We start from the raw sequence: 72,089 nt of genomic DNA, 5'->3' as shown, positions 1-72,089 counted from the left end.
GATTTGAATAAAAATGGAAGCCAAGAAATGCGAATTAATTCGGAGACTTGATCCTGATGAGTCGTTTGAGAGAGAGGGAGCCGACTTTGAGTAGCGGATTGTATCAACGCGTTATATTTAATAAATAATATCGTTCTATCTTCGTTGCAGCAATTTCTACAGTAGGATTCGCTGGCAAACGGATATTTTGGGTTCACCGGGATTAACCCGGTGAATAATACAGGCCACGGGAACTTTTTAAATGCCAGTGGTACGATCGACGATAAATCCACAGGGGCCTGATCGAGGATTCTGTAGCCGTGGCGCTTTAGGTATAAATTATCCTTCTTTGCTGTCTTTCCTATGATATATCGCGACCTTCGTGACTATCCCGGGAATAGTGGGAAATAACTATACCCGTTATAAATAACGGGATCGTACTGTGGAAGGATGCAGGGGTTGTCGAGCAGGCATAGACGAATGAATGGGAAGAAGATTCTTATGATTCTTGGAGATGGTAGGCAGTGGAAACTGAAATTAGAAAACCTTCTAACACTTTTAAGGTGCAAATAAAGTAACCATATTTATTATTAAAATGAGACTATAAGAAGAAAAGAGATTGGTTGAACAGTGATGAGTATATATATATACATGTATTTACAAAGAGAAACTGTGGATAGAAATGGACACCAATATCTTCTACGTTTTTTAACAGTAGTATATTTAGATAAAAATTTTTAGTAATGAAAACAACTCGCAATAAACTATTTTAAACAGAAAATTGATTGACACTTTCTAGAAAGTCCTCTCTCTCTCTCTCTCTCTCTCTCTCACTCTTATTAACCGTTACATACTCATGTTGCCTCTTTGACGACTCTCGCATAACTGTTTTATTCTGGCACATTCTTCTAAACATTTTTTCAAACATTCATACTAGACTGCACTCGCACATATTATATTTATATCATCGCAAATGAGTTGCATTTATTCAACCTCATTTGCATTCACACATATAAAACCAACACTCACAGAAACTGTGGTAGTGGTTGTCATAGTATGTTTGGTATAAGTGTGAAGAATGTTTGTGTGGAAGAACGTATGTGTGTGACGAGTATAACAGAGAGTCGTGAAAACAATTAGTGCGTGAATGACAGTCATCAGAAATAGAAGTTGTGTGTGAAAGAGTGGTGAATAGATTATATCGCAGTGAGAAGCGAATCTATTTTAACTGATTTAATTATAATTTATATTGTGTTGCTATACTGTTCAATAAATATTGTTATCAGTTTATCCATTTACTCGCAGAAACAGCTGCAAACAACTCTGCTAATGATTTCCTCTGACCCATCGCTACCAAGTCAACGCAATAATCTCTTCTTCAGAAGATCATCCCTTGCTTTTTCTAATTTTTTCCTCAAAACTACCCTTAACTCGATATTTTTCCCAATAGACCTACCTTTCATCTTGTCCACTAGCTTCCACATTTTTCCTCATCTATGATCCTTTTCTGCTTAGAGTCCTTGAGCCTACGACACTACACAATTAACCTCCTTACTAAGATACCTCAAATTCATATTTCTTCTTTAAGAAATTCATTTTTAATATTCCATACAGAATTCTTGACACACAGCAACCGTCAAAACGGCAGAAATTGAAAAGAGAAGATGACGAAAGGAGTGTAAATTTCCTGAAAAACAGTCTTGAAAATAGAAGGAACCTCGAAGAGAATCGAAAAGTATTTCCTTCGTCTGCAGAGAATAACTGAAGAACGACGGAAATTAAGAGAGAGAGAGCGTGGCCAGCGAGTTCACGGGATTATGAAAGAAATCTAAATTCGAGGAGAAGCAGTGGAGAAAGTAGGTAGCGCGGAGCAGGAGAGGAGAGGAGAGAGATAAGTGCGGAGGGAAGGGCAGCAGCCTCGGGGGTGGTTCAGGACCCGAGAACAAGGGGGTGGCTTCCTAATCAGCTTACTTCCGTGGCTCACACCTTTTGTGCCCTGCACCGGTCCCTGGATTAAAGCATTGTCGCTGCTGGTTATTATATCACGAGATACGAATGAGCGGTGTATGTGCGCAGGCAAAGTACACAACAATAACATGTGGTTCCATGCAGATAAACTGCGCCGTCCGAAACAATGCTCTCGCAAAAGGACCGGCCGCAGTCTCCCGGGGTCGCCGTAAAGATACACGCGGCTCGCTCGAACGAGAATTATATTCCGAACCCGGTGACATCCAGCCGAGCAACGACGACTGCTATCCGAGTGTGGCATATTCAAACATTCCTCGGAAGAGAAAATTTTCGTCCTTGACACGTTAACGAACGAATCGGAGCGTTTAAAGTACAATAGTATTCGCACGTCTTTCATAGCGATTATCTTCGCTAGGAAAATTTTGAATCGTTCCAAATTTTTGTAGCGGAACAGGTGCTGCAGGATTAACTTTGTACGTGTGTTTGAAATGAATTTCTAGACTCTGGTTATATGGAGTTAATCGATTTGACAGACGAGTGGTTCGTATATTAATATAGGGAGTGTTTCAGGTCTCATGTGGTGGAAGAAGTATGAAAAATTAAAGGTATCGGTGTGAAGCTTGCTGTAATGGAAGTTGAAATGCATTGAAATTGTGTTGGAAGTATGTGAATTAAATTAAATTCTTCTAACTTGTTAGTTTCTATTTCTTACTAGCAATTGAAGTGTGAAGTTTTATTAATATTTTGCATAAAGCAGAGAGAAAGGGACAAGTTTATATTAGTAAATTTATAAAATAATTCAGTAATATGAACAATGTAAAATTGAAACAGTGTGGACTTTAGAAGAAGCAATGGAAAATTATGTTAGGGTTGTAATTGCAATAAAAGATGGATAAAAAATGAGCTAGAATTATGTAGAATTATTTAACTATTAGAATTATTAGAATATTGGAATTATTTAATAATTAATAATATTTCCAACTACCAGGTGTGTAATAATTTACCATAATTATTATATACATATACTTAAATTATTTTCCAAATTTACTGACATAAGCCTTTTCCCTTCTTTTGACGTGTAAAATTTCTTTTACAATTAATAGTATTTCCAATTACTAGGTTTGTAATAATCTACCATAATTATTGTGTATATAAACTTAAATTATTTTCCAAATTTACTGACATAAGCCTTTTCCCTTCTTTTGACGTGTAAAATTTCTTTTACAATTAATAGTATTTCCAATTACTAGGTCTGTAATAATCTACCATAATTATTGTGTATATACACTTAAATTATTTTTCAAATTTACTGACATAAGCATTTTCCCTTCTTTTGACACGTAAAATTTCTTTTACAATTAATAGTATTTCCAATTACTAGGTCTGTAATAATCTACCATAATTATTGTGTATATACACTTAAATTATTTTTCATATTTACTGACATAAGCCTTTTCCCTTCTTTTGACATGTAAAATTTCTTTTACAATTAATAGTATTTCCAATTATTAGGTCTGTAATAATCTACCATTATTATATATATATACTTAAATTATTTTCCAAATTTACTGACATAAGCCTTTTCCCTTTTTTTGACGTGTAAAATTTCTTTTACAATTAATAGTATTTCCAACTACCAGGTGTGTAATAATTTACCATAATTATTATATACATATACTTAAATTATTTTCCAAATTTACTGACATAAGCCTTTTCCCTTCTTTTGACATGTAAAATTTCTTTTACAATTAATAGTATTTCCAATTACTAGGTTTGTAATAATCTACCATAATTATTGTGTATATATACTTAAATTATTTTCCAAATTTACTGATATAACCATAAGCCTTTTCCCTTCTTTTAACACGTAAAATTTCTTCTACTTATTCTTCGCTTCCATACACTATTTAAAAATATATACAAAATGATCCATACACCCATAAGACCACCAAAATTATTACCAATTATTTAATTACTGGACAAACAATAACATTAAAAAATTATTTTGCCACACATGGTAGGACCAAAAACAGAAAATGTCAACCTAAAACCGAAACCAGTAAACCAGTGTATATCTCTTAACCCTTTCACTACAAAAGACGTATATATACGTCCTCACAAGTCTATCACTATACACGAAAGACGTACATATACGTCCTCGCAAATTTATCAATATATACGAAAGACTTAAATACATGCTCCTTATATTTTTCTTACGTTATCACTCTTGCTATTTTACCAATTGATTCCACCTGAAATATAACATAGCAATTGAATATCGGCAATTGTTTCAATATTATTCTGTCAATTGTCAAATATCGTGCCGTCTGTATCGATGATTCTCTTTGAGAATGTACAGCAGTGAAAGGTTTAAAAATTTAATAAATTATATAAACCACTTACACGAGACCACTTTCCCCCGCTATGTTCAAAAATAACCATTCCAGCAAACGAAACAAGAGTGAAGGAAAGTTGGAGAGAAATTCGTGACGATAAATTCGGAAGTTCGTCTGATAAAGCTTAACAAGAGATGGAAGAGTTGTTCTAGAACTCGAAGAAGACAGACGATGCAGTTGGAAGACGAGAAGCAGCGCAGGGTGCACCCGATGGCGAAGAGGGTGCCGTGAAGAAGCCTCGCGGAGGATCGCGGCGCGGATACAAGCGCGTGGATCGATCGAAATTTCATTTCGTCGCCAAAGACCTGGAGGACTTTCGACCTTGTACACAGGAAGTGGCGCGCACTGGCTTCTTGCGAGCCCGTTCAAACTTTAATGCATGCGAGAAGGTCGGCTTGTTTGCTCTCGAGAAAATTGCTCCCGTAGAAGCGGGTGTATCGAGGTAAAATGTGATTTCGCCCGGTGACCCAAGGGATTCCTCCTACCCCGTGGCTTGGACGCCTCTTTGCCGGAACGGCGTCTCACCTATGTGCACGTTGCAAGACGCCAGACGTCCCGTTAAATTCGGCAAAGACCGCGCTCCACGCCTCATGGTTTATTGCCTCGGAGATGCTGCCGGAGAGTGAGAATCCTCTCTGTCCCGGATACGATTGAAACGAAACGCGTTGGATGTTCGGAAAGTCCGTTGGAACCTTCGGGATTGAGGATCTGGGCTTAACCCTTTTATCGTGGACAAACACGACGGCGGTATGCCGGCTGAGAAATGTGGTGACTCGTTTCGTATGTGTGTATACATTTGCGCGAATGGATTTACGAAGAAGCAAACGTGGCTTTTCTGAAACAAGATTGTACTATTTATTAATTATTCTTTTAATTAGCTTTTTATTATTCTGTCTGCTAATAAACGATTTAATTGCTCTTTTATATCATTTAAATGTGAGAAAATAATTAATAATACGTGTGGTAATGAATATATAAATTTATATATATATATGTGTGTGTTGATATAATAAAGGAGCGATGTATGTAAGAAAGGGATGAGTGGAACAAGTATGCACGGGGTGGCAATATCTAATGAATTTAGATTACTGTGATAAATGAGTATGTGTGTAATGATTGAGGTGTTGTGTGAATTGTGATTGGGCATAGCTCAGTTGCAATTGAGATTTAATAATGAAAAGATGTGTGAGCATGTGATTGCGATAAATTAATTATATTTATACTTAATATCGGTGTTTGATAACTTTTGTAAGTAAATAAAGAATTGTTCTTATTGAAATGCAAACAAATAGTCAATTAATAAAAATAGTTTTCAATGTATAAATTATTTTCCTATGTGTATTAGTTACATATTTGGATTTTTGTAGTATTTACTAAATCATTGATATTTTTGAAAGCTGTCACGTGTTTTGATTTAGGAAAATTTACACCAGTTCGATATAATTTATCTAGGATGCAAATTTAATTGCAATATGTGTGAATAATATGTTCGCATTTACAAACAAAATTATTTGAATGTGCTCCCTAACGTATTAATTCCTTTAAATTACCAATAACTACCAATGTCAAAAATTTTACTACGTATCGAAGTCAAACGCTTTTAATAATTTTGGTATTGCCAGTCACCCACGACGCCATTGGCAAATTGAATATTCGCCACGTCATTTCGCGATAGTGAACATTTCGATTACTTTTCCACGAATATAGTTCCAAATTCAACCCCTTGTAATCGCTTTTATGCACCATAATAGAACACACGGACTAAAAATACAAAATTTCGTTCTAGAAATTTAAATGAGAAAAATTCTCAATAATTATGAATACTTCAAACAACACAACTTCGTCCCAAGTACTATAAATTTATCATACAAAACAGTAAGCCCATAATAATCACTTTTATATACCATAAGAAAGTACATGAACTACAAGGCGCCTCTCAGTCACTATTTAATTAGATTCTAAGGATCGATGTTAATTAATATATCAAATTCAAAATTACCTAACGATGCGTGCAATGTCGAAGTAAAATAATTCTACGTCTTAATTTGCATCCAATTTCTTATTTGCCATTTTAAAAATATCCTTGACTTTATGACAGAAAGTCTTCCAATTACTATGTTTTGGTTAGAGAAGAGTAGAAATTCAAGGATTTCCTACTAAAAATCTGACGATACTTTTTTGAGCAGTAAATAAAGAATTGTATGATAAAAGAATTGTAGAATTATTTTATTTCGATACCTCGCACACAATTACATTACATTATTTATTTATTTAATAATTTACGGGTAGTAGTATTTTCTTGAAAATAAATTTTTCGTAGACATGTCCGATCGCGATCGATCTCCGAGTTAATAATTCTCTTACGTCTTACGTTCTTCAGGATTTTCCTGAAGGGGTGAGTCTCACCCCTGGGAAGACCTCGCGAGCGGTCGACGCGCTTCCGCCATGACCGCAGTCGACTTTAATTAATGTAACTCGACGAGGAATACGAGCATAATTACTTTGCTCGAGTGGCCGGAGCGAAAAGTTTGCTCGTTATCACAGCAGCGCGTAGGTGCACGCACACGATGCAAACGCGCATCTACAACGCGGCCTCGACGACGAGGATTATCGTATCATCGTCCCGCGTTATCCCGAGTTACAAGGTCAAACCGGCAAATTGTTTTCTCGCTTTCGTACATCGTGATAACCGCCAAGAGAGATATCAAGGATTAGTTAAATAATATTATGCTTGAAATCGAAAACCCAGGAATTTCTTCACCAAGCTATTGTGTAACACGATTGCGATCGAGATCTGAGCTAAGATTGATATCCAAAATAAATATTAACGAGGAGAAAAGTCCAACTATACATCTTCCTTTATACAAATTTACGTATCTTCGCTAATAAGAATAATCGAAATCGAAAACGCATTTTTCAATTTCATTTTATATTCATTATTTAGAAAATAGAATATAATATTTATTATTATTTAGAAATTCAAAATATAATTATTACAATATCTTGAGAGCTGATATAATATATGGAAAATCAGAAATATTCACATAATAATAAATATTCATAAATTAAAAAAGAAATAACTAATATATAACACGAATAGTATAAAAATTGTCGACGAGGTTAACACGAAATAATTTAAAATTATCAAAAAAGGATCGTCATTTAATCTCCTATTATACTAAGTGACTTGACAGTGATGATGATTCAGAAATATTCACATAATAATAAATATTCATAAATTAAAAAAGAAATAACTAATATATAACACGAATAGTATAAAAATTGTCAACGAGGTTAACACGAAATAATTTAAAATTATCAAAAAAGGATCGTCATTTAATCTCCTATTATACTAAGTGACTTGACAGTGATGATGCTTCAGAAATATTCACATAATAATAAATATTCATAAATTAAAAAAGAAATAACTAATATATAACACGAATAGTATAAAAATTGTCAACGAGGTTAACACGAAATAATTTAAAATTATCAAAAAAGGATCGTCATTTAATCTCCTATTATACTAAGTGACTTGACAGTGATGATGCTTCAGAAATATTCACATAATAATAAATATTCATAAATTAAAAAAGAAATAACTAATATATAACACGAATAGTATAAAAATTGTCAACGAGGTTAACACGAAATAATTTAAAATTATCAAAAAAGGATCGTCATTTAATCTCCTATTATACTAAGTGACTTGACAGTGATGATGCTTCAGAAATATTCACATAATAATAAATATTCATAAATTAAAAAAGAAATAACTAATATATAACACGAATAGTATAAAAATTGTCAACGAGGTTAACACGAAATAATTTAAAATTATCAAAAAAGGATCGTCATTTAATCTCCTATTATACTAAGTGACTTGACAGTGATGATGATTCAGAAATATTCACATAATAATAAATATTCATAAATTAAAAAAGAAATAACTAATATATAACACGAATAGTATAAAAATTGTCAACGAGGTTAACACGAAATAATTTAAAATTATCAAAAAAGGATCGTCATTTAATCTCCTATTATACTAAGTGACTTGACAGTGATGATGCTTCAGAAATATTCACATAATAATACATATTCATAAATTAAAAAAGAAATAACTAATATATAACACGAATAGTATAAAAATTGTCAACGAGGTTAACACGAAATAATTTAAAATTATCAAAAAAGGATCGTCATTTAATCTTCTATTATACTATATGACTCGACAGTGATGAGTAATATATAATTATATAATTATAATAAATAATATTTACTCCTCAATTTATTTAATACTCTAACAAAATAATAAACATAATCCATGACTGTAAAAATTTTAATTTCACGAATTCCATTGTACACGGAACAAAATACTCCGATAAATTCCCTAGTAGCCCCCTAAAATTTCTCAAAGTCTCTTTGCCAAGTTAGACTTAGACAACCCAGCTAAAAACCCGCCGGAACCATTCCCAAATTCCCAAATGCACTGGTACTCGGTGTCCCATAAAAACTGGGAAAAATATCGGTTCATAGAGGGCCTATGACTGCAATATCGTACGTTTGCCGTGGACCAAGTCGACAGCGAGGACGAAAATACGTTTGGAAAATGCTTCTTGGACCGATGTTTTCCGCTGGCGAGGATCGAATTCAGGAGCACGGCTAACGAATAACGCGCATTTTTCTTCCACCCTTTTTTACCTTTTCCGAGTTCGTGGCAGTTGGAAAAAAAAGGTGGAAAAGGGGAAACGAGAAAGGAAAAGAAGGAGGCAGATATACGGTGAGACGGAGAGAGATATCTTTACATTAGACGGTGATGGCGGGTCAAGGAAAGCTGAAACGGTGCAAACACACAACGGGAACGAGAGCACTGGCCGTGCTCTGTTTGGCGACTGCCGGATGCACGAGGGTAGCAGACCACATCACTCGTCGACTCCACCGGAAGCGTCGACATTGAAATACAAGCGAGCTCTCGGCCTCGCTTCTCTTCATGCCGGCCGTTCGTTCTGCAAGCTCGCTTCTTGCCGGTTAGCCTGGTCTTCCTGAATGCTCACTGGGTCGATAGAAACGGAAAATTGAACAATTAATGGCCTGGCCAATAGCGTGACCAGTTTCACCATCTTTTCCGTCCCGTTTTTCTCAAAGAAATTCAATAAATTAACTGTCCACGATGAAACTTTGCTATAAAATCATAAGGACATTCTGGAATTCAATGGCGATTGAGAAACTTGTCTGTGAAACGTAGGATTTGAAAACCTGTTCTTGGATCCTAGTAAAAAGGTGAATAAATCCCATATTTGACCTGGGAAATAAGAATATTATGATAAAGTATGACTTTGATTGGTAAATATAAGGAATAAGGGATGTTTTGTTCCAATATATTGTAGCGACCATTATTCTCACTCTCGCTGCTAGATGGATTCCAACTTTGAGGACTTTCTTGCGAGTCCTCGGTGAATCCTCGACCTTCCATAAATAGAAGTTCCTATGCTATTTAATTATCCCACGTCTAAGGTAGGGCCTGCTAGAAAACCTTACTGACGAGTCCACTAGCAGGCCTAGGACGAAAGGCATCCCTTCCCTGCATCCTTCTTCTTGCTACCCTATAATAGCACAACGACCAAGGAGATACCAACACGCTAGGCATCCATGAAACGAACACCAGATCATCCTCAGGAACTCACAGGCACTTGAACAACACGAAGACTTCATACAAGCACCCCATGTGACCCACAATATATTTATTACGAGCTAAAAACTTAGCTAGACTTAGGAGTAAGGTATAAACTAAAAGACTAGACTAATAAGTGATCTATGATCGCGTCAACTCTTCCTCTGACTCCGTAAAAGGACTCCAGATAACACTCTAAACAACATTCGGCCTGGACCCTAGGCTGCTGTTTATGGCCCATCATCAGCTAGGTAGGCCCAAGTCCTCCCTTGCATTTACTCTCAAACCCTAACATTCCTACATGTATACTTGAATGATTAATAACAGGTCTAAGACTTATTGAGCTTCAAGCTCAAGCTCGGAGGCCAAGGAGAGGAGTGTCTAATTTCGGTCTTCGTAGGTTATTGCCAGAATCTGAGCTGTACCAACGTATAGTCCTGCACCAGTTCTAGTCCTTTGCTTTGCACCAATTCTAGACCCAAGTGTCCATAGTTCCCTGACAATTGATGATATTTTAGTATAAACTAAACAACTAGACTAATAACTGATCTATGATCACACAACTAACACTCGCACGTCAACTCTTCCTCTGACTCCGTAAAACGTCCAGATAACACTCTAAACATTCGACCTGAACCCTAGGTGCTGTTTATGGCCCATCATGAGCTAGGTAGGCCCAAGTCTTTCCTCGCATTCACGCTCAAACCCTAGAACACCTACATATACTCGAATGAATAGTAACAGGTGACCTTGAAGACTTATTATTGAGCTTCAAGAAGCTCAGGCTTGGAGATCAAGGAGTTTAATCTCGGTCTTCGTAGATTATTGTCATAATCTCAACTGTACCAATGTATAGTCAGAGCCAGGTCTCTGATCTGCACCAATTCTAGACCCAAGGGTGCATAGTTCCCTGACAGTTGATGATATCCATTGGATCCCACGTTCACAGACACTTAAGACGTTCATATTAAGCTCGTATCTCACTGATTCCTAAATGGATTTTACCCAGTTCCTCAGCGGTCAATTACTGTCCCTAAGAATGAAATTTAGCAAACAGAAAACATGGGCTTGTTAACATGGAAGTTTACGATCCACGATAGCATCGGGAGAGTCGAAAAATATATTTGTTTATTATATAACATCGAACGAAATCTCGATCAAATTGGCCTAAAATCTTAATAATCCATATTTTCAGCCAGGCTGTCCTTCATTGCCATCCAAGAGTGTTATCCACTATATAAGATCCCGATAACTCGACGTATGTGTGTGTCGCGATATGGATCATTCACCGATACTTCAATGTCATTATCGTACTTCGATCTGTTGATCAATGAGGCTCGGGGTTTACCTTTGGAACGTGAAAAATGTACAGATTTTTTCAAAGACATTGCTCGGCCAATACAGATAACGTTGATCAATGCAGCCTGCTATTTTAAGATCGCAAATCCACTATTCTAAAGCGTGAACAGAGAATAAGCGTCCTTCGAATCTTTGCTTATTCGTTTTTCAAATTTTCACTTCTCACATAAATCAATTTTCCTAATTATCCTTAACTAAAAGTATTTTACATTGTACCAATAATCTTTGGTACACTAACCCAACTTGGAACAAGAAAATAATTGAATTTAATTACGTAAATAAGTTAACGTAACGTAATAGTTGCTATGCACTTTATAATTTAGAGTAGTCGATACTTCCGTTAAGCGTCCTTCGAATCTTTGCTTATTCGTTTTTCAAATTTTCACTTCTCACATAAATCAATTTCCTAATTATCCTTAACTAAAAGTATTTTACATTGTACCAATAATCTTTGGTACATTAGCCCAACTTGGAACAAGAAAATAATTGAATTTAATTACGTAAATAAATTAACGTAACGTAATAGTTGCTATGCACTTTATAATTTAGAGTAGTCGATACTTCCGTTCACATTTGTCTTACATTTTACATTAGGATGTCTGACAAGAGTAGCATGAGCAAGCCTAATCTACAATACAAGGCCCACTACTTGGATGACGGATGAAGGAATAATCATGATCAATTATTATCGAAAAGATATTGAAGAAGGAAACTCAACGCTGTTCCAAATGAAGAATTAGGATGTCTGATCACTCTGATCACTTTGGTGAAGAGAAAGAACGAACAGCATAAGAGGAATGAGACAATTAGGATTAAGATAACGATTAATAAGGTGGACACAGGTACCTAACACTGACATAGATGGCACATGGCACTGAGGGACCTGTTAGGGTCTTCTAGCAAATTCAAAATGCTCAAATTCTAAATGCTGAGTAATTCGGGGTTCGGTATTTATTTGTTTATTATAGTAAGAGTTTAGTTTAGTATAGTTTAGTTTAGTTTATTATAGGGGAGTCCTAGAAGAGATTCTGGACAAAGCGAGAAAAGGATTAGCGGATCTAAGAAGGATAGTAGAAAAAAGGGACAAAAATCAAAGAGAAGACGATAAAGGATGTAAATAGAGGAAAAAGCAAAGAATTCTAAGTCCAATAAAGGACAAAATAGAGTTATTAGAGTTATTACAGGAACTTAAAATAAGATAGACTGTAAGAAGACTAAAAATACTAAAATTAATTAACATATTAATTAATGTATCAAATTTAATGTAATGTAACAGTGTGCGAGGCATCGAAATCAAATAATTCTACAATTCTATTATTATACAATTCTTTACTTACTATTCAGAAAAGTATCGTCAGATTTTAGTAGAGAATCTCTAAATTTCTACTCTTCTCTAGCCAAAAAATCGTCAAATACAAAGGTTTAAGATAAGATAACAAAGTATGTATATGGAGCTGGAAGTCATCTGTATCCGAAAGACAATTTTTAATTATTCTCAAAAATTCGAGAATTTAGAGTCCAAATACTCTCCAGCATAGTAGACTGTGTGACTCTACAATATTGTATCTTTTGTATCAACCCACAACGACTCTAGATGACTTTATTATACTATATCCTCACTCTGCTTACCAAAGGGTTATTACCCGTTAAGCTAAATAAATAAATAAATAAATAAATAAATAAATATATCCATGTCGAATATATCCATGACAAATATTCTAGTAGGTGCCCAATCTAGGGGATCATAGGATCAAGGATCGTCATAGGATCCATGCAGACTGTCTCGAAGGAAAGAAGGATCCAGCGCCTTGGAGTGTTTTATCGCGTCACTCGCAATAAGATTCTCGCGTGCAAGAAAGCAGTGAGCGAGCAATGGGTGTGGATCGCGCAGAAAGGGACGAGGACGGAAGCTGAGCCCCTAAGAAGAGGAACGAACCGGAAGAAGAGGATGAGCCGGTGGGTCAGGAAACTCGCGCGCAGCAGAGAACTAGCGGAGAATCCAATCGCAATAGAGTTAAGTGTTTGAGAGTAAAACCTGGCCAAGACATGACCTCGATTACTCGCCGAGGATTTGTTACGGCCACCTTTTCCGCCGCGTTTCTAACCCCCGAACCCTCGCAATCGTCCGGGACTCCTTCGTTTTCGAATCGGCTGAAAGCCACGCGGCCCCATCGAACTTTCTCTCTTCCGTCGACCCGGTTCCGCTGACCTTCTTTTCGTATTTTTTCCACCGCATCCGCCATTCATTTTCGTCTCTTCTTTGCCTACCGAGCCAAAGAGACTTCCAATTGGCTGTCGCTATCGCTCCGCCACGGGTGCTCCACGGCAGACTACACCTGGTCCAACAGATTTCTCTCAGAGTTCCCTGGTTTGGCTTCATTGGGAGCCTTGGAGACCGTGGATCTGGGACCCTGCAGATTTTTATAGCTCTCGAGGCAGGAGGTGAATGAGGAATAGGGTTGGGGAAGTCTGCGACAGTGAAGATTCGACCGTGTAGAAGAGAAGATTTTCTACCTGCATCTGAGAAATATCTGTTTGATATTCTACTCTGATCTCGTGTTTCTGACCGGCACAATGCTTCTAGCTACGAGTAACAATTTTTTGGAAATGCCGAAAGTACTTCGTACTGAAATATTCGCGACTCTTCCATGGAGGATTGAACATATCCCAAGATCTGCATCTGAGAAATATCTGTTTGATATTCTACTCTGATCTCGTGTTTCTGACCGGCACAATGCTTCTAGCTACGAGTAACAATTTTTTGGAAATGCCGAAAGTACTTCGTACTGAAATATTCGCGACCCTTCCATGGGGGATTGAACATATCCCAAGGATAGAAATTTTCTTCCCACATTTTGATTCACGGTATACTACGATAATATTCTTCTATTAGAAAATTCGAGATTAATTTAGAATCACAGGATTTCTTGTTTCCTATCGAAATATAGAGAGGTGGTGTTATATAGACCTACGATCTATTTTTCAAAATATCTCAAAGTCGGTAATTTCCTTTCAAGATTTTTATCAAGTGCGTTATATACATGCCATACCAGAAGCAATCCCGAATAGGCTATTACCAACAAAAAGAAATTGTAAACCGATCGATATCTTCTAGAGACAAATCGAAAAGTTATTCTATATAACAAAATTAAGTTGCGTGACTCCCCTACGAGGAGGTGAAGCGTGGGTTAAGGAAAGCATAAAAGCATGGTCCTTGACAAGCAAAACAGAGTCCTTAAAAATCGGTTGTGACCAGCACAAGCGTGAGTCGCTTGGTGTTGGAAAGAGAGTATTAAAAGAGTGCGTCTTTGTGCGTTTTCGTTTCGTTATCTTGGTGTTCTTTTCCTAAGTTAAATCAGTTTACGAGTTTTGAGTTTGTGTTATCGTGTTCTTGTTCTTTCGTCAATTTTCGGTGTCTCAATACCAGTAATCACCATCCTACATATATATTTATTTATTTAGTAATAAATTGAAGGTGATAGAGTATGTGAGTAACGATAAAGATACGAATTATTACAACTTATCACAACCTACACTTCTACATTAACTCTCCTATTACCACTCATAACTGTGAGCAATTAGCTTTGACAACTCTCAACTGACTTAGCATCACTTTAATCGACAACTGCCAACTCGACAACAACGCTATTGACAACTCTCTGAACTGAGAACGTCCTTGCCCTTTTATATTCTTCTTCCCACCATGCACACCCTGCATCTGTCACCTATCGAAGAAAAATTTAATTCATCATCGCACCATTTTCCTTTGCACCGATATGCCACGTAAAAGAAACGCAGAGAATCACGAACTGCGAAATTACATTGCACATCAGATTATTCCGAGGTGAAATCAACGAGAATAGTTTCCAGTGCGTATCAAGATCGAAAGCAGAGATCGTTCCTTTGGGTAGACAACAGGTTTGCAAAAACGGAGATCAATCCAGCTGGGAAGAATGAGATCCATAGAACACGTCTCGGAATTTTGTCTCTTATTGCAGAATCTTGGCGCCCGATCAGTCAAATAACATATTCAAATACGGTCGGCAACGGCCCACTTCGAGTTTATCTGGTTAGCATGCAAACAGATAAGCGTATAGGACACTCACCTGATGATGATATCGCTGCCTGCATGCACAAACGTCGAAGCGATTAATTTGTGCGATAGACGAGTACATCTGCAACAAGTGAGAAAAATTTATTAGCAGTGACAGTGGCTAATTTTTATTCCTCGAATAATACCGCTTTCTGATCGATCTTCGATTTCTTTTCGAGAAACTATGTCCTCGAAATTGAAACCATCGATCTATAATAGTATGCAATACTTTCGATTATTAACCACTTGCGCTGGCAAGAAATCCACAGACGCGTGTACCAGAACGATCAAGTGTTTCTGTGACAATTGCCTGACGACGTGTGTACCACGTTGTTGGCGATTCCGCGACAAAAGCATTACGACGTGCGTGGCACGTCTTTCCAGCGCATGTGGTTAACAGTACTTGTCATTGGAACTATGGGTATTTTATTACATACTGCATTCATCGTTATCGTCTTGATCACTCCAGTTCGCCGTTTTTCTTTCAATATATTTATAATTATTGTTACAATATCTCCCGTGGTTCCATTTTCAAAAATTATAATTCTTTTTCATTTACCGGTTATTCGATCATGATAGATTAGTTCCTCTATGGCCCCCTATGACCTATTCTGCACAAGATGGCGTGGAAAATTATCTTGGCACAATAGTACAACCATTGTTAATTCAAACTTTCAATATGAATTCGTTATAATAAAATTGTCAAAACTACTGAATTTATTGGTTGATATTTGTTGATTTTATATTACATACAATTCTTATAGCCAAGAAAAATATATACTCGGTCCATAGAGGGTTCATATGTAACAAGTTAGTGTAGTGATAGTATGCCCAACTATAGTATACACCAGAGATGTATAGAGGTATACTTTTCGTCGGAGAAGCCGGGAAATGGATGGCCTATTTGGTAAAATGGTGGACAATTAGAAACTGTTAACCTCTCGATTATTATAGTTAAACTTAATTACAGTGAAAATAAAATGGGGATCAATAGATTAAATATAAAACAAAGCTAATATAAAATTTATATTCTGGTGAATTTTCGAAAAGCAATTTGCAAAATTGTAAAAATTAAAATCCGATATTATGCTACAAAGAATGTAACTGATATGTATGAGATACAAATAAAAGATGTCGATAAAATTATTATTTTACATTTATCATTTAGCAACAATGAAACTATATATTCAATTTATCCTTACCTTACATAAGTATCACCAAGTGTTCATTGTAAATTTCTTCAATGATCCCCATGTTTGTGTGTTCATGCCACATATGCTTCTCTCTTGATACATATGATGCTTCTTTTATGTATCTTGATTCGACGTAATATTCATTTCCTCTTCTCGCTGTTTTCATTCCAATCGTTCCCTTTCCTTTATACACCTCAACTACATCATTCTGAAACTTAACACATTAGGAATGACCATTGACTTTGACCTCTGATATTAATATTCATTTAGATCAGGAATACAACAAACCTTTCAATCTCAATGCATTCTCTATATTTAGTTCTTACAAGAGACCATCATCTAAATTAATTTCATTCCTTTTGTCTGCCTAAGCCATCTCCATCTTCTGAGTCTTTACTTGACCATCAAAAATTCCTGTCTTGTATGTTATATGGTCAGTCAAACTAAAATCCAATAGACGTACCATAACATATTTATAATGAGGCTTCAACTTTTTCTAGCTAGAAAACATAATTCCTGGCACCTCATAGCTCAACGCTGGTGATATTCCACGAGTCCAATATTTTTCTACTGTTGCACATGTCTGTTTATTTCAACAGAGTATTATCTTCCCACAACCAAGTTCTGCTATCACTAATAAAAGGTGGAAAAACAATGGCTCACAACTTACAACATTTGTAAAGTTGTACCATTGCATATTTGTTGTCTACCAGGTGAAGAAATAAATGCTGCTTGTCTAGTTGAAACCACTGTTTGGCTGAATCTATTAAAGAATGTAGGAAACTTTATAGGATTCTTAAGCGAATAAAAAAAAGGTAAGAGAATGTGTGTTAGTTATTTATGTCGTTTTATTATTTCATTTATTTCGTCTACCAATTCACGTGGATTTAGGTGACCTGTTTGAATTCTTGCTGTACATACCAATAGTTTTTCATTAATTACTATTTTCTGCGTAGTCAAGTTATGAACTTCATGCACGCATTATATAAACCATATCCTACGGCATGTTCACGAATCTTTTTTGTTCACATTCTGCTTCTAGTTTCGTTTAGAATTAAATATTTTCACGGAAGATCGTGACGGTCGTTGTTACGAAATCATGTACACCATCAAATAATAAGTAATAACTAACCAATTAGCGTTAAATTCTTTACAAAAATTATACAGTAATGTTGCCTAAAAGTTCCAGCTTTGCAATGCAATTATAAAAATTCATAAATTAATCACGGAAATTGAGTTCTTCGTTAACTTTTCACTGTCGGAGCCTTTCCATCCATTTTTATCCAATCTCTGTACTTCTCGGTCAAGCATAGGAATTTTCGAATGTCATCGTTAGACCACAACTCCATTTGGAAACTGTTCGAAATAAATTTATAATTAACGAAGTAATAAAACTTTAATCGTAAATATCTCAAAAACTTTTTAGCAGTTGCGGCTATAATGATATATTTTCTTCAATTGCATGACGATATCTACAAACATGCAAAGTATCAACTAAATCGGTGACCCGAAGGACTTGCACTCTCCTTGTTAGTCGCCCTTTGTTTCGTCGCGAAAATCCTCGAGGCCGTTATAGCGGAAACGATGAGCCGCCATGGCAGGCAGTTACTACCACGTGCTGCCATAATATCGAGCAAAAGTTTGCCTGGCCAGCGGTAGAAAATAATTTGATACAACTCGCCGTTGCAACTTGAACACAGGTGGAACGTCGAATCTATTGTCGCCCGTTTGGAGAACAATTACGATGCCGTTTTTGCGGCATCCGGCAATTAGGTATCCCGGGAACCTTGGTTATTGCCATTGGCTGAGATCGTGTAACGATGAATTCGTCCTTCTTTCTCTCTCCAGCAAGCTGTGCTTAGACGTTTAGCTTGTAATCAAGTAGCTTCTGTAACGTGTCAAAACTTTGGTACTCTTGGAGGCGACGATATCAAAATGGCGTATAAAGCCGATATTAATATAGTTATTATGAAGGACCTAAATCAACTTTTGTATACTCTGGCTTTGCGTCGTTTTATTGCAGCGGGATATTGATAGTAAAATTACTATACGTCAAAGATAATGTGAGAAATAACGATAATAAATGAATATATCTGAGAAAATTGTCTTTCTACGTGAAATAATTTTGTTCAGATTGCTATATTAGACGGATAGTATCTCTAATGACCCAAGTTATCGGCAATTTGAATCGCTGGAACTAATCCAAGAGTAAATAAATATTATCTTTATTATGCCGAATATTTCGAAAATTACAAGATTGTTTATGAAAATCGACTGATAATATCTTATCGTTTTGGATAATAGGTCAGTACTGAGTGAGTATATAAACCACTGACGGTCTACGATAACTGTACATTCGAATACAATTTAGCAAGCAACATGGTAAGTCAATTAATAACTTCTCAATCCACTTCTGAATACCAATCTTCGAATAAACTAAAATTATTAGATTAGAAATCTTTATAAAAATCATTGAAGCCACTTCAATATTCAATAATTTGTACTCCGAATACCAAAAGCAAAAGGAAATGTTCTAAACTGGAACAAAAATTATTTACAAGACGAACAACCATGATTGAAAATATTCTTATAATATTACAGCAATCCCAAAAATTCATTTTCGCCTTTCTCCCAATTTTTAAATTACTTTCGAAATTTATTTATTAATAATTATCACTCTCAGTACCATTTACAAAATTTGTCCTGCCTATTTATTAACAATTATCACACATGATATTATTTAAAATACTTCTCATCTTCATCTGCTGTAATAATTTTCCACAGACACTTACATATTTATTTTCTTTATGCCCAGTTGAAATTCAGCTTCGTAGTCGTAGCCGTGTTGGCCCTGACCAGTCCTCTGAACGCCTGGCAAGTGCCACGTTCAGGCAATGGTGCCCTCGCCGACGAGGCGCAGGACTTAGTGGACCTCGTTCCCCTGGACGACATGGTCGCCATCCTCTTGGAATACGTCGCTGAGGATGCCGAGTTCCAACGGCTGGTCACGTACTTACAGTCAGACGAATTCAGGAACCTGATCGCAGACATCGAAGCCATGCCAGAATTCACTCAAATCTTGAACTACATACAGGCCGCAGGTCTCGACATCTACAGCCTGGCAAACAAGGTCAACGACTTTCTGCACCTGAAGGAACTCACTCCACCTCTGCAACGTGTGCGTGCTCTGAAGATCACCGGAGGAATCCGTGGCTTCCTCGATGACATCGAGGCTCTGATGCCCAGACAAAAATTCATCGATATGTGGAACGAGAAGAAGGCCACGTCCACTGTGTTCCGAGACTTCGTCAATTTCATGGGCTCAACACCCGTCCAAACGATCGTCAACAGAGTCTGCGCTGACACTCACTTCCACAATATTTTGGTCATGGCTAAGAGAGACCATGTCGACGTCGCTGCCGTGAAAAGATTCTTGGAAAGCGTGTTGGGCCTCACTGTCCCATGCACTATCTAAATATGGATATTCATGGCCCTACATTTATATAGCGTTAAGTACAGTAAATAAATAAGCACAATCAAAACTTATCTTGCTTAATCCCTCCATATTCCCTCTGGTTTCACCACTCAGGGGACCATAGGATCATAGGATCAAGGATCGTCATAGGATCCATGCAGACTGTCTCGAAGGAAAGAAGGATCTAGCCCCTTGGAGTGTTTTATCGCGTCGCTCGCAATAAGATTTTCGCGTGCAAGGAAGCAGTGAGCGAGCAATGGGCGTCGATCGGGCAGGAAGGGACGAGAACGGAAGGTGGGCCCCTAAGAAGAGGAACGAACCGGTGGAAGATGATGAGCCGGTGGGTGAGGAAACTCGCGCGCAGCAGAGAACTAGCGGAGAATCTAATCGCAGTAGAGTTAAGTTTTTGAGAGTAAAACCTGGCCAAGACATGACCTTGATTATTCGCCAAGGATTTGTTACGGTCACCTTTTCCACCGCGTTCAAAACCCCCGAACCCTCGCAATCGTCCGGGACTCCATCGTTTTCGATTCGGCAGAAAGCCACGCGGGCCCATCGAACTTTCTCTCTTACGTCGACCCGGTTCCGCTGACCTTCTTTTCGTATTTTTTCCCCCGCATCCACCAATCCTTTTCGTCTCTTCTTTGCCTACCGAGCCAAAGAGACTTCCAATTGGCTGTCGCTATCGCTCCGCCACGGGTGCTCCACGGCAGGCTACACCTGGTCCAACAGATTTCTCTCAGAGTTCCCTGGATTGGCTTCACTGGGGGCCTTGGAGACCGTGAATCTGGGTTCCTGCAGATTTTTATAGCTCTCGAGGCAGGAGGTGAATGAGGAATAGGGTTGGGGAAGTCTGCGACAGTGGAGATTCGATCGTGTAGAAGAGAAGATTTTCTACCTGCATCTGAGAAATATCTGTTTGATATTCTACTCTGTTCTCGTGTTTTTGACCGGCACAATGCTTCTAGCTACGAGTAACAATTTTTTGGAAATGCCGAAAGTACTTCGTACTGAAATATTCGCGACCCTTCCATGGGGGATTGAACATATCCCAAGGATAGAAATTTTCTTCCCACATTTTGATTCACGGTATACTACGATAATATTCTTCTATTAGAAAATTCGAGATTAATTTAGAATCACAGGATTTCTTGTTTCCTATCGAAATATAGAGAGGTGGTGTTATATAGACCTACGATCTATTTTTCAAAATATCTCAAAGACGGTAATTTCCTTTCAAGATTTTTATTAAGTGCGTTATATACATGGCATACCAAAAGCAATCGCGAATAGGCTATTACCAACAAAAACAAATTGTAAACCGATCGATATCTTCTAGAAGCAAATCGAAAAGTTATTCTATATAACGAAATTAAGTTGCGCGACTCCCCTACGAGGAGGTGAAGCGTGGGTTAAGGAAAGCATAAAAGCATGGTTCTTGACAAGGAAAACAGAGTCCTAAAAAATCGGTTGTGACCAGCACAAGCGTGAGTCGCTTGGTATTGGAAAGAGAATATTAAAAGAGTGCGTCTTTGTGCGTTTTCGTTTCGTTATCTTTGTGTTCTTTTCCTAAGTTAAATCAGTTTACGAGTTTTGAGTTTGTGTTATCGTGTTCTTGCTGTTTCGTCAATTTTCGGTGTCTCAAGACCAGTATTCGCCATCCTGCATATATATTTATTTATTTAGTAATAAATTGAAGGTGATAGAGTATGTGAGTAACGATAAAGATACGAATTATTACAACTTATCACAACCTACACTTCTACATTAACTCTCCTATTACAACTCACAACTGTGAGCAATTAGCTTTGACAACACTCAACTGACTTAGCAACACTTTAATCGACAACTGCCAACTCGACAACAATGCTATTGACAACTCTCTTAACTCAGAACGTCCTTCTCCTTTTATATTCTTCTTTCCACCATGCACACCCTGCACCTATCACCTATTAAAGAAAAATTTCATTCATCATGGTACCATTTTCCTTTGCATTGATATGCCACGTAAAAGAAACGCAGAGAATCACGAACTGCGAAATTACATTGCATATTAGATTAATCCGAGGTGAAATCAGCGAGAATAGTTTCCAGTGCGTATCAAGATCGAAAGCAGAGATCCTTCATTTGGGTAGACAACAGGTTTGCAAAAACGGAGATCGATCGAGCTGCGAAGAATGAGATCCATAGAACACGTCTCGGAATTTTGTCTCTTATTGCAGAATCTTGGCGCCCGATCAGTCAAATAACATATTCAAATACGGTCGGCAACGGCCCACTTCGAGTTTATCTGGTTAGCATGCAAACAGATAAGCGTATAGGACACTCACCTGATGATGATATCGCTGCCTGCATGCACAAACGTCGAAGCGATTATTTTGTGCGATAGACGGGTACATCTGCAACAAGTGAGAAAAATTTATTAGCAGTGACAGTGACTAATTTTTATTCCTCGAATAATACCGATTTCTGATCGATCTTCGATTTCTTTTCGAGAAACTATGTCATCGAAATTGAAACCATCGATCTATAATAGTATGCAATGCTTTCGATTATTAACCACTTGCGCTGGCAAGAAATCCACAGACGCGTGTACTAGAACGATCAAGTGTTTCTGTGACAATTGCCTAACGACGTGTGTACCACGTCGTTGGCGATTCCGCGACAAAAGCATTACGACGTGCGTGGCACGTCTTTCCATCGCATGTGGTTAACAGTACTTGTCATTGGAACTATGGGTATTTTATTACATACTGCATTCATCTTTATCGTCTTGATCACTCCAGTTCGCCGTTTTTCTTTCAATATATTTATAATTATTGTTACAATATCTCTCGTGGTTCTATTTTCAAAAATTCTAATTCTTTTTCATTTACCGGTTTTTCGATTATGATAGATTAGGTCCTCTATGGCCCCCTATGACCTATTCTGCACAAGATGGCGTGGAAAATTATCTTGTCTATCTATTGCACATTATCTTGGCACAATAGTACAACCATTGTTAATTCAAACTTTCAATATGAATTCGTTATAATAAAATTGTCAAAACTACTGAATTTATTGGTTGATATTTGTTGATTTTATATTACATACAATTCTTATAGCCAAGAAAAATATATACTCGGTCCATAGAGGGTTCATATGTAACAAGTTAGTGTAGAGATAGTATGCCCAACTATAGTATACACCAGAGATGTATAGAGGTATACTTTTCGTCGGAGAAGCCAGGAAATGGATGGCCTATTTGGTAAAATGGCGGACAATTAGAAACTGTTAACCTCTCGATTACTATAGTTAAAGTTAATTAAAGTGAAAATAAAATGGGGATCAATAGATGAAATATAAAACAAAGCTAATATAAAATTTATATTCAGGTGAATTTTCGAAAAGCAATTTGCAAAATTATAAAAATTAAAACCCAATATTATGCTACAAAGAATGTAACTGATATGTATCAGATACAAATAAAAGATGTTGATAAAATTAATATTCTACATTTATCATTTAGCAACATTGAAACTACGTTTAATTTACCTTTACCTTTAATAAGTAACACCAACTGTTCATTGCAAATATCTTCAATGATCCTCATGTTTGTATGTTCATTCCACATATGTTTCTCTCTTGATACATATGATGCCTCTTTTATGTATCTTGATTCGACGTAATATTCATTTCCTCTTCTCACTGTTCTCATTCCAATCTTTCCCTTTTCTTTATACACCACAGCTCCATGATTCTGAAACTTAATACATTAGGAATGACCATTGACTTTGATCACTGACGTTAATATTTATTTAGATCAGGAATACAACAAAGCTTTCAATCTCAATGCATTCTCTATATTTAGTTCTTATAAGAGACCATCATCTAAATTAATTTCTGTCCTTTTTTCTGCCTAAGCCAGCTCCATCTTTTGAACCTTTACTTGACCATCAAAGATTCCTGTCTTGTATGTTATATGGTCTGCCAGCCTAGCATCCAATAGACGTACCATAACATATTTATAATGATGCTTCAATTTCTTCTAGCTAGAAAACATAATTCCTGGCACTTCAATGCTCTACGCTGGTAATATTTAATATCTTCTACGGTTGAAAATGCCTATTTATTTCAATTGAATATAGTCATGAATATAACCTATCTTGTTATACACAAAAAACCTAATCCAAAAGCCTAATTTCAAAAGTAAAAAAGAAAAAAGTAAACTGTGTCACACAATCTGAAAGCCACTGACACTATCGGCACAATTTATAGAAAACGCACGCTTGAAACCGAAAAAAAATACACAATCCCGTTAAGGAAGAGCTCACTCTAGGCAGATGTATAAAAAAAACCGAATCCAAAATACTAATTTCGCAAATAGAAAAGAAAAAAGTAAACTACGTCAAACGATCTGAGAGCCACAGACACACCCAGCACTATTTCTCGAAAACGCGCGCTCAAACCAGAAAAAAAATAACCGATCCCGTTAAGGCAAAATTCACTTTACACGAATATATAAAAAAAATCGAATCAAAACGACTAATTTCGAAGATAGAAGGCAGAAAAGTCTATTGCGCAGCACGATCGGAGAGCCACTGACACCTTCGGCACTATTATTCCAAAACGCACGCTCCAAACGCAAAAAAAATAATCAATCCCGTTAAGGAAGAATTCACTCTACGCAGATACATGAAAAAAACCGGGGCCAAAAGCCTAATTTTGAAGATAGAAAGCAGAAAAGTCTATTGCGCAGCACGATCTGCGCGCCCCTGACACCTTCGGCACTATTATTCCAAAACGCACGCTCCAAACGCAAAAAAAATAATCAATCCCGTTAAGGAAGAATTCACTCTACGCAGATACATGAAAAAAACCGGGGCCAAAAGCCTAATTTTGAAGATAGAAAGCAGAAAAGTCTATTGCGCAGCACGATCTGCGCGCCCCTGACACCTTCGGCACTATTATTCCAAAACGCACGCTCCAAACGCAAAAAAAATAATCAATCCCGTTAAGGAAGAATTCACTCTACGCAGATACATGAAAAAAACCGGGGCCAAAAGCCTAATTTTGAAGATAGAAAGCAGAAAAGTCTATTGCGCAGCACGATCTGCGCGCCCCTGACACCTTCGGCACTATTATTCCAAAACGCACGCTCCAAACGCAAAAAAAATAATCAATCCCGTTAAGGAAGAATTCACTCTACGCAGATACATGAAAAAAACCGGGGCCAAAAGCCTAATTTTGAAGATAGAAAGCAGAAAAGTCTATTGCGCAGCACGATCTGCGCGCCCCTGACACCTTCGGCACTATTATTCCAAAACGCACGCTCCAAACGCAAAAAAAATAATCAATCCCGTTAAGGAAGAATTCACTCTACGCAGATACATGAAAAAAACCGGGGCCAAAAGCCTAATTTTGAAGATAGAAAGCAGAAAAGTCTATTGCGCAGCACGATCTGCGCGCCCCTGACACCTTCGGCACTATTATTCCAAAACGCACGCTCCAAACGCAAAAAAAATAATCAATCCCGTTAAGGAAGAATTCACTCTACGCAGATACATGAAAAAAACCGGGGCCAAAAGCCTAATTTTGAAGATAGAAAGCAGAAAAGTCTATTGCGCAGCACGATCTGCGCGCCCCTGACACCTTCGGCACTATTATTCCAAAACGCACGCTCCAAACGCAAAAAAAATAATCAATCCCGTTAAGGAAGAATTCACTCTACGCAGATACATGAAAAAAACCGGGGCCAAAAGCCTAATTTTGAAGATAGAAAGCAGAAAAGTCTATTGCGCAGCACGATCTGCGCGCCCCTGACACCTTCGGCACTATTATTCCAAAACGCACGCTCCAAACGCAAAAAAAATAATCAATCCCGTTAAGGAAGAATTCACTCTACGCAGATACATGAAAAAAACCGGGGCCAAAAGCCTAATTTTGAAGATAGAAAGCAGAAAAGTCTATTGCGCAGCACGATCTGCGCGCCCCTGACACCTTCGGCACTATTATTCCAAAACGCACGCTCCAAACGCAAAAAAAATAATCAATCCCGTTAAGGAAGAATTCACTCTACGCAGATACATGAAAAAAACCGGGGCCAAAAGCCTAATTTTGAAGATAGAAAGCAGAAAAGTCTATTGCGCAGCACGATCTGCGCGCCCCTGACACCTTCGGCACTATTATTCCAAAACGCACGCTCCAAACGCAAAAAAAATAATCAATCCCGTTAAGGAAGAATTCACTCTACGCAGATACATGAAAAAAACCGGGGCCAAAAGCCTAATTTTGAAGATAGAAAGCAGAAAAGTCTATTGCGCAGCACGATCTGCGCGCCCCTGACACCTTCGGCACTATTATTCCAAAACGCACGCTCCAAACGCAAAAAAAATAATCAATCCCGTTAAGGAAGAATTCACTCTACGCAGATACATGAAAAAAACCGGGGCCAAAAGCCTAATTTTGAAGATAGAAAGCAGAAAAGTCTATTGCGCAGCACGATCTGCGCGCCCCTGACACCTTCGGCACTATTATTCCAAAACGCACGCTCCAAACGCAAAAAAAATAATCAATCCCGTTAAGGAAGAATTCACTCTACGCAGATACATGAAAAAAACCGGGGCCAAAAGCCTAATTTTGAAGATAGAAAGCAGAAAAGTCTATTGCGCAGCACGATCTGCGCGCCCCTGACACCTTCGGCACTATTATTCCAAAACGCACGCTCCAAACGCAAAAAAAATAATCAATCCCGTTAAGGAAGAATTCACTCTACGCAGATACATGAAAAAAACCGGGGCCAAAAGCCTAATTTTGAAGATAGAAAGCAGAAAAGTCTATTGCGCAGCACGATCTGCGCGCCCCTGACACCTTCGGCACTATTATTCCAAAACGCACGCTCCAAACGCAAAAAAAATAATCAATCCCGTTAAGGAAGAATTCACTCTACGCAGATACATGAAAAAAACCGGGGCCAAAAGCCTAATTTTGAAGATAGAAAGCAGAAAAGTCTATTGCGCAGCACGATCTGCGCGCCCCTGACACCTTCGGCACTATTATTCCAAAACGCACGCTCCAAACGCAAAAAAAATAATCAATCCCGTTAAGGAAGAATTCACTCTACGCAGATACATGAAAAAAACCGGGGCCAAAAGCCTAATTTTGAAGATAGAAAGCAGAAAAGTCTATTGCGCAGCACGATCTGCGCGCCCCTGACACCTTCGGCACTATTATTCCAAAACGCACGCTCCAAACGCAAAAAAAATAATCAATCCCGTTAAGGAAGAATTCACTCTACGCAGATACATGAAAAAAACCGGGGCCAAAAGCCTAATTTTGAAGATAGAAAGCAGAAAAGTCTATTGCGCAGCACGATCTGCGCGCCCCTGACACCTTCGGCACTATTATTCCAAAACGCACGCTCCAAACGCAAAAAAAATAATCAATCCCGTTAAGGAAGAATTCACTCTACGCAGATACATGAAAAAAACCGGGGCCAAAAGCCTAATTTTGAAGATAGAAAGCAGAAAAGTCTATTGCGCAGCACGATCTGCGCGCCCCTGACACCTTCGGCACTATTATTCCAAAACGCACGCTCCAAACGCAAAAGAAATAACCAATCCCGTTAAGGAAGAATTCACCCTACGCTGATAAATGAAAAACATCGGTGTCAAAAGCCTAATTTCGAAGATAGAGAGCAAAAAAGTCTATTGCGCAGCACGATCAGAGAGCCACTGAAACTTTCGGCACTATTATTCCAAAACGCACGCTCGAAACGCAAAAAAAATATCCTATCCCGTTAAGGAAAAATTCACTGTACGCTGTTACACCGAAAAAATCTAACCGAAGCACCTAATTTCAGAAATATAGGCGAAAAAAGTATAGTGTGTAGAACGATTTCACAGGCACTTGTTTTCCCGTTACTTTGTTTCATATGTGCTCATTCAATCGTAATATTATTGCTCTACTGGTTCGAGAAGAGTCTATTCTATGCAGTAGTAACGAAATATTCTAATCCACAATTAAAATTTACAATGTAGAAGAGATAGTACATAACTCTGTTGCAATTGAACGTCAAGTTCGAAGAAAAATTGAACAAATTATTAAAAAGCTGCCTATACAGAGTAATGTTGAACAAATATTCCAACGAACTGTCGAATTCTAGAATCTTCTACAGCAGATTGTAACGGACAATGCGGTAGTATTATAGGATCCCGCACTCACACCACGTTATTTTACACATATATCGTTATACGATTTAGCACTTTGCACATCCCTTTTTTTCACATGTAGTATATTACCACGGAAGAAATGTTCACAGTTAGTAATCTTGAACTTCGTAAAATAATTATAACGTCAATCAGCAATATCACTACTTCACGAAACCTTTTGAGATTTAATGTTTCCCTTTGAGGCGTGAGAACATTCCGCTATTTGTTACCGGTATGCCCGCTTGCCGCCAACTGGAAGTTGGCTGCAGCCGGAAATGCTAGGTATTTTTTTAGCGGGAAAATGTTGCATCTTTGAAATAGCTATGTGATAAAGTATCGATGTAAAATATCAAACTTTGTCTCTTATATTTAATAATGTCAATGAAGCAAATATAAATATATTTCTGTTGAGAAAAATTCCAAATTTCTATAATTAATTCATAAACTGAAATTGTTAATTATTCCATTACACTAATGGAAACACAAACCATTAGTATCTTTAGCAATGGTAAATAATCACCAATAATGAATTAAATAACAATGAATTCATATCCAGACTTATATTAGTAGGCTCGCTAAGGCTGTGTCTTCACTATGCAATTATAAAAGTTGATGAATTAATTATAAACGAACATTAAGTCACAGATGAAAGCGAGTGATTTTGTTCTTGGTAAAAAGAAAATGAAACTACGATGGTTATATACTTAGGTACCTTTTATTCACTTTCAAAGTTTCACATATACACGTTAATTATTAACAACATAATTCTTTGGTTCTTTTTTTATATCTATCAATTTATTTTTTATCCTTTCCTTTATTACCCGGAAAATATAAATATAAGACAGTCAATGAAAAATCCTACTTTCTATAACATAGTTATAATGTAAACAATAAACTAACTCTTTCTCTTTTTTTATAACTTCTAATTCTTCTTGAGTTTTTACTTCATCGTCACTTTCTCAATCGTTACTACGGTCTTCCTTCCTTTTTTTATTTACAAGTCCAGGGGTTTCAATAGCTGGTTGTGAACTTAATTTTGGATCAGTTAAATGATCATGAGCTGATTTGTTCTTATCGCGAAACTTTTTATTTAGTATCACAGATTCTTCTTCATCTTCCTCTGCTTCTTCACCAAATGATAAAAGATTGAAATCTCTGTAACAAAATTTTTCATTGTAAAGAATAATACTATCAGGACTAAATTCTACAAACATATATGATTTTTATCTTACTGCTGCTGCTTTAGTTTTTGAACTGTGCTTTATTTCTTCACTTTCCTGTACTATTATCCTTGGTGTAATATCAGAAAATGGATTGCTTAATATCATAATTTTTATCAATCTCGGATGATAAACTGCTCTATCATTCTACAAAAAGGAGAAAATATTATATTTATATTAATTCTTGATATATTATTTTGTAAACATTAAATTTACCTCATCAACAAGTGCTTCTTTAAGTTTAAGCATGTTACATATAGTTCCTCCAGTAAATTTACCAAAGATTGTATGTTTATTCTGCAAATCTGGTGTAGAACTAAGAGTAAGAAAGAATTGGGAACTATTGTCATCTTTTCCAGCATTAGCCATAGCAATTAAATCTCGTCGACAAAAACGTAATCTCGTGTGAAATTCCTCCTAAAACATATATATCCAATAATTGTTTTTTAATAAAAAAAGAATTCATTTCATTTTTAAATATAGTCTCACTTTAAATGATTCTCCATATATTTTACCACCTTCTCCTGTACTTGTTGAATCACCACCTCGTGTTATGACTCCTTTGATAATTCTATGAGAGATAGTGTCACCCTAATAACCTTCCACACATAATGGTATGAAATTTCTACATGCCTTTGGAGTTTCTTTCGCCCACAATTCTAACTCAATATCACCAACAGTTGTTTTATTGAAGCAATTATAAATATATTTCTGTTGCGAAAAATTCCAAATTTCTATAATTAATTCATGAATTGGTATTATTAATTATTCCATTATACCAATGGAAAAACAAACCATTATTATTTTCGACAATGGTTCCAACACTGTATATAATAATCACCAATAATGAATTAAATAAGAAGGAATTCATGTCTAGAATTATATTAGAAAGCTCGCTGAGGCTATGCTTTTGCCATGCAATTATACAGGTTGATGAATTAATTACAGACATACATGAAGTCAGATGAAGGCGAGTGATTTCGTTGGTAAAAAATAAAATGAAACTACGATGGTTATATGCTTAGGAACTTTTTATTCACTTTGAAAATTTCACATATACATTATTCTTTGCTTCTTCACTTTCCTGTACTATTATTTTTAGTATAATATCAGAAAATGGATTATTCAAAATTATAGTTTTTATCAATCTTGGAGGATAAAGTGGTCTATCATCCTACAAAAAAGAGGAAACATATTTATATCAATTTTTGATATATTTTCATGTAAACATTAAATTTACCACATCTATAAGTGCTTCTTCAAATTTATGTTATATATAGTTTCTCCAGTAACTTTATCAAAGATTGTTTGTTTATTCTGCAAATCTGGTGTAGAACTAAGAGTAAAGAAGAATTGGGAACCATTGTCATCTTTTCCAGCATTAGGCATAGCAATTAAATCTTGTCGACAGAAAAGTAATATTGTATGAAATTTGTCCTAAAACACATATGTCCAATAATTATTTTTGAATAAGAAAGGAATTCATTTTATTTTTAAATACAGTCTCACTTTAAATGGCTCCATATATTTTACCACCTTCTTCTGTACCTGTGCGATCACCACCTTGTGTTATAAATTCTTTGATAATTCTATGAAATACAGCGTCATCCTAATAACCTTCCATACATAATTGTATGAAATTTCTAAATACTTTTGAAGTTTCTTTTGCCCATAATTTTAACTGAATATCACCATCAATTGTTTTCATTAAACCTAGTTATAACAAATGTATTAGTTTTATTAATGTAAAATACTTTTAAGATCAAATTTATAAAAATTTATTATTTATTATTGTAATTCAAATTAGAAATTATTTAATATATTAATATAGAAATTGAGAAAGTAAATACTGTATAGTGGTTAAATTTTTAAAAACAGATATACAATCCATTGAAATATTAATAATTAATACTTATTACTTTACCCTTAGTGGCTGGCTCTTGCATATAAATATTACTTGTGTTTGTAAGTCTCCTATATGAAAAGAATCTTGCGTCAATAATATTTCATATTAAATCTTTAGTCATTTACAAATTAGTCAATCAAATGGTTCTTTTCTCGAATAATCATCAGCAGGTGAGACGTACCATTTACCTCCTGTTAACGTTAGCTTTATTGGCCCAATCAATTCCATGTGCCACAGTTCCTGCTGCTTTTATAGCTTCTTAGTTCCTATAGATATTTCTACACATTTGTGTCTTAATGCTATATTCACATCCTATATTCCATTTATCTTTAATTTTTATAACTATTACCAAGTATCCATTCTCCATCTTTTCAGTGATCCTCATATTTGCATGTTGGTGTCACACATCCTTCTCTCTTGATACATATGCTGCTTCTTTTATGTTTCTTGATTTGACACAATATGCATTTCCTCTTCTCACTGTTTTCATTCGAACCTCTCCCTTTTCTTTATACACCTCAGCTCCATCATTCTGAAACTTAATACATTAGGAATGATCATTGACTTTGCCCACTGATATTAATATTTATTTAGACCAGGAATACAACAAACCTTTCAATCTCATTATATTCACTATATTTAGTTGTTATAAGAGGCCATCACCTAAATTAATTTCATTCCTTCTGTCGCCAGAGCCATCTCCATTTTATGAAACTTTACTTTAACATCAAAGATTTGTATCTTGTATGTTACATGGTTAGCCAACCTTGAATCCAACAGATGTATCATAACATAATTGTATTGATGCTTCAATTTTTTCTTGTTCTAAAATATAATTCTTGACACCTCATAGCTCTACGCTGGTGATATTCCATGAGTCCAATATTTTTCTACTGTTGCACATGTCTGTTTATTTCAACAGAGTATTATCTTTCCACAACCAAGTTCTGCTATCACTAATAAAAGGTGGAAAAACAATGGCTCACAACTTACACCATTTGTAAAGGTGTACCATTGCATATTTGTTGTCTACCAGGTGAAGAAATAAATGCTGATTGTCTAGTTGAAACCACTGTTTGGGCTGAATTTATTAAAGAATATAGCAAACTTTATAGGATTCTTACGCGAATAAAAAAAAGGTAAGAGAATGTGTGTTAGTTATTTATGTCGTTTTATTATTTCATTTATTTCGTCTACCAATTCACGTGGATTTAGGTGACCTGTTTGAATTCTTGCTGTACATACCAATAGTTTATCATTAATTACTATTTTCTGCGTAGTCAATTTATGAACTTCATGCACGCATTATATAAACCATATCCTAGGACATGTTCACATATCATTTTTGTTCACATTCTGCTTCTAGTTTCGTTTAGAATTAAATATTTTCACGGAAGATCGTGACGGTCGTTGTTACGAAATCATGTACACCATCAAATAATAAGTAATAACTAACCAATTAGCGTTAAATTCTTTACAAAAATTGTACATGTTGCCTAAAGTTCCAGCTTTGCAATGCAATTATAAAAATTCATAAATTAATCATGGAAATTGAGTTATTCGTTAACTTTTCACTGTCGGAGCCTTTCCATCCATTTTTATCCAATCTCTGTACTTCTCGGTCAAGCATAGGAATTTTCGAATGTCATCGTTAGACCACAACTCCATTTGGAAACTGTTCGAAATAAATCTATAATTAATGAAGTAATAAAACTTTAATCGTAAATATCTCAAAAATTGTTTAGCAGTTGCGGCTATAATGATATATTTTCTTAAACTGCATAACGATATCTACAAACCTGCAAAGTATCAACTAAATCGGTGCTCCGCAGGACTTGCACTCTCCTTGTTAGTCGCTCTTTGTTTAGTCGCGGAAATCCTCGAGGCCGTTATACCAGAAACGATGAGCCGCCATGGCAGGCAGTTACTACCACGTGCTGCCATAATATCGAGCAAAAGTTTGCCTGGCCAGCGGTAGAAAATAATTTGATACGACTCGCCGTTGCAACTTGAACACAGGTGGAACGTCGAATCTATTGTTGCCCGTTTGGAGAACAATTACGATGCCGTTTTTGCGGCATCCGGCAATTAGGTATCCCGGGAACCTTGGTTATTGCCATTGGCTGAGATCGTGTAACGATGAATTCGTCCTTCTTTCTCTCTCCCGCAAGCTGTGCTTAGACGTTTAGCTTGTAATCAAGTAGCTTCTGTAACGTGTCGAAACTTTGGTACTCTTGGAGGCGACGATATCAAAATGGCGTATAAAGCCGATATTAATATAGTTATTATGAAGGACCTAAATCAACTTTTGTATACTCTGGCTTTGCGTCGTTTTATTGCAGCGGGATATTGACAGTAAAATTACTATGCTTCAAAGATAATGTGAGAAATAACGATAATATATGGATATATCTGAGAAAATTGTCTTTCTACGTGAATTAATTTTGTTCAGATTGCCATATTGGACAGATAGTATCTCTAATGACCCAAGTTATCGGCAATTTGAATCGCTGGAACTAATCCAAGAGTAAATAAATATTATCTTTATTATGCCTAATATTTCGAAAATTACAAGATTTTTTATGAAAATCGACTGATAATATCTTATCGTTTTAGATAATAGGTCAGTACTGAGTGAGTATATAAACCACTGACGGTCTACGATAACTGTATATTCGAATACAATTTGGCAAGCAACATGGTAAGTCAATTAATAATTTCTCAATCCACTTCTGAATACCAATCTTCGAATAAACTAAAATTATTAGATTAGAAATCTTTATAAAAATCATTGAAGCCACTTCAATATTCAATAACTTGTACTACGAATACCAAAAGCGAAAGAAAATGTTCAAAACTCGAACAAAAATTATTTACAAGACGAACAACCATGATTGAAAATATTCTTATAATATTACAGCAATCCCAAAAATTCATTTTCGCCTTTCTCCCAATTTTTAAATTACTTTCGAAATTTATTTATTAATAATTATCACTCTCAGTACCATTTACAAAATTTGTCCTGCCTATTTATTAACAATTATCACACATGATATTATTTAAAATACTTCTCATCTTCATCTGCTGTAATAATTTTCCACAGACACTTACATATTTATTTTCTTTATGCCCAGTTGAAATTCAGCCTCGTAGTCGTAGCCGTGTTGGCCCTGACCAGTCCTCTGAACGCCTGGCAAGTGCCACGTTCAGGCAATGGTGCCCTCGCCGACGAGGTGCAAGACTTAGTGGACCTCGTTCCCCTGGACGACATGGTCGCCATCCTCTTGGAATACGTCGCTGAGGATGCCGAGTTCCAACGGCTGGTCACGTACTTACAGTCAGACGAATTCAGGAACCTGATCGCAGACATCGAAGCCATGCCAGAATTCACTCAAATCTTGAACTACATACAGGCCGCAGGTCTCGACATCTACAGCCTGGCAAACAAGGTCAACGACTTTCTGCACCTGAAGGAACTCACTCCACCTCTGCAACGTGTGCGTGCTCTGAAGATCACCGGAGGAATCCGTGGCTTCCTCGATGACATCGAGGCTCTGATGCCCAGACAAAAATTCATCGATATGTGGAACGAGAAGAAGGCCACGTCCACTGTGTTCCGAGACTTCGTCAATTTCTTGGGCTCAACACCCGTCCAAACGATCGTCAACAAAGTCTGCGCTGACCCTCACTTCCAGAATATTTTGGTCATGGCTAAGAGAGACCACGTCGACGTTGCTGCCGTGAAAAGATTCTTGGAAAGCATGTTGGGCCTCACTGTCCCATGCACCGTCTAAATGTTGATATTCGTGTTCCTTCATTTGCATAGCGTTAAGTACAGTAAATAAATAAGCATAATCAAAACTTATCTTGTTTAATCCCTCCATATTCCCTCTGGTTTCACCATTCAGAGTGTTTTCTCGTCAAAAATTACAAATAGCACTGTTATTCGAGTTCTCCTTTTACTCCTTGCATCGTTTCATTAATTACAGTTCATGTGTCAACAAAAGTCTGTCAAAGCTTCTTAGCCGGTTGGTGACGCTGATTGGCGGGTTGCATACTGTCAGGCTGTAAGATCGGAACTTCGAACGAAAATATCATAGATAAAACTCCCCCATGTTATAGATACTATTTCAATTGCAATTATATATATATCCAAAAGAATACTTTTTTTCCAAATTTTTATTTAACACATTGCTTCGTAGTGATTGCAATAATTAAAATGGAATTTCGTATTCGTGGTTTGAAATTGTAAATTTGATTATAACCACGTTACGAAATAAGGAAGAAATGCGACAAAGAACCAGAAAATTTACTGTGAAACGAAAATAAAACACAGGAATGCAATGTAAAATCGTTTGCTCTGCAAAACGTGCAGATGAAAGAAGAAAATGTTTATTTGAACATTTCTCACGCAGGAAGTGTTTATTAAATATAAAATATCCGGAAAATTTTGAGGCAAATAAATAATAAGACATAAGTTGCAATGGTTTCAATTTACGTGGGCCCAATTTAATCATATTTCCATTTTAGCAAACACTTAAAATGTTAACGAGTACTTGTTTGTTCCAAAAACTAAACTGATTGAACTGTCGATAGGACGATAGAAGCAGAAATCACACCATATTTGTTTTGAAAATTTCTTGATATAAACTTTTCGCTGATAATCAACGAGGTACTAGTGTTACAAGTGCTGCTTGGAAGTTGCTCGACCGATCAAATCTTATCTTCTTCTCAACTGAAGTACTACCCTCTCTTGTACTTCTCAGCACGATAATTGTACATATATAAATCGAACGCTTGAAGATTCATAGGTATTAACCTATTCCCAGAGCGTTGACGAAATTCACGAAAATTATGACATATAAATCACGTACTTAAATTTTTTCACGATGTCAACTGGTCTTGCGATGTTCCATTCTTTGATTGACCAATTTCTCATATTAATTCTCCACGAAATTTCAATATTTCCTACTAGGATTCTATTACTATCAATTTAATTCCATATTATAAAATTTCTTCAAAATTAATTTAAAATTCCACCAAAACTCTGCCAAAATGCTCTTCCTATATAATGAGGCCCTTCGAATTAATATTCAACGAACCCTGCAGACAAATTCATATTTAAAAATTATAAAATTATAAAATTTATATATATAGTATCAAGGAAAGTACATATATAGTACCAAGAAAAGTATAAAAGAATATAGTACCAGACAAACTCCTATTTAAAAATTATAAAATTATAAAAATTATATAGTACCGAGAAAAGCATCACCTTAATTCAATCATTCATCTGGTATTTTTCTATGCCAATATATGCCACGTCAAAGTCGTTCGAGAATCACGAATTTCGTTATCACGTTGTACATCTGATTATTTCGAGTAGGACAAGTATAAGAGGTGCAATCAAACAGAAAAGTTTCCAGAGCGTATCAAGATCGAAAATAGAGAAGATGGCTCATTTCGGTAGGCAACAGGTTTACAAAAACAGAGAGGAAAGATCGAACTGGGAAGAATGTGATCGATAGAACACGCCTGAGAATTTGATCGCTTATCACAGAATCTCGGTGAACGATCGGTCAAATAACATATTCAAATGTGGTCAATAACGGCCCACTTCGCGTTTATCTGGTTAGCATGCAAACAGATAAGCGTGTAGGACACTCACCTGATGTTATCGCTGCTTGCATGCCAAAACATCGAGAAGGTTAATCCCTCTGTGCGTAAGTCAGGTACAACTGCAACAAACGAGAAAATATTGTTAATAGCAACCATGGATAATTTTTATTAATCGAATAAAAAGCATTCCTCTATCGATTTCTTTTTGGCCACCTTTGTCCTCGACATTGCAACCACCGATTTATAATAATAGGCGATACATCGTTTTATTAATATTATACTACTTGCCAGTGGAACTACCGATCGTTAGTATGTAATAAGTTAGTGTAATAATAGCATACCTAACTATAGTGTACACCAGAAGTCTATAGAATTAAACTTCTCCTTGGGATAGCCAGGAAATATTTGGATCATAAGAAAGGGTATACTATCGTGTTTCAATTTTAATGAAAAATAAATAGAAAGCTCTTAAAGTATATTTAATGTTTGACACAATTACAGGCACTCAAAGAATGTTAATTGCTCAATTAATATAGTTAATGAAAATTAAAGAGAAAATAAGGAGGGAATAAATAAATGAAATATAAAACAGAGCTTCCAATTTATATTTAGACAATTTTAAACTCTGCGAATTCTCGGAAATTATTTTGCAAAATTACAAAAATTAAAATTCGATATTATATTGGAAAGAATATAACTAGACACGAAATGAAAATAAAAGATCTAAATAAAATAAAATAATTTTGTTCATATAAAGAATATTATATAAAAAATAGACACGAAATAAAAATAAGTATCTTCTTCTCAACTGAAGTACTACCTTCTCTTGTACTTCTCAGCGCGATAATTGTACATATATAAATCGAACGCTTGAAGATTCATAGGTATTAACCTATTCCCAGAGCGTTGACGAAATTCACGAAAATTATGACATATAAATCACGTACTTAAATTTTTTCACGATGTCAACTGGTCTTGCGATGTTCCATTCTTTGATTGACCAATTTCTCATATTAATTCTCCACGAAATTTCAATATTTCCTACTAGGATTCTATTACTATCAATTTAATTCCATATTATAAAATTTCTTCAAAATTAATTTAAAATTCCACCAAAACTCTGCCAAAATGCTCTTCCTATATAATGAGGCCCTTCGAATTAATATTCAACGAACCCTGCAGACAAATTCATATTTAAAAATTATAAAATTATAAAATTTATATATATAGTATCAAGGAAAGTACATATATAGTACCAAGAAAAGTATAAAAGAATATAGTACCAGACAAACTCCTATTTAAAAATTATAAAATTATAAAAATTATATAGTACCGAGAAAAGCATCACCTTAATTCAATCATTCATCTGGTATTTTTCTATGCCAATATATGCCACGTCAAAGTCGTTCGAGAATCACGAATTTCGTTATCACGTTGTACATCTGATTATTTCGAGTAGGACAAGTATAAGAGGTGCAATCAAACAGAAAAGTTTCCAGAGCGTATCAAGATCGAAAATAGAGAAGATGGCTCATTTCGGTAGGCAACAGGTTTACAAAAACAGAGAGGAAAGATCGAACTGGGAAGAATGTGATCGATAGAACACGCCTGAGAATTTGATCGCTTATCACAGAATCTCGGTGAACGATCGGTCAAATAACATATTCAAATGTGGTCAATAACGGCCCACTTCGCGTTTATCTGGTTAGCATGCAAACAGATAAGCGTGTAGGACACTCACCTGATGTTATCGCTGCTTGCATGCCAAAACATCGAGAAGGTTAATCCCTCTGTGCGTAAGTCAGGTACAACTGCAACAAACGAGAAAATATTGTTAATAGCAACCATGGATAATTTTTATTAATCGAATAAAAAGCATTCCTCTATCGATTTCTTTTTGGCCACCTTTGTCCTCGACATTGCAACCACCGATTTATAATAATAGGCGATACATCGTTTTATTAATATTATACTACTTGCCAGTGGAACTACCGATCGTTAGTATGTAATAAGTTAGTGTAATAATAGCATACCTAACTATAGTGTACACCAGAAGTCTATAGAATTAAACTTCTCCTTGGGATAGCCAGGAAATATTTGGATCATAAGAAAGGGTATACTATCGTGTTTCAATTTTAATGAAAAATAAATAGAAAGCTCTTAAAGTATATTTAATGTTTGACACAATTACAGGCACTCAAAGAATGTTAATTGCTCAATTAATATAGTTAATGAAAATTAAAGAGAAAATAAGGAGGGAATAAATAAATGAAATATAAAACAGAGCTTCCAATTTATATTTAGACAATTTTAAACTCTGCGAATTCTCGGAAATTATTTTGCAAAATTACAAAAATTAAAATTCGATATTATATTGGAAAGAATATAACTAGACACGAAATGAAAATAAAAGATCTAAATAAAATAAAATAATTTTGTTCATATAAAGAATATTATATAAAAAATAGACACGAAATAAAAATAAGAGATTAAAATAAAGTAGAATAATTTTGTATATATAAAAAATATTATAATCTTCATGATAGATGATCATCGTAGTTGCTCATCAAAAATTGGAAAATTACTGTTTCTTATTTCTGAAATAATATTTTACAAGTCTCCAAAATTCTATTTTACCACTACGAACTGGTAACCTCCATATTTAAAAAATTTGTATTAAATTTAATGGTAAAGAAACGAGTGTTCAATACTCGTCGAAGATCAACCCAATCACGAAATTGTGATTTCGATTTCGAAGAGTATAGTCGTCACCAGGATCCCTAATCGGAGTCGCGTGGACCCCCAACTATGGAGTCATTCTCCTTAGTCTCCCCTTGTTTCGTTGCGAAAATCTTCAAAGCTGTTAAACCGGAAACGATGAGCCACCATAGCAGGTTGTTACTACCACGTGGTGCCATAATATCGAGCAAAAATTTGCCTACCTAGGGAGAAAATTATTTCATACGACACGCCGTTGCAACTTGAACACAGGTGGAACGTCGAATCTATGGTTGCCTGTTTGGAGAACAATTACGATGTCGTTGTTGCGACATCCGGCAATTAGGTATCCCGGGAACCTTGATTATTGCCATTGGCTGAGATCGTGTAACGATGAATTCGTCCCTCTTTCTTTCTCCCGCAAGCTGTGCTTAGCAGTTTAGCTTGTAATCAAGTAACTTCTGCAACGTGTCGAAACTTTGGAACTCTTGGAGAGGACGATACCAAAATGGCGTATAAAGCCGATATTAATATAGTTATTATGGAGGATCTAAATCAAATTTGGTATACTCTGGATTTACGACGTTTTATTCCAGTGGGATATTGATGGTAAAATTACTATTCGTCATACCTGTATCGCAAAGATAATGTGGGAAATAACGACGATGAAAATGATATAACGATAATAAATGTATATTGGTAACAATTATGTTTCTATGTGAATTTCTTAATTTCGTTCGGGCTGCTATATTGGACAGACTCTAATGACCCAAGTTATCGGCAATTTGGATCGCTGGAACTAATCTAAGAGTAAATAAATATTATCTTTATTATTATCTAATATTCCAAAATTGTTTATGAAAATCGACTGATACTATCTTATCGTATTGGATAATAGGTCAGTGCTAAATGAGTATATAAGTTACCGCACGGTACGACAATTATACATTCGAATCCAATTGAGGAAGCAACATGGTAAGTGAACTAACAATTTTTCACTACATCTCTGAATACTAATCTTCAAATAAAAATAATTATACTTAGAAATTCTTATACAAATAGTTGTAGTCTATTCAATATTCAGTAACTTGTACTATAAACACTAAAAGCGAATGAGAATGTTATAAACTTGAAGAAAAATTATTGAAGACATACAACCATAACTGAAAATATTCTTATATTATTATTTAATCCCCAAAAATACATATTCAACTTCCTTCTGATATTTATTTAATAATATTCCTCACTCAGAATTCTATTCCTAATATCTTTCTATTATAAATAGTAAAAGCGAATGAGAATGTTATAAACTTGAAGAAAAATGATTGAAGACACATAACCATAACTAAAAATATTCCTATATTATTACTTAATTCCCAAAAATAAACATTCAATTTCCTCCTAATATTTATTTAATAATATTTCACACTCAGAATTCTATTCCTAATATCTTTCCTTCTTATTTACTGTCATTTTCCACTCCCAATGATGTATATAAAATTTCTTCACTTTATATTATTTGTAACATATGTTACTCATACTACAGGGTGTCCTAAAAAAGTGTATACACACTTTGCGTGATTATAAAAACAGTATATATTTAGGATTACAGATTACAGAAAAAATAAATTAGAAAGAATAAGGCATTAAAGTGTGTATACATATTTTTGGGACACTCTGTATTAACAAAATTTTTCTTTCTCCTTTTTTAACATTTCTCAGCCACGACATTACTTGTGAAATTTTTCCTTCTCATTTATTAACAGTTATCATGTACGATATTATTTAAAATACTTCTCACTTTCATTTACTATTATAATTCTTCATTGTTATAATTATATTCATCTTCTGCGTTCCCAGATGAAATTCACTCTCGCAGTTTTGGCCGTCGTGGCCCTGTTCAGCCCCCTGAACGCCTGGCAAGTGCCACGTTCAGGCAATGGTGCCCTCGCCGACGAGGTGCAAGACTTAGTAGATCTCGTTCCCGTCGAGAAAATGGACGCCATCCTCAAGGAATACGTCGCTGAGGATGCCGAGTTCCAACGGCTGGTCACGTACTTACATTCACAGGAATTCACGGGCCTGATCACAGACATCGAATCCATGCCAGAGTTCATCCAAGTCTTGAACTACATCCAGACCGCAGGTGTCGATATCTACAGCCTGGTGAACAAGGTCAACGACTACCTGAACCTGACGCCACTCACTCCACCTCTGCAACGTGTGCGCGCTCTGAGGATCACCGGAGGAATCCGTGGCTTCCTCGATGACATCAAGGCTCTGATGCCCAGAGAAAGATTCATGGCTTTGTGGCACGAGAAGAAGGCCACGTCCACTGTGTTCCGAGACTTCGTACAATTCATGGGCTCAACACCCGTTCAAACGATCGTCAACAGAGTCTGCGCTGACGCTCGCTTCCACAATATTTTGGCCATGGCTACGAGAGACCACGTCAACATCAATGACATCAAAAGATTCTTGGAAAACGAGTTCGGCCTCACTGTCCCATGCACCGTCTAAATGTTGATATTCGTGTTCTTTCATTTGCATAGCGTTAAGTACAGTAAATAAATAAGCATAATCAAAACGACTCTCGTTGAATCCCTCGATATTCCCTCCAGTTTCATCATTCAGAGTGTCTTCTCGTCCAAAATTGCAAATAGCACGGTTATTCGAGTTCTCCTTGTACTCCCTGCATCGTTTCATTAATTGCAGTTCATCTGCCAACAAAAGTTTGTCGAAGTTTCTTAACCTGCTGGTGACTCTGCATGGCGGGTTGCATACTGAATTATTTCATCTAGCTTTTATAGATTTTCGTGAATATTAATAGTTTTTGAACAGTTGGGTATTCTAATTGATTGGAATTGCTTGATAGAAGTTTAAAGTAGCAATTTAATTTTAGCTCGAATTGATTATCCTTATCGGGATTGGCATGATCGCGATTGTATGATGCTAGAGGATTGGGGAAAGAAGATTTGTAGGGAAGACAAATTTTTCGTGTGTTTCAATAATTGTCTTTCATAATTATATTAACGGGGCTTATCTTGCTTTTCGATGTTAATCAAACTTCTTTCTTATCGGAAATTATTTGTTCACCTTACAAGATTGCTCAACAGTCGGTATAAATTATTTGAACATACATGTAGAAATATATTGGAATTAATGAATTTGAATATCTTAGGATGAACCTGCTCTATATGCAATTTATACTGAATCAATTAATCGACAAAATATTCTAAACTTTACTGAGAATATAATATTATGGAATATTTAATTATGTAGTATTTTGTAATTTTAGAGTTCGTATATAATCAAATTAATCTTACTCGCTGTTATCTCAACACGAGAAATTCAATATCGAATCAGATTTATGACAGCTATATCAAAGTATGAGAATAGGGTGACTAATGTCATAATAAATTAGATATTGAAAACGAGATGAAAGATAAAACCAATATACTCTTACTATCTTTATGATATTTTGCAATGGATTAAAATTATGCACAAACTTGCAGTAACACAATGAGACGAAGATTCATCAGTCTTAATTTCTCGTTATACCCAGTATTTTTTCGTGGTGACGAAAATTCTGATATCAAATCTGAAATAAATGAAATATAATTTAACTTTCGTTTTGCGTTAATTGTCACTGACATGGCGTGGCGACCATCGTGCTCACGTGCATTTGCCAAAAGATGGATTTGGATTTTAAGGGGTTTCTACTTTCGAGATAGACCCTCTGTTTCCTACATATGCACCTTCTCGATGGTACTCCTGTCTAAGGCAGGGCCTGCTAGGTAGCCTTACTGATGAGTCCGCTAGCAGGTCCGGGAAGAAATGTATCCTTTCCTTTTTCTTTTGTCTCTTCTAGCACCACTGCAACACCAAGAATATCTGCTACATTAAGCAACTTCAGGAACTGTGAAAGAGGGTTTCCACAATGGTGAACCATCGCTATTCAGAGAAGTCGTCTAATTTTTATTAGTCGTTTTACCCAAAATCAAAAATGGCACAGTTATTCCAATTTTTATTAATTGTCCTATCCAAAATTACAAATAGCACAGTTATTCCAATTTTTATTAATTGTGTTGTCCAAAATCGCAAATAGCACAGTTATTCCAATTTTTATTAATTGTCTTACCCAAAATCAAAAATAGCACAGTTATTCCAATTTTTATTAATTGTCTTGCCCAAAAATTACAAATAGCACAGTTATTCCAATTTTTATTAATTCTCTTGCCCAAAATTACAAATTGCACAGTTATTCTAATTCTTACTAGTCATCTTACCCAAAGTTACAAATAGCACAGTTGTTCCAATTTTTATTAGTCATCTTACCCAAAATCAAAAATAGCACAGTTATTCCAATTTTTATTAATTGTCTTGCCCAAAAATTACAAATAGCACAGTTATTCCAATTTTTATTAATTGTCTTTGCCCAAAATTACAAATAGCACAGTAATTCTAATTTTTACTAGTCATCATACCCTAATTTACAAATAGCACAGTTATTGTAATTCCTATTAGTTATTTCACCAAAAATAAAAAATAGTACAGTTATTCAAATTTTTATTAATTGTCCTATCCAAAATTACAAATAGCACAGTTATTCCAATTTTTATTAATTATGTTGCCCAAAATCGCAAATAGCACAGTTATTCCAATTTTTATTAATTGCCTTATCCAAAATCACAAATGGCACAATTATTTTAATTCTCATTATACTCTCTGCATCTTTTCATTACATACAAAATTGGTCTGTCAAACAAAAGTCTAAAATTTGACTAAAATTTTTCTTCACAACTTTAATTACACATGAATCTTTCTATAACTGACAGACAATCCCTCGAAGCTTCCTAGCCCGTTTGTCAGCCACAATGGCGGGTTGCATACTGTCAGGCTTCAAGCCCGAGACTTCGAGCGAAGATAACACAGATAAAACTGCCCGATGTTATCGATACTATTCTAATTTTGATTATGCAATACTAATCTTTCAAATTTTTACTTGAAACTTTGCACAAAACACTAATCCTTCAAATTGTGAAATTTAAATTTTGCTTTATACTGATTGCAATAATTATAATTCAATCTTATTTCGTACGCATTGATTTTGATTTTACAAACGAATCTGAGACAGTACATTGCAAAATGACGAAGAAATGCTTGAAAGGATCAGAAAACTCACTGTGAGACGAAGCAAAATAAAATTCAAAGAGACAACCCAAAATCGTATGCTCTGCAAAACGTGCAGGTGCAAAAAGAACACGTTTATTTGCATATTCTTCACGCAAGAAGTGTTCACTAAAAATAAAACACCCAGAAAATTTTTAAACAAATAAATAATAAGACACATTATTCGACAAATGCCAAAAATGATTTCAAATGAAATAGTTGCAATTTACCTGGGCCTAATTTAATCACATTCTTGTTATACTAATAATCGCTTGAAAGGTTAATGAATATTTGTTTGTCACCAGGTTTGATCTGATTGAAGTGTCGATTGGACGATGAAAACAAAAGTCATGTCATATTTGTTCTGGAGATTCCTTGATTTTATTAATTTTTCACTGATAATCAACGAAGTATTAATCACACAGGTGCTGTTTGGAAACAGGTGCACGACCGATCAAATCTTATCTTTTTCTCAACCGATCTAGTGCCCTCTCTTGTACTTCTCGTCCCGATAATTGTATATATATAAATCGGACGCTGGGAGTCTCATCATCTACTAATTTCTTCTCGCAGAGTAAAGGTGAGTTCCAAGAATATTACCAAGTATTAATTTAAATAATCAAAATAATTCTTCTACTAAGTCTACTAGACCTGACGATCTTCTATACTTTCATTGCTTCCTATACCATTTCTCCATCAAATTTCAATACTCTCTATTACCAAGAATCCTTTCCAAATTAAATTTCCTATTTTTCTTTCAAAATTCTTCTAAAATTTTTTAAATTCTTTCAAAAGTCCCCTAAAATGTGTCAAAATACTTCAAGCATGGACTCAGTGAACACTGTAGACACGATCCTATTTCCATAGAAAGCATTCAGTACTTAAAGCAGCTTCTTCTGGGTTCAGTGGTTCATTCAGTACCGTCCATTTTACAGATGAAGTTCTCAGCGATCCTGTTCACGGCGTTCGTTGCGTTCGCAACGGTGAACTGCCACTACCTGCCGAACTTTGGCAAGGGTCAGCTGTACGAGGACATCCAGTACTTCCTAGACCTGATCCCCATGGACCAAGTGGCGGAGGTTGTCCTTGAATACGCCGCCGAAGACACGGAGTTCCAATCTCTGCTGGCGTACTTCCAGACAAGCGAGTTCAAGACCATGCTGACAGAGGTCGAGGGCATCCAGTCGTTCCACAAGTTCACCAACTTCCTGGAGACGAACGGAGTCTACATCGACAAAGTGCTGAACAAACTGAACAATATCGTGGGGATCCCAGCGTACCAGCAGTTCTCTGTCATCAGGGATCAGATCACCGGTGGACTGAAAGGTCTGTTCGAGGACGTGAAGGCACTGGTGTCCTACGACCTGTTCATCCATGGCTACGTGAAGAAGATGAGGGAATCCGAGGCCTTCCGCGGCTTCGTCGCTGAGCTCAAGTCCCAGGGCAACCAGCAATTCGTCAACGACCTGTACGCGAACCAACGTTGGCTGCAATTCCGTGCCATGCTCGTCCGTAATGGACTCGACGTGACCTTGGTCGAGGACATCATCTACACCGTCCTCGGCATAGAGTTCCCCGTGATCGAAGTCAAAGCCAGCGTGATGACATCCAAGGCTCTGTCAAGGGACATCCACGAGTTCATGGCTCTGGTTGACCAGAAAGCGATCCAGCAGGTGGTGCTATCTTACTTGGAAGACGACGAGGTGCAACGCGCGATAGAGTACATGTACAGTGACAGATTCCACAACCTGGTCCACGTGGTCGAGAACTTGACCGAGTACCAGCAACTGGTGCAATTCATGGAGGACTCTGGCTTGGACATGTACGGACTGCTCAATAAGATCCACCATCTGTTCGGCATGGAAGACTACGTACCACCCAAACCCATCGGCAAGCTACTCTCCAACCTTGGTGGTCTGAAAGCTATGGTCCACGACGTGGTCGCCACTCTCCCACTGGACAAACTCAAGACTCTGTACAACCAGAAGATGCAAACCTCGCCGGCGTTCCAAGAATTCATGACGAGACTTCAGTCCCCAGAGTTCCAGACCATCATCAACACCCTGTACACGAATCCTCTGTTCCTGGAAATGAGACAGAAGGTCATCGATGACGGAGTCGACCTCGAACCTTTCAGGGATGTGATTGAAAACATGCTTGGCATCCACCTTCCCAGACCCTAAATCGATGTGACATGTCTCGAATACCGTTTATGATTCCTTGGACCACTGATTTCTGATTCTGCGATTAATTGTAACGAGTTCTGATCGTTCGAGGTATTATCGAATGATGCAAGGACGACCGGATTTTTTGATTAAATTTTCAAGATAACTACGTTGTTCGTCAATAAGTCCTATTTAATTCTGGCAGAGTAGAAGAACCTGTAGACTCCAGGTTGGGTAGAATGGTAGAGTTGCGCAATTTTCTCTTCTTATCTTTCTTAATCGTCCACAAATTCGCTATTCTCTTCTCTGTCTTCGTCTTGGCTTTGATCGTAACTTTGTCCATGTCTTTGTTTATTCTTGGTTCATGATCTTGTCTATGTCTCTATCCTTCGCTAATGACGTTACCTGTGTCTTTGCCTATGTCTTTGTCCACGGATTTCATTATGTCCTCGTCTATGCTTTCATTTACGTCTTCGTCTACATCCTAGCCGTGAGAAGCTCCATCAAGGTCCATTTTTGTGTAAGTCTTCCTGTATAAATTTGCAACCAGTCGAGGTGACTACCGTCTCATCAGGGATCTTGATCAACGTTCAAGCTCTGCTTACGTCGCTCCTGCCAAATATTGACAGAGTTTATGACGTTGACAGAGACCTCATCCTAAACAATTGCTCGGATGATGAACATGTCTCGTTCACTCTTTGGTCACCAGTGCAACCTAGATTGCATCAAGACACGTCACATCCAACTTTCAAGCTTTCATTCCATCTGGAAGAATACATCTTGTCAATTTTTCTTTTCTCTGTCAGTTTTTCTCTTCCCTGTCAATTCTTCTCTTCTCTGTCACTTTTTCTCCTCCCTGTCAATTTTTCTGTTCCCTGTCAGATTTTCTCTTCCCTGTCAACTTTTCTCATGTCTGTCAATTTTTCTCTTTGTCAGTTTCTCTCCTCCCTGTCATTTCTTCTCTTCCCTGTCAATTTTTTCCTCCATCTCATCCGATTTCCTTCGTTTGTCGACGCCTATCACTTTCTCCCTCTTCCCGTCTCTTTACGGCTCTCAACGCGGCAATGGCGATTTCCGGGGCTTATTAAATTGTAACAATTTTAATTAGAGGAGCGGCGTGCACCGGCTTGTTTCTCCCCTTGTTCGTTCCACGGCTGATTGTTGCCAGGGAAGGACAGAGGGTGGCTCAATCCCGCGGCAAACGGGAAGACGCGTCGGTTGAGACGCCTCTTACTTTCCTTTTAAAAGTTAGCGCCACGTGCTCCAACACGGTCCTCTTTTATTTATCCAATGGCCGCCGCTGCTATTCCGGCCCATTCGCTGCACGCGGTGCCCTTTTGCTTTCTCGTTCCGTCGGCCAAACTTCCGTCGCGTTAACGAACTTGGGATCGGGATCGATCATTCTTCCAGGAATCGATTTAAATCCACTACAACGGGGGCTGAAGCAAATCGAATCCGAATTATCAGGGTTGCTTCGACGACCACCATTTGTAGTCGAGAATCCTCCATCTTGGCATCGCAATCTTCATCCATTTCTCGAAGACGCGTGGAAATATCGGAATAAGAAAAATATAAATAATAATAACAATAATAATAAAATATAAATATAAATTTAAAGAAATTCGAAAATTGAATAATGAAAATTATCGAAATGGAATTTTCGTCTGATATCGATGAAAATATTTTCAGAAAATCGGTTTCCAGCTCGGACTATAGTTATTTGGAACGTAACTAGTTAGTGGACTAATTTGGAACTTAAATTCGATTTTCCTGGGAATTTTCTCGACATTTCTATCGTGGAAGTAATATTTCATAATATTTGGTGATTGCTAGTGTCTCGGTTGGAATTATTGACTCGGTACTTAGAGATATAAGCAGCGATTCTTATATCAGAGATAAAGAATTGTCGAAATACTAAGTCGAGAACATTGTTTGCGCTTTTATAGATCGGCAACTCGTTGGTTTCGACCATTCTCGCTCTGCAGTACCTACACAGCAAACGAGTGTCGAAAACGTTATCATTGCCATAAGTGAAGCGAGCTGTTTTGTACCTCTGGATAATCGAATGATAATTTAAAATAAAAATATAAACGAAGTAAGTAAGAGGAAGAAAATGAAAAAATATTTTAAGAAATTTTTTGAATTATAACCTTACTTTATATTAACCCTGTTAGGAAGGTTTCTACACTTTTCTATTAGGTGTACGTGTTTTCTCTTTGTATAAATATTTCTCGTTTCATGTGTCTTTTATTAACGTTCAGGATTGTAAAATGGATTTTCGACGACATTTCGTAAATTTTTTAACGTCGCAGTTAATTTAAGGGTCGTAGAGAATTCGCGATTGAATCTCTTCGATCGGTATTAATTTCGGTTTAAATTTATGTTCAACGTTAATTTGCTATTCGATTTTCGTATTAATATCGTTGGTCAATAGCGTGCAATTGAAACATTTGCATTATTTGTCAGCCGAAATTTGCAGATTTTTGCAATTATAACTAGCTCGTAGTTGAAACGCCTCGACATAGAGGGCAGCACGCGAACGTCAAAAACGTGGATCCAAGAGGACGATCTTTATCGATTTTAATATCTGCTCTGCTGATTACATCGAATTAAAGTGTCTCGTGGATCTGCACACTCATCGTTCTATGGTTCCGCAATTAAAACTTTATTTGCATTAGATCCTATTTGCAGATTACAATTGAATCGACGCAATTAAGTTTTCCGTTAATTTTATAAATATTCCAGGTATTAAGCTTGTTCAAAGAACAGTGTATAAACGAAACGTTGCCTGTATTATTTAATCATCGTTGGCTAAGGTTTTTAAATAAATATTTAATATTTTCCAGTAATTTGGCAGACATGCTAAACTGACGATCGTGTTTATTCACTTGTCTATAACTGAGTTATAAAAGACAGTTGGAAAATATTTGAAAACTTATTATTATATCAAACACAGCACGAGATGAAATTAGCGAGATTAAATAATTATCTACAATTACGCGGACACAATGAATATGCACAATAACGTTGCATTAAAATTTCAACGATCAATCACACTCGATCTCGACTTGGAACATTTTATCCGTTAAAGTACTTTATCGTTTCTTGTCTAGATAATAAGTGGTTACAGTATCGAATTTTATGCATCGAGCACAAGTAACGGTGTATTATATATTACTATTTGTCATCTTGCTCATCCTAAAAGGTCCTCGTTACGTTAACTCGATATCACCATAAACGATCTAATTTCCTGCTTCTATCTTGTCTCGTCGACTAGTGCTAATCATTGGATCATTCGTGTAATCTTATCTAGATGGATAGAGGGATAGATTGGATTCACCAATGGTATATAAATCGCAAGGAAGAACTGTCTTGCGTTAGAATTCTGCTGGTATTAATACACAAAAAATTGGAAAGCCTACGGTGAGTACCCGAATAATTTACTCGTTAACTAAAGACCTTCCATCACTTTCTACACTATACAATTTTCCCGGTAACCCTCGAGTATTATACAATGCAATTATGTCGTTCGAATTTCGCGCGATAGCAATATGCACTTCACGGTGCGTCCGAATTCTATTACAAAAATATTTCACTTAGAGACTATGTTAAATTGTGTTCAGACTCTAAACATTTGTAGTTTATATCCGAGTCATGCGAATCGTAGTGTCGTTCCGATTTCATGTGAAAGGGGAGTCGTGACTTGCAGTTGACGCTGCACCGGGATGCTACCGCGACGCCATCTTAGTCTCGCGAGACCAAAGATGGACGACGCGTGGCTGTACCACTTCACAATTTCCGATATCATTTTCTCACTGTTCTCAGACAATTAACCTCGCTAAATGATTCCTCCAAGTTCTATAAATTGGAAGATAGATGTTAACATTAACCTATTTGTATTTTCGCTTTAAACAAAATCTTTTAAGTTTCTAATTGAAATTGAATGTAACAAACAAGCTCTTACTTATATTTGATCAAGAAGTTATACATATTTTCGAATAAAATCATTCTATGTGACTTCGTAATATAGATTTATACGGTAAATAAACTTGAAATAGATAATTAATGGTGCAAATGCCAGTTTTGCAAATCTAACCTGCCACAGTTTGACACTTTCTTCCTTCCTCATATCTTCTCTCATTCCGATTCTTCCGAAATTCTTCTTTTCCCGTTTAGTGTAAATTACGCAACGAAAGTCTCGCGATCTTACATCTGCTCATCGCGATGTTCTACCTGCTTGCAGATGAAACTCGCTCTCGCATTCGTGACCGTTTTGGCCACGGTCAGCCAACTCGATGCTTCTGGCATCGAAGTGCCAGCGTCGGGCACAGGTGCTCTGGCCAAAGACCTGCAGGAATTCGTGAACTTGCTGAACGTGAACAAAGTGGTGGAGCTGACGAAGGTGTACCTAGCCAACGACAAAGAGTTCCAATGGGTCATCTCTTTCATGCAGAGCGACGATATGAAGGATTACCTGCATGACTTGGCCGACATGCCTCAGTTTAAAAAGTTACTCGACTACTTGATGGCCAACGGACTCGACTCGTACAGCTTGTTAGAGTTCATAAATGACGCCATGAATCACAAACCGAAGAAAATATGGAGCAACTCCGGGCTGAAGATTTCTGGTGGCCTCTCCGGCTACTTCAGTGATCTCGTAGCCAACACGCCGGTGTACGGTTGGACCAACCTGTTCGAGTACAAGGTCGCCACCTCCATAGTGTTCAAAAATTTCGTAGACGAAATCCTGTCTCCCCAGTACACCAACCTGTTCACGAGCACGTTTGACAACGAACATTTCGCGAATGTGTTAAAACAGCTCCAGTACCTCGACATCGATAGCGAAACTTTCCACACGAACTTCTCCACTTTGCTCGTCGTCAAGGCACTGATTTATCAGTATGAAAGAATACTCGTGTAGACCTATTTATACAATTCCGACGATGTCTCGAAGCTTTCGATCATAGAGATGTGACATGAAGAATTATTTTATGTATATATTAAATATAAGTTGAGATTACGATAATTTAATAAAAGTCGAATTACTTCTCGTTATTAATAAAATATTCTTTTTAATTTTTCTTTGTCTACGTTTCCTGTTTCCCTTTTCAGGTTCTTCTGTGACATTGATTAGTCAGAAAATTCTGAAATACCGATTGGAAAGGAATATAATTTTCGCGTGATATTCTTGATAGACAGTTTCCGGTTCTTGATGAAATACAGGTTACGCGAATAATTCGAATCTCCTAAAAATTTTCGCGTTGAGATAATCGCTAGAAAGTCGAAAATAATAAATTGACAATGACTTAGGGTTTATCAATTCCGCAAACTATTTGCTAATATGAACGTTACACGTTTCGTGATCACAGATCGTGTAGTAGGTATCTATGAACATGGATAATAAATCCATTGGCTTATCAATTGATTGATAGAACCAATAAAATGATAACGATAATGTAGGGTAATACAGAAAATAATTTATCTCTCGTATATCTCTATATATTTCTATTCCTTAAAAATTCCCTAATCATGCCATAGTGCTCGTCGAATAATAAAATATCAGAGAAACTTTTGAAAAATAAAGGCGAATAAATAACAAGAAATTAATAATAAATTGAATAAAATTTGAAAATGTGAAAATATATAAATGAAAGTTACTTCTAAGTATGTGTTATATAACAATTATTTATATAAACGTATAACAATCATGTATTATATATTACATTTTATTATATACGAATAAACATATAACAGAATATATAATACATTATTATTATACATTTATATAGATAATTATTACATAATGTATATTCAGTATATTTCCCTTTATTTTTCAAAAATTTCTCCCATATTTTATATACAAATAATATATCAATTGTGATAATATATATAGATAACAGAATTATCTAGAAAGGAATCAGTTCAATATAGTACTTTCACACGATTCACGTTTCTTTCGTATGTACATACCTAATCACATTTATGCACCGTCCATACAATAGAATACCTCACGTAACAATTGGCATTAGAAATATGCAAAGCGTCGAGAAATTCGCGTGAATAATGGAAATTAATTTGATAAATTTATAATACGCTTCCAAGACAATTAATCACGTATATACATTTGAACATCGGGTGACAGACTATAATCGAAGAGTCATCGTGATCCGTCACTAGATACTGTCTAGTACAATAATTTCAAGTAATAATCGGAAGTTTTTAGTTTAGTTTATAATTTAGTATAATCGTCATTAATCATCTCTAACTACTTAATACCACGATTCCAAGAACATTTCAAACAACGTATTAATCCAGGAATTTGGGCGTCATCGATTACAATTTGATTTACAATTCAAAGTAATTGTAGATCATCGTCACACATTTCTGAGTATAAAATAATTTAATTATTCTAATTAATTAATTCGTAATTCATTCAGAATTATCGTAATTTGTCAGTACTGCATTATTAAATAATGCAATAATTATAAATAAATTTGAACAATACTGAACACGTTTCCATCGACTCCAAAAAATATGTTTTCATATTAGGGGATCCTAATCGTCATCCTAACTTTGGGGGCTGTTTTCATCCCTTTAACCCTTTGCACTCGAGAGGTGAGCTTCAGTCACCATTTCATAGAATTTGGTGGATCGATATTGATTAATATATCAAATTTAATGCAATATAACAGTGTGCGAAGTATCGAAGTTAAATAATTCTACAATTCTATTATTATACAATTCTTCAATTACTGCTCCAAAATGTATCGTCAGTTTTTTAGCAGAGAATCTTTGAATTTCTACTCTTCTCTAGCCAAAAAGTCGCCGAGTGCAAAGGGTTAATAAGGACGATGATTAATAAAAGAAAATATGTGTCAAATATTTTTTTGGCAACTATATTTCACGTATAATTTCATCAATTATGGTGTAGGAGGGATGGACATGTCCCCTGGTAAGAAACAAAGCACGAATCGTACGTCCATTCTAGTAATTTTCCTTTCATATGATCCTATGGTGATTTCGGAGAGCATCGTGACGTTGACATGTTTAATCATACGATTCATCGATCAAATTCACGTCGCGGAATTGATAATTCGCTCGAGACGCAATTCGCAAGTTTCATCTGCCTATATCACGTGAGAAATATACGTCACTCTACGTGCGCGATATAAGGCGATAATGAAAGGCAGTATGGTAAAGAGAATCAGGGAAAATAATACTCGATAGATTACGATTATTCGTTAAAGGGTCCGCAATTTTTCAAATTATCATTCGATACTTGATTCATCGACAATACGTGACCAATTGAACCATTTGCTTCTAGTAATAGATAAATAGTAAATGATTCACGTGCTTCGAACAGGTTGCCCTAATTTAGCAGAATTTTTTAACGTTTCGCAATTTTGCGTACAGCTATATATCTTAATTGCTTGATCGCGATAAAATCACCGTGTAACAGAATAGCACACATCATAGAATAGAATAAAATTTATAATATATAGAAATAAAAATAATTTTCGAAGAATTAATATACTGTAGATGTACAAAATATAATTATTCGTTAAATGCAATTTAATAAATATTTCAGCAATATTCGTGTACGAAAAGACGCTAATAATTAGGTTGAAGAATTTTCGAGGAATTAATAAACTGTAAATATACGAAATATAATTATTCGTTAAATGCAATTTAATAAATATAAACAATAATAAATACAAACAATAGCACACAACATCATAGAATAGAATAAAATTTATAATATATAGAAATAAAAATAATTTTCGAAGAATTAATATACTGTAGATGTACAAAATATAATTATTCGTTAAATGCAATTTAATAAATATAAACAAGTTTCAGCAATATTCATTTATGAAAAGACGCTAATAATTAGGTTGAAGAATTTTCGAAGAATTAATAAACTGTAAATATACGAAATATAATTATTCGTTAAATGCAATTTAATAAATATAAACAAGTTTCAGCAATATTCATTTATGAAAAGACGCTAATAATTAGGTTTAAAAATTAATAAAATGTCCACAGTCGCTTATATTAATATTCGTGCACCTTTTTAATGTTAATATGTATACTCCAAACTTCGATTAAATATTTATGTAGAAATAAAATATAAACATAGAAAATTGGATCGTGGTATATAGCAATTACTAATATAAAAAATTTGATACCTAATTTTGATTATTGCATAAATATTTAAAAAAGGACCGGAAAAGAGGTAATTATTATGCAACACTGATATACGGACAATTTATAAATTGAAATTTCAAGTATACAATTATAGCATGTATGAATTGGATAAAGAAAAATTATTCATTATCATTGATTTACGTTATGTGTTCATACATATGCATGTACGTAAGAATTCCTTAATGAAGAAGTCAATTGGTGTCGAATATGTCCAATGATATGTAATCGTCATCGGTTACATGAAATGATAAAAAGCGCAATGTTTTGATCGATTAGGTAACAATACGAAGACTGACAAACGCTTTGCGAAGCAGTATCTGTCAAGTATCACTGTCCTATAGTCATTGTCATTTCCTTTTGCGATACTATCTTTAATTATAATTATCATTTCGACGTACTGTGACGTAACGACTTTTCACGACAAAAAGTGGATGATATCTTTGAAATGCTTCTCGAGAAAACCATCAGCCGGACAACGTGAATCTGATCGATGAATCGAATGCTTGAATACTGAATGACGATGGAATCGTATCGGAGGAAAATCACGCAAATGATAATCAATGTATACTGCGTGTCTCAATTTCGAAGATAAAGGTTCCGCACTTGTAAATTTCGAGATCAAAATCAAACTCCACTCCATTCCATACGTATCTTCTATTCGTCATTTCCAATCATTTATTATAATAAATTCACGCGCCATTATCGATATCTCGAATTATTTAATATTTCAACCGAATAGAAACATTTTTGAAACATTTTTAATCATAGATCGAGAAATATGTCAAAGAATGGAAATAACAGGAAATATCGGTAATTTCTCTTCTTTTAACACGTTGAGTGCTACGTCAGTCCCTAGGAACTGACAGAAGACATTTCGTTTGGACGGTGTGGATTCTAGGGACTGACAGCGAATTTTTCGTTTGATCATCATCGATGCGTAAGACTGGCATTGTCAAGGGTTAAATTATCAATGACAATTAATATATTGTAAAAATTTAATTCCCTCTGCTAAAGTAAATCTTTACACTTCCGTGGCTTTTTTCGACTGATCGTTTCTTGGTGATCGCCTTTTTGCCTTTCTGGCATTCCCCACCCCATTATCTTCTGTTTATAATTTGTATATTTGTGCATTGGCTGTACCATTCTCACAGTCTAAACGACAAAGTGAAACAAAGTAATCTTCTGCTCATACCCTTCGGTATACTTGAGCGTTCGGCATCAAGTGCTCGCTAGCTGCCGCCTGAGCGGAAAGTATAGCAAAATCGGCGCCGCACTCAACGTGTTAATTATTTTGTAGGGGGTCTTCCCCCACGGTTATTGAATGTCAATTGGTCGCAGGTATCCTCGTGTGGCGGTGGTGCTAGAAGGGATGAAAGGAAAAGGAAGGGATGCGCTTGGTCCCAGGACCTGCTAGTGGCCTCATCAGTAAGACTACACAAGCAGGCCCTGCCTTAGACTATTGGGACTATTAATAATAACCTTCGACTATTAGTAGGGATACTATTGAAAGGTCTGGTATGATATATTCCCTGCGATTTAGACTATTGGGACTATTAATAAGGACCTGCGGACTATTAATAGGAATTACTATTGGAAGATCTGGATGTTATTATATATATAGGAGGCGGGGGGTTTCCTACGGACTTGCGAGAAAACCATCGAACCTCCTTCAAGTCGGAATTCCATCTAGCGGCGAGAGTGAGAATGATAGTCGCTATAGACAGCACACATCCGGCCCCGGGCCTGCTGCTAGTGGACTCATGAAGTAAAGGGGGCTTTCCCCTATCAGGCCCCCTCTCTGTCTTAGACCGGGGAATACTATTGAAAGGTTTAGGAAGTTATATATATAGGAAGCGGAGGCTTTCCGAGGGACTTGCGAGAAAGTTTTCCAACCTCCTTCAAGTCGGAATCCATCTAGCGGCGAGAGAGATAATGATGTCCCCCTACAGACACCATATAATATGCGTCCCAGACCGACCCTGCTAGTGGACTCATGAGTAAAGCTACCTAGCAGTCCCTACCCGGACCGGAATAATATTCGAATGTCGAGAAGTTATATATATAGGAAGCGGAGGTGTTACGAGGACTTGCGAGAAAGTGCTCGAACCTCCTTCAAGTCGGAATCCATCTAGCGGCGAGAGTGAGAACGATGGTCGCTACGATCTATTATTCTCATTTTATTTTCCAAAGAACGTGAACGTTGTTTCGAGTGTCCAGCGAGATCCAAGGAAGTCCGTCGACTTCGCGAGCTTCCGGGGCAAATAAAAATGGCGCATGCATGATAATCCTCGCGGTGACTCGCCCCTGTAAATTTCGAATCCTCGACGTAACCATCTAACCGATCAATCGATTCTATAAATCCCGTGTTAAATGTGAACACCTCGACAACGAAATACTCGATAAATAATCTACCATAACCTATCTCGACTGGGCAGTTAACCAAGAAACCCGCGTGACCTAGAACAATAACAAGAGGAATATTCGTATGATGGCTCAGAGAATGTACTTCACGCTTTTAAAAAAGCCCTCCCTCTTCCACGTGTCTTAAAATCCAGTTTCCACTGATGTAAGTACTTATCCATACTTAATCTCATGCTTAATCGCAGAATTCAGAACCCCTGTCAATTTTTCCGAGCTGTCAAGCAACGACACACTGCACAATTGACATAATAAATATTGGCCACGTATATTTCTTAAATTATAATAGAATTAAAATAAAAATTCTCCACTGAGATTAATAAAACCGACAATCTTCCTAATCAATCTTCCAGAAACTATACTCGTGCCAACAAGATCAATTGACAGCGCTCAGCCACTATCCTCCACGGATTTCAAGCTGTGAAACGACTAGTGAATCGCAAGTTTGTCATCGTTACGATGATGTCATACTGAAACCTGTCTCAACAATTTCTCGAGAAATGAACCCTCAGATAGTGATCACGAGCTTAATGGCCGCCGCGTCGGTAGTCGTGTTCGGGTACTACGCCTTCAAGAGGAGGTCAGGACCAAGCGATCCTGACCTGCCAAGCCTGCCTCCGTTGGAGGACACCAGCTCGCTGGACGATGACCTGAAGGACATTCTCGCGTTCGTCCCGATGAAGGAGGTGCAGGGGATCGTGGAGAGATACATGAAATACGACGCGCAGATCGCGGACACGGTGAGCTTCGTGAATGACCAGAAGAGGTTCATCCTTCGGGAGTTCCAGGCAATACCGGAAGCGAGCAAGCTGATCGACTTCCTGCGGCAAAATGGTCTGCGAGTGGACGATTGGCAGGAGAGGATCAGATGCTTCTGGAAGACGTCGCCGAGGTTCGTCAAGTACGAGCCCAAGATGGCTGCAGGGGGTCTGAGCGTGATGATTAATAAGATACTCGACACTATGCCTCTGGATGAACTGCACGAGCTGCTGCGACAGAAGGTGAAATACTCCGCGAGCTTTCGAAGGTTCCTGGTCGTCTTGAAGTCCAAAGCTTTCAAGGACTTCTGCAACGCTATGGAGGAGAATGATGTCCTGCACCATCACTACTTCTGGGCGAAGGAAGGCGGCTTGGAGGTCACCTTCGCCATTGAGCTGTTCAACGAGTTGCACGCGTACCTCACGCAGACCTTGGTCGTTTGACTGTTTCCAAATTGGCTACCGATTTTTGTCAATGACGAATAAAATGCAAATGCAGATAAAAGAGTTACTGCGCATTATTAATTTCCGAGCTTCTGTCGGAAGCACCTGAACAGTGAAATTATATGTACCGGTTATTATTAATTTATTTATTTATTAGTCACAAGAGAATATTTCATTTCGGTAGATTGAAAAATGGGACAGGACAAATTTCTGGAAAGTAAGGTTCGATGTTAGTGTACATTTAATCATGGAACTTTTTCGAAAGTTCATGAAGAGTGGAGCCTCTGTTATATGTATATTTCGATTGGGATAACTGCGAGTGAACATTTTGCATTAGGATGATGAGAAGCATGATCAAAAAATTTTCCAAAAAGAATTTTGAGACTTTATACTTATTACATTATCTGGAGAAGAATTTCGATATTATCTATCCGAATTATCTAATTGGATGTTTACATTAGCACGATTGGAAGGGAGAGGTCAAGATATTTTTCGAAAAATAGAATTCTTGTGATAGAAACAGTTTGGTATTTCTGGTGTATAATATATTTTTCAAGGAATTATGTGTTGTTCCACAGGATTGCCAAGAAACAGGATTCTACATTAGCATAATGAGAAACACGGTAGAAAATCAGTGTATATGGCATCGTGTTTGCGAGATTACGGATAATCAGAAAAAGAAGACTCGTTTGATATCACGATCATCAGCGACGTTTAATTTGCTACCTTACCTCGTAATAGATAAGCAATATGTTTGTAAACATAGTAAGTGGATCGTTCTCTCCTCGTCACTGATGCTACTGCCACTATTATTCACGGCATATACAGAACGCAAGATTGCACGAATAATAGCAAAAATTATTAAATGCAATGTAACTGACGTTTCTATAAGACCTTATCGCCTAAAAAATATTGACACATGTACGTGGTACTCGATACAGAACATTTCCTTATTGATTTATTGCGATCAACATAGTAGTATCGCAGTAAGAAATCATTGGTTTCCAAATTAAACGCTGATTATTATCGAAGATTTTTTCGCAATTTCTAATCTATTTTTCTCTTCTTACGGAAATTAAACCTAGTCGTAATGTCAGGTCTCGACATTTATTTTCATTCGATTCTTTTTATTTCCCTGCTCAAACTTCGTTTGACAGAAATATCGTGGATTATGCATCAAAACTTTGTATATCATTTCTGGGAATACTGCTTGGATCGCAAAGGACACAGGCGAAGAATGAAGAGAACCGCGTTTCCATGCGAAATAAATATATTTTATTTTTTAAGGAGAGAAATCAACGTAATATTAAATGTACATAATTTGTCGAATTTTACGTGACAATGACGAAAGTTGAGAGCAATAATGGTGTATAGGCTAAGAAAACTTCTCTGTCCACGCCAACTGTAGCAACCATGTCTACCAGCCGTTTATAGTGCTCGTTGTTGAAAATGGAGAAATAAAATTCAGGGAATCCGTTAGATGTAATTTCGTGTGTGAGATCCTTGACCACCTTCGAGTGTTCCAGCTTCTTGGTGAACATATTCAAGATCTCTTCCAATGGGATAATTCTACCCAGGTCAGAGAGGAATCCATCGAGTCCACCAGTGATTTCAACTTTGGAGATAGTCAGTGAGGCTCTGAGCTTCTGGACAAGCGGTGGTATGCGCAGGGCTCCGTTCAACTTGTTTATCAGGTAGTAAATATCGAGACCGTTGTTCTGTACATAGTTCATCAGCGATATGAATTTAGGCTCTGCTTCGAAGAACTGCACCCACTCTTTCGTCTCCGTGTTGCCCAAGTAGGCCATGACAGCTCGGAACTGCTCGTCTTGGGTTGCATAGGCCTTTGACAGAGCTACTATATCGTCGACAGGCAGTATGTCGACGAAGTCTTGCATCTCGTTGGCCAGAGCTCCGGATCCCGTAGCTGGGAGCTGGTAAGCGTTCAGGGGAATGGCCGCGGCCAGGAAAACCAACATGGCGACTGCGAACTTCATCTGAGAAAATGCCAGAGGAACGATGGTAAATGGCAAGTGAAAATTGCTGGATTACGTGTTCGTACTTGAAGACAGAATTTGAGTATCGATATTTGTATATTCCTTTTTCATTTTTGAAAATCATTTGTCCAACTTTTCAGCGAATTTTTGTATGTTCTTTGTCTTCCGAGATTGACATGTATTCGAGTATTGTTATTTTAATATTAACATATCGATATTAAAAATTAGGAGACGATATGAAATTATGTTAACACGTTGACTGCCATGGTGATCATCAATGACCGATGCTTGTCTCCTGAGTGGGCTCATGGTGGTCACCAGTGCTCTGATTTTTTAAATTTATATTTGTTCTATTCTAACCAATTTTTGAATATTTGAAGAACGCAAATAAATAGAGAACTTTCAATAAAATACATTAATAATTTCCATCATTATTTTCTTTTTCTTTGCCATATTGTTTGATAATTGAACATTATATCCTAGGAATAACGAAAATTTTATCGTGGCTCCCTGAGTGCACCATATAAGAAGTGCATGGCAGTCAAAGTGTTAAAGGATAAAAATTATATTTGGTTACAGTGGGTTCAGTGTCAGTGAATCTACGTCTCGAGTATAATAATATAATATCATAAAGTACACATATCCAGTGATAATAATAAATAGGAAGTCAGAATTTAATTAATAATTACGTACTACAATGTAAGAGAAAATAAAGAAGGAAACTTTGGCAATTAGAGTAACTCTGCGTCAATGCAAGTTTATTATTCCGTCTGAGCTTTAAGATCATCGGGAGTCTACTGTAGATCCAGTCTAGAGACACAAACAAAGATTGAAACCCTGGATTCTTAGATATCTGCTTCCAATCTTTCTTCGTAGAGTTCATGTTCAACTCGAAGTATCGAATGAAAATAAATTTTGATCGAGAAAGCTCTAGCTTGTTATGAGTCCAATTAAAGTGAGTAAGTCGTATTGACACTTACCTTGTTATTTTTCCTCGAACTTGCTGTTGCTTCTTTGTTTCTTAAAGTGAACTGTCAAGTATCGTTCACCCGTTTTCCATCACATTTTATACACGTTCGGAAGGTGATAAAATTCGGTTAATCTTATCGAATATTATTCATGATATTGAATTACACCGAATTCCTTATCGCGTGAATTGTACTTGTAAATAATGTTAGACCTAGTCCGTATCGTAGATATTAATATTGGTGGGAGATGGATTCCTTGGAAATGTGTCTAAAATGTGACGTAGCTAACACCTGCGAGCAGATTTCAAATCGTCGAGCAAAAATCGAATCTTCTGAAAGGAAATTTTAGCCGCTGGCTGAAACGTGGCTGCATGATGCTGCTGGAGTATAATAACGTCGGAGGAACATCATCAAAGAAGAACATCTTTAGAGAAGAAGCTACCCCTATAACCTGCTTTGGGAGCTTCATTAAGAGAGACGTAAAAACGTTGTTTCACAAAGGAAATGTTTATCGGCGTGTGATGGCTACTTCGTCAGCCCCGGCCAGGTCAGCCGCCATTATGGTCTTTATTCAGCACGCAAACTTTCTTTTGAATTGCATAAAATTACAACTTCCCTCTTTCGACTATTATTTTTCCGCGCGAATTTCAGAGTTCTTTCGATGAACTCGAAAACTGCTGTGAACAAGAATAATAGATTACTTAAAATCCAGGAAAGTTTTGAATTTCCACAATTTTTTGATCGACCAAAATTTCCGCGGTAAAATTCCATCGCGACTCAAACAAGATATTTCGATTAGCACTTGAAGTCCTGAATTTCTTACAAAATTGCAATTCGATTTCGAATTTTAAAACGTCAACCATCAATCCACCCTTCGCCCAGAATCTCAGTCGAAGAAACAATTAATTATTACAATTATCATTAAAATTATCGTAAATCAAGGATAAAAATGTATGTATATAACTATTATTTTGTCCGTGAAATGCAATTCGATTTTGAGATTTAAAACGTCGAACCTCAACCCACTCTTTTGCTCGAATCTCAATCCAACAAATAATTAATTAATAAAATTATCGGAACCCAAGGATAAAAATTTATCCATTCGAGAATAACTTTATCCGTGAAATGCAATTCGATTTTGAGATTTAAAACGTCAATTCTCAATCCATCCTTTTATTCGAATTTCAGTCCAAAAAATAATTAATTATTACAATTATTATTAAAATTATTGCAGTCCAGGAATAAAAATTTATCCATTCGACTATAATTTTGTCCGCAAAATGCAATTCGATTTCGAATTTTAAAACGTCAACCATCAATCCACCCTTCGTCCAGAATCTCAGTCGAAGAAACAATTAATTATTACAATTATCATTAAAATTATCGTAAATCAAGGATAAAAATGTATGTATATAACTATTATTTTGTCCGTGAAATGCAATTCGATTTTGAGATTTAAAACGTCGAACCTCAACCCACTCTTTTGCTCGAATCTCAATCCAACAAATAATTAATTAATAAAAATATCGGAATCCAAGGATAAAAATTTATCCATTCGAGAATAACTTTGTTCGTGAAATGCAATTCGATTTTGAGATTTAAAACGTCAATTCTCAATGCATCCTTTTATTCGAATCTCAGTCCAAAAAATAATTAATTATTACAATTCTTCTTAAAATTATTGCAGTCCAGGAATAAAAATTTATCCATTCGACTATAATTTTGTCCGCAAAATGCATTCGATTTTGAGATTTAAAACGTCATCCCCCAACTCACCCTTCTTCCCGAATCTCAGTCCAAAGAATAATTAATTATTACAATTCTTCTTAAAATTATTGCAATTCAAGGATAAAAATTTATCCATTCGACTCTAATTTTATCCTCAAAAAATTGCCAAATCTAAAATTCCTCTATTGCTAAAATCAACACGAAATCCGTGAAAGCCATGGACCTCAGAAAATTCGCCATTTTTCCATCACGATTTCAGAGTCTCCTGGTCTGGAGCTACGGTTGCCGAAGGTGGAGAAATTTTCTAAGTCTGTTGGCGATGAAAGGAATTAATTGCACCGAAGACGTGGCTGGTCGGTACACGACTCGTGAGCGTTGGCTGGCGGAGGACTGGGCCGAAGGGTGCGCATGGGGTGAGCAGGCTCGTGAGCGTGCTAAGGCAAGCGGCTCGCGGTGTCTGCGGCAAACAATTCCAATTAACTCGCTGGAATTGGAATAGGACCCGTCTCGTCGACGCTCTCTCGACCGAGACACGGTCTCCTGGATGCAGGAGCGTCGACGACGTGGCGAACGCGTTCCTTTCCTCACCCTCTGGTCCCTCCGTCTTCGACGCGTCCTCCGCGCGCAGAAATTAGCTGTCCATCCAGAAAGTTGGCGAAAACGCGACGGGAAGGCGACGCGGGCTTGACGAGGACGACGAATTACGTGGATGGAGAAATTAAAAAACTTTCCACGGTATTTGCATATCAATCGGAGATCGCGGCCGATCAGGCCGGGGGACTTTTTCGGGGGGAGAAAGGTGTCCTGGCCGGGACATCGGTTGCATAATTTCCTGATCCCGGGCTGACATCCGTCTCTGCTATCTGTTCCGGCTGAAAGGCGGAGTGGGCAAGGTAGCTCGGGAGGCATAATTCAATCAGGACCTGGCGGGGGTGTTTGTCAAGTACGGTTTCTTTGCACGTGCACCGTGAGCGGGTGAATGGTGACCCGTTGGACCATTATCCGGCGCATAATGCTCGTCACCGTCGGCCAGGGACAGGGTAAAACAGATAGAGCGAGAGAGAGAGAGAGTCATAAAGCACGGGGTTGGGCCGTCGCCCTAGACAATGCGGTTCTTGAGCTGCTCAGATATTGAAGACGCCCGAAAGCGGTGTGTACCAATCCCGGTGTGTACCCAGCGTCTAGCCCGCTACTCTACATTATTAAATCTCAGCGTGTGGACCAGCCGACGCGGGACCATGGCGTTCTTTCGCCGCTTCCGTCGACGTTGGCCGACGTGCGTCGAATTTCCGACATGATGGAGAGTCCGGCCGCAGTGGTGGGACGTTATCGCGTCGTTATCACCCTGGTCAGCTCGCGGGTGGCGCGTGCGAGAGTCTAGGGGTATCTCGCGACCGGTGGTAGGGGTGATAATCGCCGGCTACGTGGAAAATGGTGGAACACATCGTACAATTCCTCGGGTTACACAACCCTCCCACCCTGTGGCGAATTCGCGACACGCTTTCAGTAAGTGTCTCGTAATTAGACATCGATCGCTCGATGCTTATCGAGACACAGTCTCAAGGCTACACAGGTCTGGGTGGTGGTTGTTTCGGAATAATTTCGTGGTTACACGTGGAATTTTACAGAGATACTCGAAGCTTCGAGTGTTCTTTCGTGCAAGGTTACAGACGTTTCGAGCTTTCGTCGAGATTTAGATGTGGTTAGTTTTGTAGGTTCTTCCAGGAGCGATGGGCGACTTGACAGGTCGAGGAGTTCCTTCCAGAATTGGGTATGTTGACGAGCAGTTGGGACTGGAGAGTTGTTTAGTTCCTGGCATTCGTAATTTTTACAATTTTACAAATTATCGTTGGAAAGTGTTTGCAGTGGAAAATTGGGAAGAATAATAATAAAGATTAACTTTGGCTTGGCATTTAGTCCTCCATTTTCGGTAGATTTTTATTTAAAATTATAGAGATCTTGTTCTCAAATTTGCAATGATTTTCCCGTTTCTATATATCACAAAAAGATCGGCTTCCTTTTAATTTAAAATTTAATAATTCAAACCCATCATCAAATTTATAATTATTTTCCTCCCTTCGTTTTAAACGAAACTTCCTATTTTTCTTTGCCTACATTTCCTTACGATTTTGTCAAAGATCGTGCAAATGATTTTACAATTCCTTTCTTCCCACAATTTTACCATGCAATTTTTCTATTTCAATTTTAAACAAGTCTGTCTATTTCTCATTACTCGTTCCTTCCCACAATTTATTCAGAACCCTTCCTTCCTCCTTTCAAATTAATTCTCTACTCCTCGCTCCTCAAACGTAGATTAAAAATTCCAAATTTAGCCACTTGCGTTGGCAAGAAATTCATAGACACGTGTGCCAGAACGATCCAGTGTTTCTGTGACACTTGCCTGACGACGTGTGTACCACGTCGTTGGCGATTCTGCGACAAAAGCATTACGACGTGCGTGGCACGTCTTTCCAGCGCAAGTGGTTAATGCATAAAATTAATTTTCCAATGTTTCCTCATTCGCATATTCATTTCTTGAGTATCTTCCTTCCACCGATCTTCTAGATTTAGAGTTATTTCTACACTTGTTTCGACGAAACAACCGTGGAATAGGATTGTTGGGCTGGACAATGCGGACGAAATGCCATCAAGTTCTTTTCGCCATCGGAGGAAAGCTCGTTAGCCTGCAGCGTGGTCGAAAATAATTCACGACTCGTTGGACCGTTCGGGTCGTCTTAGGCTGCAATAACCGGGAGCAATTAGCCGGCGAGAACTACGCACTCCGTCTCTCATTTACGACGGCATAATGCTACCTGTTTCACGCAGAGCCACGTATAATTACAGACTAATGCCCGGGCGTCCGCAATCGTGGCAGGTGGCACATAATCGCGGCCTCATAACCCTCGAACGAGTTAATCCGTGAGACGTCGCGCCGTTTCCCGCGTCGCCTGCAACCAGTGTCATCGTCGTCTCCGTCGACGTCTAACGACGACGTCGCCGTCGCCGGTGAAATCGTGGAGCAAGAGGAGGACATTTAAAAGTGGCTATATAGCCGACTGATCCGCTTACCGGGTTTAAAAGTCAAGTGCTAAAAGCGCAATTCATCCGGTCCTGGGGGGTCGGAGGGGGTGGGTGGCCGGAGGAAATCGGCCGTGGAGAAGTTTCTAGGAAGAGGATAGAGGGAAGATGGCCGGTGTCCCGTTCGCCATGGTGTCTCTCGTCGTTCCGACCACTTCGTTCAACGACTCATTTTATTTCCCAACGCGGCAAAGTAGTATCCCTCGCCCCGTATGAAAGTCACCCTTCGTTCCACCCCCCTTTTTGTCCGTTGCTCTTTGTCTTTCCTCGTCCCGTGCTCCGCTCGGCCGTCTCGCGCTCTCGTTCCCGGTTTCTGTGTTTCTATTTTCCGCCTCTTCCAAGATTCGAGGCTCGACGGAGCGGAAACAAGGGGTGACTGCGCCCTTTCTCTTCTGCGCGGGGTAGTTCCGCTTTTTTCTTCCCTCTTCTTCTCTCTGTTTGCGCGCCGCTCGAGTGGCACCGTTTACCGGGGCTGGAGCTACGTGGTACGTATTATTGCGACCGTCGCGATAAGCTATGAAATTTCGAAGACTGCAAGTGGCCCTTTGACGCGCCGCGCCACGCTCTTTGTTGGTTTCCGTCGATTAGGAAATTTTCTCCTGCATTTTTTTAATTATCTAGAGAGGACGCGTGTGCTTTGTGCGTGATTTTCAGAATTATTTCAGACTTGAGCGAGTTGATGCTTCGAGGCGTTGTGCTTTGGCTTTTGCTCGTTTGGACGTGCAATTGATTGGAAAATTTTGTCGTAAATTTTTTTCTATTATTTTGTGATTATGCGAGTGCCTTGTGTACGATTTTCAGTGGTATTTGAGATTATGTTTCGCAATTGCGAGTGAGTTAACGTTTTCAGACGCTATACTTTGGCTTTTGCTCGTTTGGACGTGGAATTGATTGGAAAATTTTGTCGTAAATTTTTTTTTATTATTTTGTGATTATGCGAGTGCCTTGTGTACGATTTTGAATGGTATTTGAGATTAGGTTTCGCAATTGCGAGTGAGTTAACGCTTTCAGACGCTATACTTTGGCTTTTGCTCGTTTGGACGTGGAATTGATTGGAAAATTTTGTCGTAAATTTTTTTTTATTATTTTGTGATTATGCGAGTGCCTTGTGTACGATTTTGAATGGTATTTGAGATTAGGTTTCGCAATTGCGAGTGAGTTAACGTTTTCAGACGCTATACTTTGGCTTTTGCTCGTTTGGACGTGGAATTGATTGGAAAATTTTGTCGTAAATTTTTTTTTATTATTTTGTGATTATGCGAGTGCCTTGTGTACGATTTTGAGTGGTATTTGAGATTAGGTTTCGCAATTGCGAGTGAGTTAAGGCTTTCAGACGCTATACTTTGGCTTTTGCTCGTTTGGACGTGGAATTGATTGGAAAATTTTATCGTAAATTTTTTTTTATTATTTTGTGATTATGCGAGTGCCTTGTGTACGATTTTCAGTGGTATTTGAGGTTAGTTTTTGCTCGTTTGGACGTGGAATCGACCGAAAAATTTTGTCATAGATATTTTGTTATTATTTTGTGATTATGCGAGTGCTTTGTGTGTAATTTTCAGAATTATTTCATGCCTACAGTCGTAATTGCGAGTGAGTTGACGGTTTTAGACGTTGCATTTTGGCTTCTGCTCGTTTGGACGTGGAATTGACCGAAAAATTATGTTATAAATTCTTTTCTATTATTTTGTAATTATGCGAGTGCTTTGTGCACAATTTTGAGTGGTATTTAAGATTTGGTTTCGTAATTCTGAGCCAGTTGCGAATATTTATTTTTATTTTTATTTTCTGTAGAAGATTACAACCCCCTTGATTGTCACCTGAGGAATTTTCTGAGGAAAAAGATTCGTGGTGAATAGAATGGGAATATCGCTATAGTGAAAACAATTTTGGTGGACGCAGTAGAAACGGTATTCACAAATGTTACATCGTGCAATAATACAGGAATGTTCAAATCGTGTAAAAATTGTATATCACAGAAATTTCCAGAATTTTTTGCTGTCTACCATATAGAAGACCAATATCAACAGGTCAGTTTTCATTGTTCGATTTATCCGCACCAAAAAGCAATTTTATTACAGCCACATAGGAAGACACAAAGCCCTCATTTTCAAATTTATTAAATCACTGGCATCGACACGATTCAGTCAACTTCTATAGCAATACAATTATACATATAGTATTCGCGAATAAAAATTTCCAAGTGAGAAAATTCCTATAATAATATTCACACAAATCATATTAGATAGTCATATAATTAATATCATAGTCATACAAAAATACTAATTACCCCAAATAATTTCTAAAATTATACGTATACATTCGACCATATTAACAAATGACACAATTATCATTCAAAATTCATGCTTTTCGAAAAATTATTCCCACTATAAAAATATATTTGCCACTGTCAAATTTTATTCTCGAATAAAAGACACAAAATCCTCTTCATCTACCTCGCTCAAATTAATCATCCTTAAAATCCTCTTAAACCTAAATTGAATAAAATACAAAATAATTAATCCCTCTATTTGAACCTAAATTGATGAAGCTACGAATTAACCGATTCCTTTTTCCAAATCCAAGTCAATCTACGACACAATTTTCGCACTTTCGTTGGAAAAGTTATAGATTGTGCGAGCAGACTCGAGTGATCAGCGTTGCTCGTACGAGAAATCGCAAACGCGATGATCGACGTGGATAGGCCGGCAGCTGATTCGCAAACTCCACCTCTTGCGAGGACTTATCGGCTTCGCGACTTGTTGCACGTACACGATCGGCCACGATAGACAACTCTGCCCGACCTTCGCGATATCGCGAACAGGTGCGAGATAAAGGAACGCCGTGATAAATCGTGGCGAAATGGCGATGGAAGATCGGCCGATCTGCGATTTCGCGAATTGGGCGGCGCGAGTTCGCACGAATAACGAACGCTCGCTGATAAGAGTTATTGTGCGATACAGGTGCAGAAGTGTCTTCCGAGAACATGATCGATGTCACGGTGATCGATTAGACGATTGCCAGGTGGACGTATATATACACAGCGATGGCTTTCGTTGCGGGGTCATTAGTGACCGTGTTCTTTGGCTATTTGATTTGACATGAGAAGGAGAATTGGTTGTCTGTTTAGGAAGGTATTGTAGAGATAGGGTGGCTAACAAATAATATAATTACTATTTATTAACCATAAAATATAATATACAATATGCGGTGACGGTAAAGACTACGAATATAATCTATCTATTAAACTCTTACAACTACAACGACACAATTATACCTAACAACACGAATACACTTAACAACACGAATACAACTAACAACAACTTTTCTTTTCACAACTCTCTGCTACGAACTCTAATATACTCCACGTACTATGACAGACTACACACTCTTCACTTTCATCCGATACATTCATAAACATCCCGTCCACACGATCCTAGCGCACGGTCATTCGTCCTTTCGCATGCACTCTAGATAACATGCTCATCCTGAGATACCACAGTATGGTAAGATGGAGTGGGGTTTGAATAGTTTGGTATATCAATTAATTTAAGTGCAGGATTTAATTGTAATTAATAAGTGGAAAATTTAGGTTAAGTTGTTGATATAATTTTTATTTTATTTTGGATTTGTGTTTAACATTTTGAAGTGTTACTATGAAGAGTAGTATGTGGTAAGCTTTAAATGGAACTAGAATTACTGAGCTAGTCAAAATGGGGTCAAAAATTTTGTTTATATAGTACCTAAGAATTAATTGCAATTATTTAATTTTAATTGATAGGTGGAAGGTTTAAGTTGAGTACTTGATATAATTTTTATTAATTTGTGGATTTGTGTTTAACATTTTGAAGTGTTACTATGAAGAGTAGTATGTGGTAAGCTTTAAATGGAACTAGAATTACTGAGCTAGTCAAAATGGGGTCAAAAATTTTGTTTATATAGTACCTAAGAATTAATTGCAATTATTTAATTTTAATTGATAGGTGGAAGGTTTAAGTTGAGTACTTGATATAATTTTTATTAATTTGTGGATTTGTGTTTAACATTTTGAAGTGTTACTATGAAGAGTAGTATGTGGTAAGCTTTAAATGGAACTAGAATTACTGAGCTAGTCAAAATGGGGTCAAAAATTTTGTTTATATAGTACCTAAGAATTAATTGCAATTATTTAATTTTAATTGATAGGTGGAAGGTTTAAGTTGAGTACTTGATATAATTTTTATTAATTTGTGGATTTGTGTTTAACATTTTGAAGTGTTACTATGAAGAGTAGTATGTGGTAAGCTTTAAATGGAACTAGAATTACTGAGCTAGTCAAAATGGGGTCAAAAATTTTGTTTATATAGTACCTAAGAATTAATTGCAATTATTTAATTTTAATTGATAGGTGGAAGGTTTAAGTTGAGTACTTGATATAATTTTTATTAATTTGTGGATTTGTGTTTACACTTTGACTATGAAGAGTCACTGTGAAGAGCTGTATATAGTAAGCTTTAAATAGTAGTAGAACTACTGAACTAGTCAAAATGGTGTCAAAAATTTTGTTTATATAGTACTTAAGAATTAATTGTAATTATTTAATTGTAATTAATAAGTGGAAAATTTGTGTTAGGTAGTTGATATAATTTTTACTTTATTTTGAGTTAGTATTTAACACTTAGTGTGTGGTAAGCTTTAAATAGTACTAGAACTACTGATCTAGTCAAAATAGTGTCAAGAATTTTGTTTTTATAGTACCTAAAAATTAATTGCAATTATTTAATTTTAATTAAAAGGTGGAAGGTTTGAGTTGGGTAGTTGATATAATTTTTATTTTATTGTGACTTTGTGTCAACACTTTGAAGTGTTATGAAGAATTGTATATGGTAAAGAACTACTGAACTAGTCAAGATGGTGTCAAGAATTTTGTATTTATATTATGTAAAAATTACTTATAATTATTTAATTTTAATTAGTAGGTGGAAGGTATACTACAAGCAGTCGATAGAAATTTTATTTTATTTCAGATTAGTGTTCTGCCACTACCAAGTGTCATTATCTCCTCGCAATTCCCTCACATTCTACCCTTTATCAAAAAATAATTTTCCACTGTCTCTCTAATAACTAAATCACATTACCCCACTCTGTATACAGCAAGACAATCTATCTATGCACTTTTATCTGGCAAATTGCAACTGGAGGCTCCTTTCGAAGCTTCCCTGTCACAAAATTGACATCATCCTCCAAACCAAGCGTGCCCAACCCAACTCAAACACTATTACAAAAGAATCCAGTTCTCCCACTGTGAACAATGCCCAATCCAATCCACGTGCGATCACTGTTCGATCAATCCCTCCTGGATCTAGATCACAGCGCGATCTTCGTAGC

General features: G+C 36.8%; 7 protein-coding genes across 7 annotated transcripts; 6 read left to right on the top strand and 1 right to left on the bottom strand.

Annotated features, from left to right (window-relative positions):
- The first annotated feature begins 19,032 nt into the window (after positions 1-19,032).
- LOC108546058 (uncharacterized) lies at positions 19,033-20,137 on the top strand. The gene is made up of 2 exons (XM_017897976.1): positions 19,033-19,044; positions 19,478-20,137. The coding sequence occupies exons 1-2, from the start codon at positions 19,042-19,044 to the stop codon at positions 20,135-20,137; spliced, it is 663 nt and encodes a 220-aa protein (XP_017753465.1). The 5' UTR covers positions 19,033-19,041.
- Positions 20,138-34,140: 14,003 nt separating this feature from the next.
- Positions 34,141-35,246, top strand: LOC108546056 (uncharacterized). The gene is made up of 2 exons (XM_017897975.1): positions 34,141-34,153; positions 34,587-35,246. Exons 1-2 carry the CDS (start codon positions 34,151-34,153, stop codon positions 35,244-35,246), a joined length of 663 nt encoding a protein of 220 aa, XP_017753464.1. The 5' UTR covers positions 34,141-34,150.
- A 6,403-nt stretch (positions 35,247-41,649) lies between these two features.
- Positions 41,650-42,309, top strand: LOC108546055 (protein G12-like). The gene has a single exon (XM_017897974.1). The coding sequence runs from the start codon at positions 41,650-41,652 to the stop codon at positions 42,307-42,309; it is 660 nt and encodes a 219-aa protein (XP_017753463.1).
- Positions 42,310-45,893: 3,584 nt separating this feature from the next.
- Positions 45,894-47,144, top strand: LOC108546059 (uncharacterized). The gene has a single exon (XM_017897977.1). It carries the CDS (start codon positions 45,897-45,899, stop codon positions 47,142-47,144), a length of 1,248 nt encoding a protein of 415 aa, XP_017753466.1. The 5' UTR covers positions 45,894-45,896.
- Positions 47,145-50,528: 3,384 nt separating this feature from the next.
- On the top strand, positions 50,529-52,047 carry LOC108546054 (uncharacterized). Its single transcript, XM_017897973.1, has 2 exons — positions 50,529-50,549; positions 51,370-52,047. Exon 2 carries the CDS (start codon positions 51,370-51,372, stop codon positions 52,045-52,047), a length of 678 nt encoding a protein of 225 aa, XP_017753462.1. The 5' UTR covers positions 50,529-50,549.
- Positions 52,048-58,252: 6,205 nt separating this feature from the next.
- On the top strand, positions 58,253-58,954 carry LOC108546053 (uncharacterized). The gene has a single exon (XM_017897972.1). The coding sequence runs from the start codon at positions 58,253-58,255 to the stop codon at positions 58,952-58,954; it is 702 nt and encodes a 233-aa protein (XP_017753461.1).
- A 1,331-nt stretch (positions 58,955-60,285) lies between these two features.
- Positions 60,286-60,951, bottom strand: LOC108546052 (uncharacterized). Its single transcript, XM_017897971.1, has one exon. The coding sequence runs from the start codon at positions 60,949-60,951 to the stop codon at positions 60,286-60,288; it is 666 nt and encodes a 221-aa protein (XP_017753460.1).
- Between the last annotated feature and the right edge of the window lie 11,138 nt (positions 60,952-72,089).

This window comes from Eufriesea mexicana, unplaced genomic scaffold (assembly GCF_001483705.2).
Source record: "Eufriesea mexicana isolate 0111107269 unplaced genomic scaffold, ASM148370v2 scaffold571, whole genome shotgun sequence".
Taxonomy (NCBI): Eukaryota; Metazoa; Arthropoda; class Insecta; order Hymenoptera; family Apidae; genus Eufriesea; species Eufriesea mexicana.
This window is presented reverse-complemented; position numbering and strand designations above follow the sequence as displayed.

Bases quoted from the DNA above. Each gene is read 5' to 3' on its own strand.
- LOC108546052 (XM_017897971.1), bottom strand. From the start codon at position 60,951: ATGAAGTTCGCAGTCGCCATGTTGGTTTTCCTGGCCGCGGCCATTCCC.
- LOC108546055 (XM_017897974.1), top strand. From the start codon at position 41,650: ATGAAATTCACTCTCGCAGTTTTGGCCGTCGTGGCCCTGTTCAGCCCC.
- LOC108546059 (XM_017897977.1), top strand. From the start codon at position 45,897: ATGAAGTTCTCAGCGATCCTGTTCACGGCGTTCGTTGCGTTCGCAACG.
- LOC108546053 (XM_017897972.1), top strand. From the start codon at position 58,253: ATGAACCCTCAGATAGTGATCACGAGCTTAATGGCCGCCGCGTCGGTA.
- LOC108546054 (XM_017897973.1), top strand. From the start codon at position 51,370: ATGAAACTCGCTCTCGCATTCGTGACCGTTTTGGCCACGGTCAGCCAA.